The following is a 56,024-nucleotide window of genomic DNA, read 5'->3' on the forward strand; positions in this document are numbered from 1 at the left end:
AAAAAAGGTATAATTATTGTGGTGATAGAGTTGTTTTTGCAAAGTTTTAATTTGTTATTGAAAGTGTTTATTGTGAACACTTGCTTGTATGACATGTATGTATATATATATTGAACATAAGTTGATAGGAGAGCAATATACAATTTCGTATTTTTTTCAAGCAAATATAATTATATTACTAAAGCGATACATGTTACAAAATTAAAGTATCTGATGGTAACATAGTATTACAGATTGTCAATGCATGAATACAGTAACATATATAAATTTATATCTATATATTTTTTTATATTTATATATGTAGATATATATATAAGATATAAAAAAATAATATGTGTAATCTTTACAACAATATAATATAGATAACAATGAGAAATTAATTATTTATAATCAAATAGTTGGTCATAATGTAAATGTTTAGTGTTATATTTTTGTGTGTATGCATTATTTTTTAATTAGATTATTAAATTCACATAAAATTTGAAAGGAATTTGTGAATAATTTGTGTAAAATTAGAGATTAGTGAAGAAATATTTAAAAAAAGAGAAGTTTATAGTGTTTGGTTTGATTTGTTTTTTCGAACTTTTGTTTTGAATTTTTTTGATTTTCATATTTTTTGTCTTTGACATTTTTTTTAATAACCATTTTATTATCTTTTTAGATTCACTTAATTTACTACTTTTTTTATTTTTATTTTTTAATTTTATTTTGAGATTTAGGTTTGCTTAATCTAAATACACTTATAAAATAATTTGTTGTGTATTCTTTTTAGAAAAAAATTATTAATATTAAATAATAATAACAAAAAAAAATATATCAGTACATGTTTGAATTTATAAATTTTTTTACTAATATTTTACTTTTAATTCTATTTAAATTATTAGATATTATATGTACAACAATAAAGAAATAGAAAGATTTTATTATTTAATCATTAATTCAAAAAATAAGGAGACAGATTTGTGTTATATGACTTTTGGAAGGAGAAAAATAGAAAAATGAGCATTTTTAATTGTTAAATAAATAAATAAATGTTAATGTTAATTTTAAGGAAAAAAGAAGAAGAAAGTGTAGAAGAAAACCTGCCATTTTTTAAAAACGAATGCACTTTTCTCTAACTAGATTCGAACGAATTCTTACAATTTTAAAATTTAACCAAAATTATTCACAGTGATTTGTGTTGTAAATATTATGTATATCAATATAGAAGAAGCTACAAGAAACTAAGAAGGGAACAATTGGTTTATATAGAACTCTTCATGACTTTTAGAAAATATAGTAGATTTGAGAGGGTAAATTTGAGATTTAGAAAAAGTTGAAAACATGGTAGGTTCTTCACACTTTTATAATAGTAGTAGATAGTAGATACTAGATAGATAGATAGCAGATGGTTAAAAATGTGAATTCTATCTCTATTAGTTGATTTTTAATATATATATTAGGCCTTGCTTGTTAATTATATATTTTAGTTAAAAAGTTAAAAAAATTACTGTAAATTGTCATATCACTCTCTATTTTTTACACATATTTTTTTAAAAAGTTAAAAAATTACTAAAATAATCTATTTTCAAATGAGGCCTTAGTTTATGATTGATACAGATAATAAGGGTTGGTTTGACAATCAATTAAAAAAGTCAAAAAATTTAAAATTTACTAAAAAAAATTTAAAAATTATATAAAAGTCAAAAGATTTCATTTTTTTTATTTATATTTTGCACCTTTTTTTTATAAAAAGTTAAAAAATATTAATTTTTTTATCTCATATTTTAGCTAAAAAATTAATATATTACTAAAATAACATTCTTAAATCTTTAGTTTGTAGCTGATAATTTTAAAAAAAATCGGTAGTACTACACACACCAATTGATACATTGATTAGTGTACCAACATATTTTATACAATTATCACTTCAAAATTATGCCTCACCCATTATACAAACTAACAGAAACTCAAAATTTCTAAAATTATGTCATATTATCTATTAGTACACTAATTGATATATCAATTGATGCATTTATCATTATTAAAAAAAAAAAAATTACTATCCTATGACTGTTGAATTTAAAATTATAAGGATTAAAATAAAATTTAAAAAAAAATTATAAGAGTTAGAAAAATGTAATTAATCTGAAAAATAAGATGAAAGTTCATGGGATAGGGGCAGGATCCGTGCATTCAATTTACGAAAAATGTACACAACGATCAAGATTTATTTATTATAATATATTTTTGTGGGTAAATGATAGACACATCTTTGCACATTTTTTTAAAAAATATAAATTACTTATATAGTTAAAAAATTACAATTATTTTTTTTGTACCATAAGAGCAGATTCAGTTCCAGTTCCCGCAAGAGTAGATTCAGTTTCAGTTCCCGCTAGTTTTTTATTTCCTAGTAGAGAAATATTTTTTCCGAGCTAGCATAAAAGTATACACCTAATGAGATAGCAAATACTTCTTTAGAAAATTTAGACATAGAAAATTATGAGTTAGAAGATTTTGAAGAGTTTTATTTTGAAGATAAGAGAGATTATTGGAACTTAGAAGATTTTCAAAAAACAGTTAACTTATAATTAATTTTTGCAAAAATAGGAAAATTAAAGAAAAAACCAATATACAGAAGAACAGAAAATGATTTAGATGAGATAATAAGATTAGCTGAAACAACAGAGATTTTAGGAGAACAACTCATGAAATATTGGGAGAGAAATAAAATTTTAGCCAGTTTAGATATAAAAAATACAGATTATAGGATTACCTCAGCACAAATAGATCATACATCAATAGATATAGAAGAATTTAGAACATAGATTAAAGAATTGCTAGATTTAGGAGTAATTAGACCTAGTAATGCAGCATTTATGGTTAGAAATCATGAAGAGATAAAGAGAGGAAAAGCTAGAATGGTTATAAATTATAAAAGATTAAATGACAATATAGAAGATGATAAATATAATATACCAGGTAAAGATCAACTCATAAATAGAATACAGACAACAAAATTTTTTAGCAAATTTGATTGTAAGTCAGGGTTTTGGTAGATAAAAATGGAAAATGAAAGCATACCTTGGACAGCTTTTATTGCCCACAAGGACATTACGAATGACTAGTTATGCCTTTTGAACTAAAAAACACACCTTTTATATTTCAGCGTAAGATGGATAGCATATTTAATAAAATAAAAGACAAATGCATGAGAAACAGGTGAAGGTGGGTAGAGTTGGTAAATTCTATATTTAAAAAAAAATTCAAAAAAAGTAATTGAAATAAAATATTATCCTTTAACATTTGAGAGACAATTGGTTTGAGATAAAGATTATGATAATGAGGTTTGAGTGCTTTTGAATCTAATTAATATAATAGTATTTAATTTTGAATCCTTGCACAGATTAGGACTGTTAAAGTAATGTTAATATTATCATGCATTAAGGTGGGTAACTTTGTAATGTTATACGTTTGGTATATATAGAAGGGTTTTTTTTTTTAAGGTCCCTGATATTAAGAATTTATAGTATAAAGGACACTCAATATTTTCATAATATCTAAGATCCTTCAACATCAATCCAGAGAAAATTCGATCCAGAGAAAATTCGGTCAAGAGAATTTCTCTGGACTTTCCAGAGAAATTCTCTCCAGACATCCAGAGAAATTCTCTTTATCCAGAGAAAATTCAGATAGTCCAGAGAAAATTTAGACATCCAGAGAAAATTCAGATAGTTCAGAGAAAATTCACACAATCCAGGAAACTCTGCATCATCGTGCATTTTATATGTTCTCTTACAAATATCTTTTCATGAAGGGTTACTATCAAAATTCTGTTTGCTAATCCTAGTGCTCTTTGTAGATCAAGTTCAACAAGATGAGGTGGTTGACAGTAAGATTTTGCCATACCTTAGCATAGATAAGAAAGAGAAGAAGTCATTCCCTAGACTTCCAGAGAAAATTCAACTTCAAAGAGAAAATTGGTCCAAAGAAATTCTGGGAAGAATTTCTCTGGACTTTCCAATTTCTCTAACATTCCCTAGAATTCCCACTGTAAATTTCTCTGGCCTTCCATTCTCTCCAGAGAAATTTCCCTTCTCTCTAGAGAAATTGTAATGTGCATCATCTTGTTTGAATATGCTATATTGTTGATATTGATTCAGAATTTTCTACAATTTGTTCGGAAAATTCCTATCATTTTCTTTGAATGAATTCAATAAATTTTTGTTGTACTTATCTACAAATTTTTCAGGGTATATCTATCCTTACCTAATTCTAATGGAGAGTGGGCAATATACAGAAGGCCAGAGAAAAAAATTTCTCTGGAGAGAAGGGAAGACCAGAGAAATTTGCAATGGAAAGTCTAGGGAAGGTAAGTCCCTGCACCAATTTTCTCTGTGAAGTCGAATTTAGCAAAATCAACAATTATTACCAACTCTACAACCTGAATTCTGTAGAATCAAATATCAAATTTCACAGAGAATTCTCTGTGAACTTCATAGAGAATTCTGGTTCACAGAGAATTTCTCTGGTGACTTCACAGGGAAATTTTCAAATTTCTCTGACTAAATCACATACTCATCTCTGTGATTTTCTCTAGCCATCTAGAGAAAATTTCTCTGGCCTTCCCTTCTCTCCAGAGAAATTTCTCTTCTCCAAACCCAAAGAAATTCACTTAAACCAAATAAATTTCCCAAACCCAGAGAAATTCGCAAAGAGATGGAAAAGTTAGTGTATACGCAAAGTGCTTTCAATTTTCAGAGCTTTCAGGGTTTTTAAAGTAAGAACTCCTCAGATTCACACTCTCAATTTGTCCCTTTCTTGTTTATAGGAAATGAGTTTGCTAAAAATGAGGCCAAGGGTCTAAAATTGGCATGGGTTTGTATATAGAGACTCTGTCTTGTTCTCGGTTTGTCTCTAAAATGTTTTTCAATCTCGTTTATAGTGGTGAAGGAGTGAGAGATTCGTAGATTCGAAGAATGAGGTTCGGTGGATGATGGACTTATGGGACGCCATACTGGAGTTGGACAGAGTCGATACATGTGGGGGAGAATATGTCTGATAACAATAGAAGATTTCTTCGATGATCTGATCCGAGAGGCTGCCAAGAAGACAGAAGGCTTCTCAGGTCGAGAGATAGCGAAACTAATGGCCAGTGTTCAAGCAATCGTGTATGGACGCCTGACAGCGGCAGTAGGTTCATTGATGATACGCATCACATTGAGTCCAGCAATAACACCATCATCCTTTGTTGCCTGACGTTGAGAATCATTGAAGTAGGCAGCCTCCATGTCTGTTCAACAGCTCTGCAATGCAACTATGGCGCTCTCTCTCTCTAGATTCTCTCTCTAAAATGAGGTTCGGTGGATGATGGACTTCTGGGACGCCATACTGGAGTTGGGCAAAGTCAATACATGTGGGGGTGAATATGTCTGATAACAATCGAAGATTTCTTCGATAATCTGATCCGAGAGGCTGCCAAGAAGGAGCGGCAGTGGGTTCATTGATGATACGCATTACATTGAGTCCAGCAATTACACCATCATCGTTTGCTGCCTCACGTTGAGAATCATTGAAGTAGGCAGCCTCCATGTCTGTTCAACAGATCTGCAATGCAACTATGGCGCTCTCTCTCTCTAGATTCTCTCTCTAGAATGGAGAGACAAATCATCGAATTGGTTTATGGAGGTTTGAAGGGTGAGGGATATGAAATTTCTCTGTAGGGACCTTAGACATCATAATATAATTTTGTGGACCTCTTCCATTACGAAAAGTGGGAGAGGGACCCTAGACCGATTTTCCCTATATAGAAATCATTCAGTAAAAATTCAATTTTGATAATTTTTTTGTTTAATATAATTAATAAAAAATAAAATTTTGAACTATTATTCTATATAATAAAATTATCAAAATTATTAATTAAAATAAATTTTTGACATAATTAAAAATTGATAATTGAATTGATAATTTTATTAATGAAAGGAATAATTTGTTTTGAAATTAAAAATTTCAGAAATTACAGAAAACATAGTATTTTAAACAAATATTAAGATTTATTTGTAATTTACTCTAATTTTAAATACACATTATCTCAGAAATGAATTACCGCCTAATTAAAATGATTACCTATATATACCAAAAAAAACTTTAACTCATCAAGGGTTTATGTATTCACAGAATCGAATTTTAATCTGGACATTCATATCACAACACAAACAACACACTCAAATCTTCTTCATCTTCTTCTTCTTTCTAGTGTCTCTGGTCTCCCTCTGTTTCTGTGAATCTGAGTCACCCACGCATCTTTCTCTGTGCAGGTGAGAATCCAAAGATCTCAATTTTGCTGCAATTATGCCCTATTTGTCATCAAAACTCTCTTATTTGTGTACCCCCTTCATTAATTTATTGCTTTGTCTATGTTCAATGTTGAATTGTTTGTTTGGTGCTCTTGCTGATTTGGTTCCCGCCATTGTCGCAAAACTTTAATGTTAAAATTGAAGTAACTTTTGTAGAATTGGGAAAACTTGATTTTTTTTTTTCAAAAAAAAAAAAGAAAGAAAAATAATTTGCGAGATTTAGTTATGTTTTTTGCTTAGAAAATAAGGTTATTTGGGGTTGGAAGGAATGAAGAGAATCATTGGAGAGCCCGCTTGGGAACTTGGCCTTTTTAGTGGCTTTTTTTGCTCTTTTATGAGATGAACAAAAGTTAAGTGTGTTTGGGATAGTTTTTTTAGTTGAGTAGATGGTTGTGGAGAAAAAATTGATTGATTGATGGGTAATATATCATATTTTGGTTTTTTGTTGGCTATTTTAGCCAATTCCACAACCCCCCCCCCCCCCCCCCCCCCCCCCAAACAGGGCCTAACTTGTTGGTGATTGTCATTTCAAGTTATTTGCTTTTATCTGTGACCGTTGCGTGTAATGTTGTAATATGTTTTGTGTTACTGGTGATTGTCATGTTCAAGCCAATTATCGGTAAAAAGGGACAGATTCCAGATTCTGGCTTGGGTATTAATGCACATGTAAATCCTAATTGAGAAAATTTGCTGAAAAAAATAGAAAAGTACAAAATGAATTTCTACCAATGGATAAAAATGAATAATATTAATTTCACTTGACATTTTTTGTCAACATAGGCGAGTACAAAAAAATGATTATACAATTGAGGAAAATCATCACAATATTAGACAACGTTTTTTTTCAATACATGCGATCTATCTGGTAACTAGCTAGAAAATAATCTTCCATCCGATTGTTTGTAGGTTGGTCTTGACAAATTTTGTTGTTGAAAATTCACGTTCAATGTGCAATTGAAGTAGGCAAAGTTAACACAAGGCGAATCAATCTATCAATAAGAGGATAACACATTTCAATAAGCACTATCAAATATTGTGAATTCATTTTCAATAATATTATGTCAAACATAATCAATTTTCTCATTGTCATAGAATGCACAAATAAAAATGGATAACAAAGCAAGAGGCATCAACAAATTGAAGTGTGATGTATAGAAAACATACAGATAACATAGCATACATAGGACACAAACAAGAATGATAAGAAACAAGGATAAATACAACAATAGAAGCAATCTAGAACAATCTATATATATATATATAAAACACTAGTTGCATACATAGTAAAGACAAGGCTATACCCCAACAAGACAGCAACTGCCAACAACTTCAATACAAGTGAAAACAAAAACAATGAAGAAAATCCATTACACATGACCCAAAAATTGATCTTTTATATATAGTAACTAGCTTGACATAAAGTTTGGGCAATATTTTTTAAACTGAACTTCAAAACTAATTTAAAAGTTTTGTCATGTAACTAATTTGGGGTTATGAATATCTGTACATTTTTTTGGTGGGTAGAACCCTTATAATTTTGGGATTATCTTACTATTTGCTAACTATAATACAGGGTTTTGGGGGTGCAGTCTATGCCCACCACTTGGATCCATTGCTATTTGTAGGTCCCTTATGTTTCAGGGTAATCCATACTTTTCAATACATTAGATATTTAATATGTGCATGCATTTCCAAAGCCTCCCCCCCTCTCTTCACGGAATGTGATTTGAGCCATACTATTGACCGGATGTCCTTTTATTGCTCACTATATATGCCCTTCCTTAAGCAGCATGATATTTTAATGTAGTTCTTCTTTTCTCTCTCTCTCTCTCTCTCTCTCTTTTCCTTGGGCTCCTAAAATTTTTCTTGAATTAGCGACTTGCCTACTTAGACAGCCAGCTGAACATATATTAAATATCACACAGTTTGGGGTTCATTGTAATATGCAATGCTTTACGAATTTCTGTTGCTTGGCAATGAGCTCAATTTAATCAGATTTACTTTTAGCATTTTTGGATTAAAGCTTGTGTATGTATTTGAGTTCGTCTGCCTAGTGTTTTTAAGGGATTTTTAAATCTCCAATTAGTTGATATCTGTGAAACTCTCATCAATAGTTGTGCATGTGTATTTGAGCTCATATGTCTGAGTGGTTTTTTAAGTGCATTTACTGCTTGATGAGAGTAGAAAAGCACGCCAAGACTGGTATTGCTCCTCTCAATTTAATTTTTGTTAATAAAACAGAAATTACCATCTAACCCCTGCAGCATATATTATATAATATGAGTTCTAAATGGCTTTAAGACTTCATTTTACTTGTGTAAGATTCTGATTGCTCCTCGAAGAACCACAGGGTGTTGATAACCCTTGTTTAAGAAAGTAAGGCTTCGTTTGGCAAGTGGCTTTTTTAGCCAAAAAGTCAAAAAGTTACTAAAAAAATCAAAAAGCCAACAACCTATATCAAAAAGTCAAAGATTCCCTTTTCTCTCTATTTTTTGAACATCTTTTCGTAAAAAGCCAAAAAGTCATCCCAAACATACTAGTTTTTTTTTCATCACATTTTAGCCAAAAGTCAAAAAGTTACTAAAAAAGCCTGTTTCCAAACGAGGCCTAAGTATGCATAAAATTAGTATAAAGGGTTTTTTTTAGTTTGATTTTGCCAAATTTATCTTGGCAGTGCAGAACTTTGTAGAGTACTTAGAAGAAAAGGGAAGCATACAAATCACATACTTGACGCTTGCTGTTAGGGTTAGTGTTTCTCCTTTTGAGTTTTGGTTAGGGTCATTAGATGGTGAATAGTACTAGCTTAACCTATGTAGTTTGGCATATATCTAATTTGGGTGACCCCATGCTTCTTCACCACATCCACTTCCACATCATAAGAATTTCCAGTTACACGAAAACGAAAACAGGATTGGTGGTTAAAATATTGCATTCGTAGCTTCTCTTTGATGAAAAAATAGTATGGATTTAAGAATTTTTGTAAAGGAATTTTCAGTAAATGTTATCTATATATAACCCTTTTATATTTGTGTTAAGTTGAGGGGGAAAATATGATGTTGAAGTGGTTTACATGTAAAGTAAAACTGAAGGGTTAGAATATGAATCTTGGTTATACGAGAGAATGAAAATTCTTGTTTTTGATTTTTTGTTTTTTGTTTTTTTTTTTTAAATTTTATTTTGGAAAGGAACAATACACACATTAAGACATTTATTTACCATCTAGACTCTACACGCATCTAATACTTTGAGGTGAAGTTATATAAAAGTGATTGATGAAGATTAATGAGAGCATGGGTGTTAGCTCCATTGGTCCATATGAACTCTTATTTGGGATATTAAAAAGGTTTTGAAGCTGCTTCTTATTTGGGTGATTGCTTATTTACTGACATTGGTCAATTCCTCTGCTCATGTGATGGCAACATGGGCATTCAGAAATAAATTTAGTGGTTCCCTCTGAGCCAGTGAGGTCCCTCTGTGGGTGAAGAATGCTGTGGAGATGGATAGATCAGGAGGGGTGAAGACCCTTGGTGAAGTCAGTTGTCCCTCTTTTTGGCTGTTTTTTGGTTTTGGTTCCTTGGTGCTATGTTATGCTGCTCTTTCCTTTTCCTTGTCCCTCTTTTTGGCTGTTTTTTGGTTTTGGTTCCTTGGTGCTATGTTATGCTGCTCTTTCCTTTTCCTTTTATTTGCCCCCCCCCCCCCCCCCCCCCCCCCCCCCAAAAAAAAAAAAGAAGAAGAAAAAAAGAATACCCGCCCATTTTGCTAGAGTGTTCCTTGTGCCACCAAGACTTGTGACCCATGTCATTGTTCTAAATTTAGTTTCAAATCCTATTTGATGCTCCTTTCTTTACTGCATATAAAATTTCTATTTTGCTCCTGAACATTTGGTGGTTGTCATATTAGAATAGGTATTATCAGGGCCGGCCCTGCCCTAAGGCAGGTAAGGCTTGTGCCTTAGGCCCCATATTTTGGCCCAAAAATAGGGCCCCTAAATTTAAAAAATTGTTATAGGTTCAACCTTTTTTTTTTTTTTTTTTGGTTTTAAGATCAATTTAAAGGGCTCCAAATGTTTTATTGGGCTCATGTATAATTTAGCCCATATTTATTTATAAATGTGTTTGGCCCATATTTATTAAAATGAAAATATATAAATAAATAAATAAAAAACAATAGGGCCCCTAAATTTGGTAAAATATATAAACATATATAACATAGGGCCCCTAAATTTGGCCCAAAAATAGGGCCCTTAAATTTGGTAAAATATTATAGGCTCAATATTTTTTTTTTTTTGGTTTTAGGATCAATTTAAAGGGCCCCAAAATATTTTTTTGGGTCCATGTATGATTTACTCCATATTTATTTATAAGTGTAGTTTGGTCCATGTTTATTAAAATGAAAATATATATTAAAAAAAAAGTGTTTGGGCTCAAGAAAAATAATACATACAATATATGGGCCCTATTTTTTTTTATTTTTTATTTTTACCTTCTTTATCTATTAGATTTTAGTGGAATAAATAATTTTGCTCAAATTTTTTTACCTAGGTCTTTATCAATTTTAATTGAATAATTTTTTCCTAATTTTTTTGTTCTAATTTTGTTTTATTAAATTGTTTTATTTATAATTTTAATGATTATATGTGTAAGTAAATCTTTTTATGATTACAAACAAATAAAAAATTATAATTTATCATTTTATTCATAAATTTTTTTTCAATATAAAAAGGCCTCCATTTTCGAAATTCGCCTTAGGCCCCGACGAACTCAGGGCCGGCCCTGGGTATTATGATTTGAGGTTAAGAAAACGCACCGAAATTGAACATATTTAGCCTTTGTTTTAGGATGGTTGTGTCATGACATTGTTTTTGAGCTACTTTCTTCCTGCATATAAACTGCAAAAGGCTCCTTGCAAGATGCTAAGATGAAATTGAAAAAGAAGAAGTTAACTAAATGCTAGTACTTCAGTTCCCACCCTTTCAGGTAATAGTCTTTCTTTTTTTGCTTGGGGGAAACAAGATAAACAGGTTGATTTGCCTTGGAATATTCTGACAATGCTTGCTGTTCTTGGTCCTACTTGCCCAATTTAGTATAAGGATCCATAAAAGAGAAGGATAACTATAAAGAAGAGTGCTGCTATTAGCACCTACCTACCTTAATTCTTTGAACCCTCACCCTAAATCTTAAATTTTAATAAGATTTCTTTGAACACCCCACTTAATACCAATTTTACCCCTATTTATAATATCATCACACCCAAGTGCACATCTACCTAATTTTGCACACACACACACGCACTCTCTCTCTCCTTCTTCTTCCAGATCTGGTATGTCTCTCTTTGTCTCTCACTTTTCCGGCAACCAATGCCCAACTTTAAAACGCTAGCCTACAGTCCTCACCCCTCTCGCCACAACCGCAGATGGCGGAGCTGCTGTTGCGTTTGCTGCGTCTAGACTACCCTCATCGTCTTCCCGTTGACCTATCAGAAATCTCTCATTCGAGATCAGTGACTGAAGAAAATCTCTTCGTTTTGTCTGAAATTATGTTTGGTTGAATAGTGCCGAAAATAAAGGTTTTGTTTGGAACCCATGTACCGAACTAAATGTTTCTGTTCAGTATCGCGTTACCGAACAAAACATTAATAGTTAGCAAACTTGTACCAAATAAGCTCAAACAAAATAGCAACCATTGAAAACGACTAAGGATCGTTAATGCATGATAAATAAACTTACCAATGCAATGCCAATCTCATCGAAGTTGTTGTCATCGTTCTCCATTACTCTATAAGTATCAACGAATGGTGAAAACGACCACAGACGTATATGGAAATTTGATTGGAGGAATTCAGTGTAATAGGATTGAAACGTTAATTGATTTGGACTGGACTATGATGGTGATGAAGATAAATACGTTTAGGGTTTAGGATGATGATGAAGAGGAATGCGGGGTTTAAGTTGATGAGGAATATGTTTAGATGGGGATTGAGGTGGGTGTACAAAATTGTAGAGTGTCATTTTAATTGTCTTCATTTGGTGGGTGGGTGTTCTATTAAAAGTTGTCCTTTAATGTAATTTTACTTCAGGGTATAATTGTAATAAAAAAAGAGTGAAAATTAAGGGGTCCAAAGAAATTAGGTAGGTGATAATAGAAGCACTCATAAAGAAATTTTGGACTTAAATTTTTAGTTTTATTTCAAAGCTATGTCATGGTGATTTTGCATGGAGCTCATCTATGATATGAACAATTCACTTTCTTGACTCATGTATGACCAATAGATTTCTGTAAATTGCTTCTCAGTTGTTATATGCAACATAAGGACATTGTTGGTCCCTGCTAATTGGGGGGATAGAGAGACCTAACCTTCGCATTATATATGCAAAGTGGCTGTTTGTCATCTGCAATATACTCCATGCAATATGTGTTAGTAGCATCGGTAAGTTATGGCCACATGTATAATGTAGTTATTTGCTCGAGTTTGATACAGAAATACATATCAATTGCATGAAAATCTTAGAAACCTCTTCATAGAACATGTGTTTACATTTCTTGAGATGTTGCCAACTTTGAAACTGACAATGTTGGAGAAGGGAGACTTTTTTCGCAACCTAGCATGTTCACCTGTGAGGAAGGCAAGTGTTATGATACTTTTGAATTGAATGATAAAATTAAGGGACAATATTCATCGTAATTATTGGTTCAATCCTTCAGTGAGAAGTTCAGTATGCTGACCAACTATGGGTTACCAAAATATTGGCGTGAGCTTGTGTTGCAATCTAAAAATACTATAAAGCCACCTATCTGAAACATATTCTGTTGAAAACTACTCATTTCCCTACTATACATTTATTAAGATATGCAATTGTGATCTGTAGCAGTTGATGAAATAGCATTGGGATCAAAGATTGCATGGAACACTTTGTATTATAAGATTACTTTTTGAGCGTGTGGGGAGTACTTCACCTTGATCTTGTTTCCCTTGTTGGTATCTCATGAATTTGATGCTCAGGCTGGCTTAATTGGAGATGAATAGGCACACATGAGTCGTCTCCAATGCTGAAACCATACGGATTTTGTGTGTTTTCAGTCACTGCTATCACATCTCTTGTGCCATAAACCTGAAGCGAGAACCCTTAATCCTAGTTAGGAAATTAATTTCACATGTTATGCATGCAAGCATGGTAATATATGAGTTTATTCAGGGAAGTCAGATGATTAAGTTTGTAGTCCAACTATAAACCTTTTTATACAATTCCATGTTTTCCTGATGAATGAGGTTCACCTTCTTGTAGAGTTCTACATTTTCTTGATGTATAAGGTTCCCCTGTAATGAATCCAACGAAGTTTAGTTTTTGTAGTTGAAATTATTCTTGACAAAATTTAATGACATCTATCATTTCGAGAGACCTTTTGGTTTAGCTCTCGTATTTCATCAGTTAGAATCTGCTCCTGTAGAAGTTTTTTTTTTTTTTAAAAAAAAAAAAAAAAAAAATATCTGATGTAAGTAGAAAAATCATGTTAAGTAATGATGGATTTTCTTCATACAAGACCACAATGAGCTCAACTCTTGAGCATTGCAGGAAGACCAAGGGTTTCGGACCTTTTTCATGCGGACACCTTGCAAACTCATTTCCAGTTGGTTCTCTAGATTTTGTAGGTCTTTGACACTCAAACCGTAAAGTTCTTCTCCCATCAATTGCCTGTTTCATCAAAACAGACATTTACAATTTTCAATATATGAAAGTCTTGCATATCTTGAAGAGATAAGGAGAGCAATTTTCCATCATTCTTCTAGTGAAATCCAGGGATACTTTAGGTTTTTTTTATAATCCTTTTTGAAGAATCTTACTGATTGCTCATCGTGTCTTTGCAGTTTAAGAAGCAACCATTCAATAAGCAAAGGTTCTACATTATAAAAAACAAGAAACTAAAATATGACGTAAATGGTTAAGCAAGCAAGATATGTACTAGAAGACATGCAGTCTGAACATGAAAGTATAAACTGAAAGTTCCACAAGGAAGGTAGTGTTTAGGTCAAAATAATGCAAATATATCTTACCAGTAAAGGTGGCTGAAATACTGAGTGAATTATAAGAAAAAAAGTCAATTATGTATGGCATAACAAGAAAGTGATTGGGTTGTTGTTTGCCATTCTTAGTGATTGGTTTTTCTTGTTTTTTTTCGGTTTTGTTTTGGACTTCTTCGTTGTTCGAGGACTCCTTGTCCTCTCTCCCTTTTCTTGCTTATAATTCTTCGTTGCTTTTCAAAAAAACAGAAAGAAAAAAGAGAAAGTGTAAAAGAAAACTTGATGAAACTGAAGAAAAAGAGAAAGAAAAGGAAATCACAAAGAGGTAGGGCAACACAGCATTTTAAAAGAATGGAATAATGATTCTGTAGTAGGAAAATTGTGATATCCAACATGTTCCTGCAACAAGAATATAAGAATTAGAAACAAGATGGGAAAGAAAGGAAAAGAAAGAATGGGAAGGAGGATAAGAATAATGAAAACTGGAGCATTTAGCCCTTGTTTCCAGACTATTCTCTAAACCCTTAACTGGTTTAAATAAAGAGTTTTATGGAAAAGAGAATATTCATTAGTAGCACGTGTGTAAAATATGGTATAACCCTTAAAATTGATTTTGATCTAGGGTTTTTTGATCTCATACTTTAGTTACCTTACTTGTGCTCTCATGAGCTAGGCATACGAAGTTATCTAAAGTCATGTGAATGCTTTGAGGTTGTGGGCACCCTCAACATCATACAGGCAGTACTAACCATTAACAATACTTACGTAATATGGGGTCAATAAACATTAGCAAAACGAGTGTAACTAGGTAGAATCAAGAATGGTATATATGTGCAAGAAAGTAAATGTCCATAGCAGAAAGTAGGCTACGCATACTGCTAAAATTTATCAGCATCATAATATATGAGATATTGGCTTCTTTTCCATTAATATAGTTTTGGAGATGATAAACAAATTGGTGTTTGATATGGTAACATTTATAAATTATTTCATTGGTAAATTCTGAGTATGTTTAGATGAGTAGATGTTAAATTTGTTGGATATTATCATATGAATTACTGAAGTTTGTATGGATGGTGGCTTTTGCTGTTATCCTGAAATAATTGTCTTATCTAGAATCACATCCAAAACTTGTATCTTTGGTTGTTAGTTCCTCTATTATGAGTAATGGCCGCTTTTTTATTTTTTTATTTTTTACCCTCCTGTCAATTGACCAGGAAAGCCAAGCTTAACAGAGTTTGTTTTTCTGGTGCAGTATTTGAGTATACAAGAAGTTGCATGGCAGTGCAAGGTTATTTTGTCATCAAAGGTTGTCCAGACAAGGCACGAATCCTTGGACTAATCTATATTGTTACCTTGTTGTCTAACTGGGGTACTTTTTATTCTTTACATTGCTTGGCCAAATGGCAGCTTTAAATAAGCTAGACTAGGTTTAGTAGGTGTTTAGTAATCTATAGTTGGCATGGTTGAACAGAGAGTGAATAGGATTATATTTCCCCAACGAGAAAGATAGTATTAATAGTTTCTTCTGGTTGTCAAAGATGAGAGTAAAAATTAGATTAATTCTTTGAAAAAAAAAGTTAATTATTGACCTTGTTTCATGATTCATTGACTTTTAACATATTGTGCTTCTTATGAATGTAATCTAATCATAAGTTGTGTGACTTGGGGACTCCTGAAATATTGAAATTTTAAGCTGTTTTTCCTTATTTGTTTCCTGCATTGTTGTTTTTGCATTTTGTTGCTCCAAATCCTTGTATTGGAACGTAAGAAGATTTTGCTGCCCCTTTTTTTTTTGCGTCTCCAGTTTGTGAGCTACGGTTTAGATCTTTACCAGTGAAGTTTAATTCAAGCTCATTTTTAAGAGATTTGAAGCAAATGCTAGTATGCTACACTCATTCAGCTGGCATCTTCAAGCCCAGTGCACTGTACTCCAACATTCAGGGTTGTTTGGAAAGTGCTAAATTAGTATATTTTTTGACTTTTTATGAAAAAATGTTAAATATGGGTTAGGTTTGAAGTGATATTGTAGAGGTGATGTGGTTTAAATAAGAAGTGATGTGATTCAAATAAGATAACTGTGACTCAAATAAGATGATGTGCTCTTGTAGCAGATGCCAAACAACTACTCAATATCCATTTTAACAATTCCTAGGTAAGCTCTATGTATTGCAGATTTTCAATATTTTTACTGTTACATAAGCTAAAATGGACACAAGTAAACCTAATCAGTTAACCATGTCTAAAACTTTTTTGTGATAGGCATGTCCAATACTAATAATTCCAGAAACTAACAGAAGCTATCAATGTGTTGACCACTAATAGAACCTTCAAGTCGTGTATGGCCCCGTTTGGTAGAGCTGTGAAAAAGTGATTATAATTTATAACCTAACAGCTTATAGTTTATAACTGTGAACATAAGCTGATTTTTGACTTATAAATTAAGCTTTTCTTCTCCCACTCAAAGAATAAGTTGATTTTTTTGACTTACAAAAAGCTATAAGCTGTATTATTAAGCTGAACTAAACACATCAAAATAGTTTAAATTAAGTTAAAAGTTGAAATAAGCTGGAAATAAGCTCTACCAAATAGGGCCTATATGAGTTATTGGTTGTTTTTTTTCATTTAATAGTTTATTAAACGCTACTGACTGATTGGCACCTAGCATTAGCTTTTTGGGTTAAAATTCACAAAATGATAAAATAGGCTAAAATAGCCAATCAGACAAAATGTCACATCAAATTCATAATTATTTTATTTTTTTTCTTACAAACATCACATTTAATTACAAAAAAATTTAACTATCTTCCAAAGCACAAAAATTTTAACCTATTAAAATAGTCAAAAATCAAAATAGTCTACTAAAATAGTAATTTTTCAAACACCAACATTATTTTTTGATGATAATCATCTCAAACATGACTGATATCTTAAATAATTTGAAGCATACTGTTTACACAGCCAACTGGTATGAACTTTTATGCTATTTACCAGATAATTACGTTTCATTTAAAATCAAGTATTTCCAAGCTAAAGCAGAAGAATTTTACCGATGATTTTCTTGCAAGTTGTGTAATTGTTGCCTCAAGATTGCTGCCTCCCTTTGCCAAAACTAGCAATTACAATGACACAGTTTAGTGTATAAGGAAGTATGAGATACTTTACAACATAAACATTAAACATGATCAGATTGTTTAAAATGCTATTTCATGAATGTACCATGGCACAAAAAAAAAAAAACTTTACATGATAGGATGATATACAAAGCTGTCTTAGTAGGTTGGAAATACTTGGTCACTTACTACACCAAGCTATGATTCTTGTACTGAATGTGCTTTTTCTGCATAGTTTGTCTTGGTTCAACTAAATTACAAGCTTTGTAGAAATTTCAAAATCATTTCTCCTCTTCCTAAGTTTCAATTTCCCACATAGTACATGTAACTTGATTGTCATACTACCAATGATTCGTGCATCCATGTATATATATACCTTCAATGAGAAAACATTCAACTCTTTCATGGTTCAACAATTCCACATGTTGCTCTTGAAAATTATCTGGCAACGTGTACTATTTTAGTTGGATGTGGATATATATATTGGATTCGAGTAATGTCATCCAGTCAAGACAAACGAACTATCTTATAATGGAATTATATTTGACCATTTTGGAATCGTCCAGAGACTCATTTTCAGTATAACCTGTGCAGCTTATCTATTCATGGTCATTCTTTTGCAAGTGCAAACAATTAGGCACTAGCTTATTTCCTTGGCTGATAGAAACAACGCACTAATGTGATGATATGAAAGAATTTAAACTTATATAAAGTGGAATCATGTAATTTAAATCTTACGATTCACGACATGATTTGATATGAGTTTTAATCAAAATGATTCGATTTGTGTTGATCTTGAATTGAGTGAATCGTACAATTTAATTGCAATTCTCTACGATTCATTACAATACACCACGATTCACTGCAATTCTTTTCTCTATTTACATAATGTATAAAAAATGTCGTTTGTGCAAAATAAAAAAAAAAGAAGATCAATTAATTATATTGATATACGCAATTTTATATGTATGTACATACATATATATAATTTAGTTATATTGATATTATTTAAAACACTATGTGTGTATTTTGATATATATATAATTATAGGGTTAATTACACTAATAGTCCCTATAGTTTGGGACTTGTGTCACTTTGGTCCCTGACTTTTCAATTGTGACACATTTGACCATAAATTTTGAATCTTGTTCCAAATAAGGACAATTGAAAATATCATTAGATTTTTCAAGGGTAAAATTGTCAATTTGATAAAATATAAACTAATTTGACAAAAATAAATGTCAAAAAAATATTTTTAATTTTTTAAAAATTATTTTTATCCACCAATGATAAAATTATGTAAAATTAATAAAAATTACATGATTAATTTTTTAAAATTAATTTTACGTGATCATTATCTAAACACATAATAAAAATTAATTTGGTAAAAAAAATAAATAAATGTTAAAAGATTTATCAATTTTACATAATTTTATTTTTAGTAGGTAGAAATAATTTTTAAAAATTCAAAAATATTTGTTTGACATTTATTTTTGTCAAATTAGTATATATTTTATCAAATTGACAATTTTACCCTTGAAAAATCTAATGATATCTTCAATTGTCCTTATTTGGAATAAGATTCAAAATTCAAGGTCAAATGTGTCACAATTGAAAAGTCAGGGACCAAAATGATACAAGCTCCAAACTATAGGGACTATTTGTGTAATTCACCCATAATTATATATTATGTTAAATAAAGTGAATCTTATGATTCATGATTCAAAATTCACTATTTTAACAAAACAATTCACGATTTGACAATAATGGTTTACTCTATTATTCTATACGCAACTTCGTAAATATTTCGTGTGCATTCCTTAATCTGTTATTCTGGAGATCAATCACAATCATAATAGTGCCAACCTAGTTGAGATTTGGAAAGTTCACTTTTGATACTTTTTGCTCTTGCCTCATCTTTATTGATGTAATTCCATATTGTGTATGTTATCTTTATCAATAAAGTTTTTTTTTTTTTTTTTGGCTGATAAAAAAAAATCACTATCATAATACTGCTGATGTCCTCTTCCTGTTGCAACTTTATGAAAACAAAATTGCATTTTGCAGGAATATCTATTTTTATTAGCTGGCCTTAGTTGCTACAAATAATCTTTTTTTTTTTTTTTTTTTCAATAAAGGATTGATGATGCACTCATTCTTTGGCATCAGTATTAGTCAATAGCTCTTTTGAAATATATTGAGTTGCACAACATGAAGCACTTACATTACACTCCATTTTGCCATTATTTCATTTTCAACTTCAATTTTGTAATTGTTAATTACTGCTTTAACAAGGAAAACTTCTATTTTTAAAACTTTTGTCTAGAACAACTCTTTACTAGTCTTACGTAATCATCTGCTGTGCTTTGTTAGCCAAGGAAATATATTAGCTTTGCCATGTTCCACTTGAATTTAAAGTAAAATGCAAGTCTTGCAAAGAATAGTACATGAAAACAGTGTTGAGAACTTCCTTCAACACTCATAGATGTTTTCATGTCTGAGCACCTTTTTGTTGACATAATTCCATTGAAAAATAGTTCGTTTCTCTTAGCCGAGCAGCATTCTAGAATGTTTTGTTGACCACTGGTATCATTTACGATTTTCAGCCACTTAGCCTTCGTTTGGGATTTAGATTAACTTTTTAATTTTTTGACTTTTTAACTATTTTAGTTCCGGCTTAAAAAGTTTCATTTGTGATAGATTTTTTAACTTTTTTACTTTTATGAGAGAAAAAATAAATAAAAAGATAAACTCCTAATAGGTCATGATAGTTAGAGTTAATTCCTATAAAGTTCTATTGAAAATAAGTCTTGATAAAATTGTCGTTAAAAATAATTTTTTTGTGACAATTTTTTACATACGTCGTTAAAAATTAACAATTAGTAACTTTTTTGTCATGATTTTTATAAATTGTCGCTGAAACTTATAATTAGTGACTTTTTTTATGACAAATTTTTCTCATAGGACCTATTAGACAATAAGTCTACTTATTAGGACCTACACGTAGGTACTCCAAAATAAAATGATATAGGTTGGATGTTACATTTTGTTTTATTTGACTAAAATAGCTTATTTTGTCTTATATGACTATTTTAGCCTAAAATATTTTCCCAAACAAGCTCTATTAGCCTAGGTGGGCTTTTGGAACTGTGCCTCTAAGAGTGTCCGCATCACCCTCTCTACAATGGCTTTGAAACTATTGTAGACAGCAAAAGCTGTAAATATCAGCACCATTAGACTCTCTATAGCATTCATTCATTTGATTTTGCTATAGTGCGTCACCTGATTTGTTAAGGCACTGTTCATACGGTAATATATTTTTTATTATATTTTCTAGAGCAAAGTTGGGCCAAAAAGCCATGACTGATCGTCCACCCGGATGTCCTCCCGGATGTCCCGTGAGTGCCCTGTAACAAAGAAAGAAAATGCTCAAATTTGGCCTAACCGGTCGTCTGGTTGATTGACCGCCCCTCAGTGGGTTTGGCCGTCCTGTGTTGCTACTCTACTGTTGCTCTGGTGTTGATCTGTTGCTGTCTTGGGCCTTGTTTATGCTTGCTTGTTCATAGTATTTTAATGAAATAGAATTTAAGAATAGAGAGTTTCATGGAGTGTATACATAAAAAAGAGGCTAGCTAAAATGACAGATAGCAGATATTTTGCAGTGAGTAAAACTATTTGTTTTATTATGTAGAAGGAATGAATATACAAGTTACAGGAATGAGTGTATTTATAATCTACACAAACTAACTCTGATTCAAACTAACTAATGCATAACAAACTAATTAACTCTAGTTTATTCTGTAACTGCCTAACTATTCTGTTAACTATCTAACTGATCTGTAACTGTCTGTCAACTAAGTAGCTGGAGCTGGGGAAGCTGGACCAGGACTAGAAGCTTCTGGATTATGGCTAGACTCTTTAACAGGCCCCCTCAAGCTGAGAGGGATGACAGATCCCAGAAGCTTGTGCTGCAGATACAAAAACCGAGAAGAGGGAAGAGGTTTGGTGAATAAATCAGCAAGCTGATCCATGGAAGAAACATGATGAATAAGAAGTTTCTTAGCTGCAACTCTTTCTCGGACATAATGATAATCAACTTCGATATGTTTAGATCTGGCATGAAACACAGGATTGCTGGCTAAGGAAATTGCAGATAGATTATCACACCAAAGAATGGGAGCTGGAACTTTGATATGCAGATCTGACAGTAGCATGCCAAGCCAGCTTAATTCAGCAGCAGTTTGAGCAAGGGCTCTATACTCAGCCTCAGTAGAAGATCTAGACACAGTAGGCTGCTTCTTGGCGGACCAAGAAATCAAATTAGGACCTAAAAACACACAATAACCAGTGGTTGAGCGGCGGTCAAGGGAACAACCTGCCCAATCTGAGTCAGAAAAGGCATGTAAGGTAAGAGGACCAGAAGTAAACTGGAGACCTTGATGAAGAGTGCCTTTCAGATATCTGAGAATTCTTTTTACCAAAGCAAAATGACTGGTAAGAGGGGATTGAAGAAATTGACATGCATGATTAACAGCAAAAGCTAAGTCTGGACGTGTAATAGTAAGATATTGTAAGGCACCAACAAGACTACGATAGAGAGAAGGCTGAGAAAAGGGTAAATCATCAACTGAATCAGTACTAGTTTTGAGAGGCAAAGGGGAAGGAGAAGATTTACAGTTTGTCATACCAGCTTTAACCAAAATTTCAGTAGCATACTTTTGTTGAGATAAAAAATATCCTGAGGAAGAAGTAGTAACAGAGATTCCTAAAAAATAATTGATCAGCCCCAATTCCTTCATAGAAAAGGTAGAATGCATCTGAGTAATGAGAGTGGAAATATAGGAAGAATCACTGCCTGTAAGTAAAATGTCATCAACATAGATTAAAAGAATAGTGATAGCATGAGAAGTCTTTTTAACAAATAGAGAGGAATCACAATGACTAGCTTGAAAACCTTGAGTAAGAAGAAAAGAGGAAAAAGTAGAGAACCAGGCCCTAGGTGCTTGCTTGAGGCCATACAAGGCTTTATTGAGTTTGCACACTAGGGAAGGTTTGTTTGGATCAACAAAACCAAGAGGTTGATGCATATACACTTCTTCCTCTAAAATACCATGAAGAAAGGCATTTGAAATGTCCAGCTGTTTAATGGACCATGAAAAATGAAGAGCCAAACAGAGAAGAATTCTGATAGTAGGTTGCTTGGCAACGGGACTAAATGTTTCAAAGTAATCAATACCCTCAGTTTGAAGAAACCCTTTTGCAACCAATCGGGCTTTATGCCGAGCAATAGTCCCATCAGAATTTTTCTTAAGGCGAAAAACCCATTTACAACCAATTGCCTTTTTGTTGGGAGGAAGATGGACCAAAGTCCAAGTACCTTGTTTAATCAAGGCAGTGTATTCCTCCTTCATGGCAGTAGTCCATGCACTGGATTGAGAGGCCTCCTGATAGGATTGAGGCTCAGTATACTCAGAAGAGGTGAGAAAACACTGGTGCAAAGATTTAGACCGAGTGAGCATGGGATGAATGTTAGGAGGAGTATTGGAGTGGATAGGAGTAGAGGAAGAAATAGGAGGTAAAAGAACAGATAAGGAAGAGATGGGAATTGGAGGCTGAGAAGTAGGCTTAGAAGTAGGCTTAGAGATAGAAGAAGAAGGAAGCAAATCAGCAGACTGAGACAGAGTAGCAGCAGAGTGAGACAAACCAGTAGTAGACTGAGGCAAACCAGCAGTTGGAGCAGAAACAGCAGGCAGACTGCCAAGAAGAGCAGCAGTGGCTGGAACAGAATCAAAGTGACCAAAAACAATTGGAGCTGGTGAATGTGGTGAGATCTGAGACTGTGGTGAATTTGGTGATTGTGGGGATTGAGTTGAAGCAGGACTTGGTGTTTGTGACTGTGCTGAAGTGTGGGACTGAGCTGAAACAGAAAAATCTGCAGATGGAGCAGACCAGAAAAATGAGGTCAGCTGGGGCAAAGATGGAGTAGCAGGCTTAACTAATGGAGAAGAAGCAAAAGGAAAGACATCTTCATCAAAAACAACATGTCTGGAAATATGAATTTGTCCAGTAGTAGGATCAAGACATCTATAGCCCTTGGTAGATGGAATGTAACCAAGAAACACACAAGGCACAGACCTAGGTTGAAGTTTATTAGAAACATAAGGTTTAAGCCATGGATAACATCTGCAACCAAAAGTTCTGAGCAATGTATAATCAGGAGCATGGTGGTACAACATTTCAAAGGGAGTAAGAAAATTGATCTTAGCTGTAGGAAGTCTATTAATGAGATAAACAGATGTGGCAAGGGCATCAAACCAATAAGCAAGAGGCAAGGCAGAGTGATGCATAAGAGCAATAGTAGTCTCTATGAGATGTCGATGTTTCCTCTCTGCTACTCCATTTTGAGCAGGTGTGTGAGGACAACTTAACTGATGTTGAATACCATGATGCTTTAGGAAATCATGAAACTTGGTGCTAAGATATTCACCACCATTGTCACTTCTTAACACTTGTAATTGAGTTGAGAATTGTGTTTCAACAAATGCTTTAAATTCCAAAAATTTATGAAAAACTTCACTTTTATAATGGAGAGGAAACAACCATGTAAACTTGCTATAGTCATCAATGAACAACACATAATATTTGTAGGAAGAAGCAGAGGAAGTAAATGGTCCCCATACATCAGAGTGAATAAGAGCTAATGGTTTATTGACTGTAGAATTAGACAAGCTAAAAGGAAGTCTATGACTTTTGGAAACACAGCAATGAGAGCACATTTTATTATCAATACTGGATGAAACATTTACAGATGAAGAAGGGTTCAAATGATGTGTTATAATGTGCTGAAGTTTCCTTGAAGAAGGATGGCCTAATCTAAAGTGCCAATGAGAAGAGTTAACAATGGATTGGAAACAAGCTGGTGATGCAGAAGATGGAGCAGCACTAGGGAGATGATAAAGACCATGGGAATGAAGACCTTTACATAGCACCTTCTTGGTACTCTTGTCCTGTATAATGAACATATCTTTGTCAAAAGTGATAGTGCAATGATTATCAGAAATAAGCTGATGAACAGAAATTAAGTTGGAAGATATGGCAGGTACATGAAGCATGTTTGAGAGATGGAAAGGAAAAGAAGGAGTGGGGAGAAGACCTTGACCAGTGTGATGAATAGGTAATGCAGTTCCATCACCAACAGTAACCTGCTCATGTCCATGATATGGTTGATAGGAAGATAGGTTGTTCAAGTCATTTGTGATATGACTAGTAGCTGCAGAATCAAGAAACCAGTTGGTAGAAGCACTGTCAGCAGGAGAACTAGTAGCAAACTGATTTGTATTGGTAATATAGGCTTGATGAGTTTGAGGCCTTGAAGAGTGGAAAGAAGATGTGTCCAATCTGTACCAACACTCTAATGCTGAGTGATTCAATTTTCCACAGATCTGACAAATTAGTTGAGAAGAATGAGGATGAGAATGGGAAGTAGCAGAGTGTGCAGTAGAACCAGTAGAACTTGAATGATAGAACTGAGGTCTTGTGTGACCTTGGCCTGGATGACCTGAAGTAGAAGATCTGCCTTTTCCTCGAAGTAAAGCATTGCTAGAACTAGAATTTCCTCCTTTAAAAAATCTGCTACCAGTTCTTCCTCCTCCTCGACCTCTGTAAGAGCCACCTCTAAAACCACCTCTAGAAGAAGTGTTGGAAACATGATATGCAAAAGGTAGTTCTGAAGCAAGAGCTTGCTTAGATGCAGCTTCAACATGAATTGATTCAGAATTTAATAGGGAACAGAGCTCTCCAATGGAAATAGTTTCAACTCTAGTTCTGATGGCTGTTTTGAATGCATGATATTCATCAGGCAAGCCATTAAGAATTAGGAGAACCAGATCCTCATCATCAACAGGTGATGCAGCTAAAGCCAATTGATCAGCAATAGACTTGATCTGAGTCAGATAAGTATCCATTGTGTGGCCTTTTTTCACAATTTGACTAAGTTTATTCTTCAACTGGTGAATATGTGAGCGTGACAAAGAGGTGAACCGTTTGAGAAGAACACTCCATACTTCATGACTTGTGGAACAATGTAACACAGATGTGAAGATAGATGGTGAGAGAGTTGCAGTTAAGCAACTGAGAAGATGAGAGTCTATCAAAATCCAATTTGTATAATCTGGATTCTGAATCTCATGATTGTGTGCATCAACAATAGTAGATGATGGACATTCCTGTGTACCATCAACAAAACTGAGAAGCTGAGTAGCTTTCAGAATATTGTGAACTTGATTCTTCCAGATAATGAAATTTGTGGCATCAAGTTTGACAGTGACGAAGGCATTCAGATTTGTAATGAGTAGTGCAAGATTTGAAGGTATAGAAGATGAAGAAGAAGATACAGCAGAAGAGGACAGATGCAGAGACGGCAGGGAAGATGCCATTGATGAATTCTCAAGACCTAATGCTCGCAAGAGATAGAAGCTCTGATACCATGACAGATAGCAGATATTTTGCAGTGAGTAAAACTATTTGTTTTATTATGTAGAAGGAATGAATATACAAGTTACAGGAATGAGTGTATTTATAATCTACACAAACTAACTCTGATTCAAACTAACTAATGCATAACAAACTAATTAACTCTAGTTTATTCTGTAACTGCCTAACTATTCTGTTAACTATCTAACTGATCTGTAACTGTCTGTCAACTAAGTAGCTGGAGCTGGGGAAGCTGGACCAGGACTAGAAGCTTCTGGATTATGGCTAGACTCTTTAACATAAAATACAAAAAGGGATTTTGGATTATAATTTGGCTCCAAATTTGTTGAGGTTGATGTGAATGCCCTAAGTTAGTATCTGAATTCTATGCCAATACTATGAGAAAGACCCCCTTGCACTGGACAAATTTTGTTATTATAGTGGTGTTTTGGGAAGTTGGTAAATAGTTGAACTTTTTGTGTAAAAAAAATAGAGAGGTGATGTGACCTAAAAAAGTCAAAAAATCAAAAAATTGATTTTTTATTGTTGCCAAAATGCCCCATAATATCATGGGAAAAAGTTAGGGATCATGAATTTTTTTTCATGAAAATGATTATGAAAGAGTTATGATCCTTGGATTACCTTGATTAGTGTGTGGTGTTTTATTCTAAATATAATTCAAGGGTCATAAAACTTCATGATTATTTTCATAAAAGATTTTTCATGATATCTAGCATTGCTGAATATCATGAAGGTTCAATTATGCATTATCTTTATGATGTGAAAAATTATGGTTCAGTCTATGTTACTCTGTTATTGAACTTGAAATGTCCTGAAATCTGAAATTGATCTACCTTCATTTTTTTTTTGGTTGCAGAAGCACATTTGAATAAGGGTAAATTATACTTTACTCCCTTTATATTTGGTCACTTTTCTATTATGGCCCTTAAAATTTATTTTTTTTCTCACTTTGGCTCTAAATGTTTTAAATTTTTTTCACTTTACTTCTAAAGTTAACTTTTGTTCAAAATTAGAAAAAAAAATATCACGATTCTTACATTACATAAAAAAATATATTATTATATTGAAGTTTAAGTTTATGTCAGATGTGTGAGTTATGTATAATAAAATATTTTTATCTCACGTGACTATCAATGTATTATTTTTTGTCTAATTTTGAACAGAAATTGATTTTAAGAGTAACATGAAAAAAATTTGAAATATGAAGAGTCAAAATAAAAAAAATAAACAATGAAAAAATGACCAAATATAAAGAGGGCAAAGTGTAATTTACCCTTTGAATAATAAGAATAATAAATGTAGTGCAAACTTGTATATGTCAGTAGTAGGCACGTGCATTTGTTTAATAAAATTTCAGCAATAATGCATTAAAGGCCAAATACAATAAAAATCTCTGAAAAATAGCATATTAATTCTTTTGGAGACATTGCAGAGGGAGAAATGTGATTAAAGGAAGTGTACCTTGACGTCTGACACTTGATTATGTAGTTGATGATTTTCCTCTCTAGATTTATTGTATCGTTCAATTACGGATTTCATGCTGACAAGAGTAAACAAAAGAGGTCAGATTCTTGTACAGTAATATTTATCATCCTTAAATCTGAAAATTGGCAGCTAAGTGTTGTCATAGCATTTGCATTGCTTTGAAGACAGAAGGAAGCAAGTAGGAGAAGCTTTGAAGAAGCATAAAGAATTATCAAAAGTACAGGTTCACAAAGTAATCACTACATCTCAAGAACTATGTTAATTTCTTTTACCTTGAATTCTCTGGTATTTCATGCAAATATTTGCATTTTATGATGAATTCAATTATATATGAAGTGATCTATGTTTCTTGGCATGCGAAGAATTTTTCCGAATTTATACCGTCTTTTGGTTTCTTTACATACTTCATTATCTTGAATTTAGAAAATAACATTAAAGTCTCTCGCCAAAATTGTCGAAATCAATATTTAATTTTTTTTAATTTATTTTTAGAAGAGAATTTCGGAGCTTATGAATTCTGGCTTGTTGATATGACTCAGTTTTGTGATACGTCCACTTTCCTTTCTCCGGTGTCATTTTCATGTCTATAAAACTCTTTGCTAGGTTCCTCCTTGTCTGAACAACCGATATCTAAATTAAATTGAACTAGCCTCGTTTGAAAAATTGGCTATTTTAATAGACTATTTTAGTTTAATTATTTTAGTAGGTTAAAATTTGTGTTTGGAAAGATAGATTTTTTTTTGGTAGTTGGATGTGATATTTGTGTGAAAAAAATAAAATGATTATGGGTTTTATATGACATTTTGTCTTATTAGATATTTTAGTCTATTTTGTCTTTCTGTGAATTTGAGCCTAAAAAAAGGCCAAAAATCCACTTCCCAAATAGGGCCTAAGTCTTGTGTTCTAATCAAGTGAAGTTTGGCTATATAAATTCTTTTTCCCCATTCCACTTTGTCAAGGACTATAGTTAAATAAATTCACATTATTTTTTTACTACCACATCTCATATCAATTTAGATTTTTGCCTCCTCCTAACATTTCTAATTACAGTGATTGTATCACTTTTTCTACATATTGGAAGAGTCAGTGCATGGCCCAAATTTTAATGTTGAGCAAGTCTCTATACCTGATTTTATTAGAAGCTTCAGTGGATCTCGAGATGGAATTAGGTTTGGTATCAATCTTGAAGTGGATTTGGCACAAGCTCTTAGTAAGAATTTAAATAGGAAGGTTCTTTTGAACCTAAATCATTCAGGCTTAGTTAGGCAACCTACTTCTGTCCCCAAACTCTTGCGGAATGAGAAGAGAAAAAGAAAGAAGAAGGTTCAGCTAGAGGAGTTCACCAGCTTTGCTAGACTTCATGGGCAGAAAGCTGCAATAGTCAGCAAGCACACTCTTAGGTCTGTCATCTTCAGGATAGCAGCAGCTGCGATAGCAGGTTCAGATCTGTCTAAGGGTGTTACTAGTCCGAACAATCTTCTCCTCAATGAAGCTAAAGCCATTATACAATTAGGTAAATCTCTTGGCATCAATTTCGATGGGAAAGAAGATGATATGTTGAACAAGATTATTGAGCTAGAGTTAAAGGACAAAGAGAGATCCAAATAGGAAGGTTTGGTTTAAGAAGGATGGTGGACGGCAACAAGTTAGCATTGCTGGAGCATTCAGTGGGTTATAAGCTTTTGTTAGCTAGTTTTTGGGTGGTGGCATGTGTTAGTGGTCTTGTGAGCTAGTGTTGGTTTCTCACCAACACTATGCTTGGTTTCCTTTCTTTGCCTTTTTTTCTTTCTCATTCTTATTGATGTACTCTCATATGTAATGTATGATTTCTTTATCAATAAAGATTTTTCTTTGCTGAAAAAAGAAAAAAAAAAAAAAAAAAGTCTTTGATGTATATAGCCAAACTATCTTAAATTAATTTTTCTCAATTGGTGTTATTCTTATTATTTTACGATTATATTCACACCTAACCTTATTTATCCTAGTCTTACCATACATCAATCTAAGTATCTTCCTTTCAGCTACACTTATTTCATGAATATGTTGTTTTTAATAGCTATCACTGGCCTGTAACAGTTCTACAAAATTTTTCTTTTGATTTTGTTGGTAATCGTGAATCACATAATATGCTAGAAGTCCACTTGAGTTCTATAGATCATCATATCAACCTCTCAATTCTTATAAGTAATCGTACTTAAGTGACAAAAACATTCACTATTTGTTATCCCCTCATGTCCCATATTCACCTCTCTATTATTTCTACTATCTATCATGCACACACCTCGTTCTATCATGCATGGTTTAAAAAATATTTCTAAATCACATAAACAGGAAGATGAAAAGAATTTCAAAATAGAATCTGCATGCTTAATAGTTTTGCACATCCAGTGGATACTTCTAAAATTCGAGATGTTTAAAATTTGCAGATCCTTGTGGTGATCCTTTTGGTGCTTCAGCTTAAATGATGTCAATATAGATGAATACATGGATTGGTCCAAAAAAATAATTTGTACGAACAGGCTGTCGAATGTGTTTGGAATATGGCTATTGCAGATCCCCAGCGGACCAACCCATGAGGCTTTGTTTGGATCTGGACTCGAGGAAAAAGGAAAAAGGAAAAAGAAATAAAATTACTTAAAACTAAACCAAAATAATGGATTTTTTTTTTTTTGTGTTAAATTTAAATTTTTTATAAAAGAGTCTCATTTATTAAAGTCAATCTTTTGGTCTTTAGTAAGTCCTTGACTAGGTTAATGCAGATATATTGAATGTTCTCAAATCGAATATGTTTGCTTGTCTTATTATTTTTCCAAAAATGCTATACGTAAGTAAACTCTTTACTTAATTTTTTTTTTGTTTTGTTTTGGTATGACCGGATAAAAGGTATGTTTTGTATGTACTTACTAATATGAGTCCAATTACTTTTGCTCTCGGATCATTTGTAGCTCCCTCTCTCTCTCTCTCTCCAAAGTCGGTTAAGTTCTTACCTATTTCACTTTCGATTGTTCAAAGCTTTCTACAAGGCTACTATACTTCCTAGAAGCTTTCATCAGCCATCCCATTTAGTTATGAAAGCTTTGATTGCTTTCTTCCACAAGGCCCCTAGATATAAGTTAAAACAAATGCCAAAAAAAGCAAATAAAATTAATGTTCACTTCATTTTAATGATCATACTCGATTCTCATTTATTTGATATATCTCCTAACCTTACTAGAAATTTTCAGATGAAACAAAGTTATATAGACTGTTTTTCGTGGTAACACATGATAACGCATGGAGAATGTAAGACAAATTTATTTGATTATAAGTCTGGAAATTAATTTTTTAAAAGTAAATGGTGCAATGCAACCACATGTGCTAATAAGTATATATATTTTTTCAATGCTCTTAAGGATTTAGTTCTAAATGGGAGGTCATGAGCTCAACTCTCTCTAAGGAGAGTTTAATTAGAAGGTAAGTACTTGGTACTTTACAAGGGTAGAGAGGTTAATTTTTATAGGTGTTAATTTAACAACTAACAACTAATTTTCATCAATAAAAAAAAAGAAAAAGAAAAAAAAGAAAGGAATCAAATTAAAGTGCCTTTCCCGACATACTAGGTAAGATTACAAGAGAAATGTAATTTAATTTTTATTATTTGATGACTCTTTGGCTAAGTGGAGAAAAACCTTTTAAGCATAAAATATGGATGAATATAAGGTTACCCCATCTTGTGACCCTTTTTTTTTTTTTTGATCAGCACCCCATCTTGTGACCCTAAATGCAAAAATTTAGTAGCTTTTATTTATAGCATGGTCTAATAATGGTATGTTGCCTAAATTGGTTATCTTTCTTGACTACTTTGTTCTACTCATGCAGCCATAGCTATTTTACTGGCAAAACTAATATATATATATATATATATTTGTGAAAAATAATTTACAAATAGAAAAATTACATAGAAAATATAGTCAGATTGATGTGTCAATGATGGTTTTAAAATTATAAGGACAATGTTAAGTGTTCTAATTGGAAATAGATAGATTACAAGAAGCCATATCATTCTGTATAAAAATTATATTATTACTCTCTTTTGTTTGTTTCAAAAGCAAGATGTCCTTGTTCCAATCCAACACAACAGTGTCATCAACTTAAAACATACATTTTCAAAAAATAACTGCTCTCTCTCACATGCAATCTCATCCTACACGTGGAATGCAAATATCCAAGCATAAAAGAAAAAAAGAATACAAATAGGGACTTAAATATAAAAACTCTTCAAAACTTTTGGACTTTTGTATATAAAGCTAACAATTAGTCCAGTGACAACTAAATTTAGAAGATGAGAGTTACAAAACTTGGGTTATGAGGGACATGCATCTTGGTACCACCCAAATCACAGGATGGGTGAAAGATTAGGTGAGGGTTGGGGTTAGAGACTCTTTTGCTGTTTGACCCACGGGAAAAGAGGAGGAGAAAGAGTTATGCGAGTAAAAATATCTAGATGGGGTCATGCAACGTAGAAAATTTATTTCATTTCATAATAGCATCCATGGAAATCAAGATTGAACCATAAGTGATAAGTACCTTGGCATGGTGTCAAGGTGCGCCCATCCAAGGGTCAACACCTTGATGCCACACACATTTGTGCCCTTTGGAGAGCCAAAGCCATGCCTAAGAAGTTGTTGGTGCAAGTCCAAGACATGCCATGAAGCAAGCTAGCCACCAAGTAGCAACTTTAGGCCAATGTTTAGAGGGTCAAATGTAATCTTTTTGCCTTGTAAATTTTTATGTAAATACCTTAGTAGCAAAGGTGTTTTGAGTCCAAGAGTTGTAATTTTTCTATTTTTGTATTATTTTTAAATATCCATTATGACTCCTCAAGCATAATGGATGTTTCCTCGTGTCAGATAGAAAAGCGCTTAACAAGCTATTATAAGGAGGGGGTACCCAAGTGATGAACCAAACCACTTGTGCCTTAATGTACCCCAACCTTGTACATGGTAAGACAACTCTTGTAGCACTTTTGTGCATTGTTCAACTTTTGTAATGCCTTTCTTTTGAGTAATGAAAAGTTCATTTCGCCTTTTACATTGTGCATAGCCTTTCAGTTGTTGTTACTTTCATTTTAGCTTGTTGATTGCTATATTGTGGCTTGTCTCCAATCTTGTGGCTCATCGACTGGACTAATATTGTGTTTGCTTGTCTTTGCAAACCTTTCGAGCATTCTTGGCGGGCTAGTGAAGAGTGTTAACTAGCGCCACACACACTTGCTTATCTTCAACAAGGCTTCCGCATTGCCAGTGTGTGACAGTTGGTATCAGAGCCCAGTCTATTCGGATTTCTCTATTATTGGCTTTCTCTATTATTGGCTTTCTAAATGGAGGGTGCTGGCAGCCGTCAACCATCGCAAAAGGAGAGAATTGAGCTCTTGGAACAGCGTATGGACAGTATGGAGGCCACGGCAACTTCATTAGCCACCCTTGAGCAACGGGTTTATGATCTTGAGCGAACTCATGGCCCTACTCATGGACAAGATTTTGAGGATGTTGTCACTGAACTCAGGCTGGAGATTGAAGACCTTAGTGGCCGGGTTGGTGTTCTTACCCGTGCCTTTGGCAATGCACCTAGTGGTGGCATGGAATTCACTAGGGCGCGTGTGCCCGAGCCCCGTGCCTACGGTGGCGCCCGAGATGCCAAGGAGTTAGACAACTTTCTTTTTGATATGGAGCAATATTTCAAAGCTGTGAAAGCCGATGCTGAGGAGACAAGGATTTCTATGGCCACAATGTATTTGTCCGGGGATGCCAAGTTATGGTGGCGGACTAAACATGATGAGATGCAACGAGGCTTATGCACAATTGAGACTTGGGAGCAACTGAAGCATGAACTTAAACTCCAATTCTTCCCTGAAAATGTTGAGTATAATGCCCGGCGTGCTTTGCGGGATCTCAAGCACACCGGCACTATAAGAGATTATGTGAAAGAATTCTCTGGGCTTATGCTAGACATCAAAGATATGTCAGAGAAAGACAAGCTCTTCTTCTTCCTTGAGGGATTGAAGCCATGGGCCAGAGTTGAACTTCAAAGGCAAAGAGTGCAAGATTTAGCCCATGCACAAGCAGCAGCTGAATGCCTTACGGACTACGCCGAACCTAAGCAACGGGAGAGTAGTTCCCCGCGCAAGAATAGGGGAGGTGGAAAGTCCCAAGGCTATGGCAAACCCAAGAGTGGGGGAGCCAACACTTCTACATCCAAAACCCATTCGGGTGGAGGACAGTGGCAACAGAAGAGCTATGGTGATAAGGCAAAAGCCCCTCAACAATTCTCTACAAGCAAAGCAAAAGGCCCTATCTCTTGTTTCTTATGCAATGGGCCACACCGGTTATCTGAATGTCCACAAAAGCGTGCCTTGAATGCTCTAGCAACTGTGTCTGACCATGTCTCTCAACCAAGCGAGGATGATAGCGAGGAAGAGGATGTGCGGTCTAAACGAAGTGGCAAGGGTTCTAAGGCAGCTGGCTCTAGAGTGGGAGCCTTTCATATGATGAATGCTATGGAAAAGAAAGTTCCTACAGGCAGGCCTAAGAAGAATGCCAAGAGTGGCAAAGTGGGCAACCATTCAGATCCCAAACAACTTGTAGAGTCTAGAGATGAAGGCAAAGGGAAGAAACCCATGTATAGTGGGGAATCAGCAGGCAAGTTGAACAAGAGTAAGTCATCCAACAAAGGTTTGATGTTTGTGGATGTAAAGATCAATGGGAAGCCCCTTCGTGCGTTGATTGACACCGGGGCCACCCATAACTTTGTTGCGGGGACTGAAGTCGAAAGACTTGGGCTATCTTTAGAGAAGGATGGCAGCCGCATCAAGGCGGTTAACTCGGCAGCGCAGCCTATCTATGGGGTTGCAAAATCTGTTCATTTGAAAGTCAGCAGTTGGGAAGGAAGAGTAGACTTCACCGCAGTGCCCATGGATGACTTCCAAGCCATCCTTGGGTTGGATTTCTTGAGAACTACGAAGACGGCAGTCATGCCTTATTCTAACAGTATGTGTGTCATGGGGGATAAGCCATGTCTCATTCCTGCTATGGCCACCAACAACAGTGACCGGTTTGTCTCAGCTATGCAACTCAAGAGGGGTGTCAGGCATGGGGAGCAAACTTGGGTTGCAGCATTGAAGTTGAATGAAGCTCTTGATTCTACTCCTGTCCCAGCCGTAGTCAAGAAGATCTTAAGGCAATTTGCTGATGTTATGCCTGAACAGTTGCCTAAAGAGTTGCCTCCACGTCGAGGGGTGGATCATGCTATCGAGTTAGTGCCAGGGGCAAAACCACCAGCTCGTGCACCATATAGAATGGCTATTCCTGAGTTGAATGAGTTAAGGAAGCAGCTTACAGAGTTATTGGAAGCAGGCTTTATCAGGCCATCTAAGGCCCCATTCGGTGCACCTGTCTTATTTCAAAAGAAGCATGATGGTAGTCTTCGCTTATGTGTGGATTATCGGGCACTCAACAAGCTGACCATCAAGAACAAGTATCCCCTTCCTCTTATTGCAGATTCATTTGATCAATTGAGCAAAGCAAAGTATTTCACTAAGCTAGATCTTCGGTCGGGGTACTATCAAGTAAGGATTGCCGAGGGAGACGAGCCTAAAACTACTTGTGTTACACGTTATGGCTCTTATGAGTTTCTTGTCATGCCATTCGGCTTGACTAATGCCCCAGCAACATTCTGCACCATGATGAATGAAGTCTTCCAAGAGTATTTGGATCAATTTGTTGTGGTATATTTGGATGACATTGTAATCTATAGCTCCACTTTGGAAGAGCACGTGGAGCATCTTCAGAAGGCCCTCACCAAGCTGAGAGAACACAAGCTTTATGTCAAGCTGGAGAAGTGTTCTTTTGCCCAAGAGAGGATTAAGTTCCTAGGGCACATTGTTGAGCACGGATGCATCAGAATGGACCAAGAGAAGGTCAAGGCTATTCAAGAGTGGCAGCCACCTGCAAATGTCTCAGAGTTGCGGTCATTCCTTGGATTGGCTAACTATTATCGCAAGTTTGTGGAAGGGTACTCAAGACTAGCTTCCCCATTGACAGAGTTGCTAAAGAAGGGCAAGCCATATGTTTGGGCAGAGGAGTGCCAACAAGCCTTTCAAGCCTTAAAAGAAGCCATGTCAAGAGATCCTGTTCTTGCTCTACCGGACTTAGGTAAAGCTTTTGAGATACAAACGGATGCATCTGATTTCGCTTTGGGTGGTGTTCTTTTGCAGGATGGCCATCCAATTGCTTATGAGAGTAGGAAGCTCAATGATGCTGAGCGAAGATATGCAGCTCATGAGAAAGAGTTGCTTGCAGTAGTGCATTGTCTGAGGACTTGGAGGCACTACATCTTGGGCTCCCGATTTGTGGTGAAGACTGACAACACAGCAGTTAGCCACTTCTTAACACAGCCCAAGTTAAGCGCACGACAAGCCCGGTGGCAAGAGAAGTTGGCAGAGTTTGATTTTGCCTTAGAATACAAGGCCGGTGCCACCAACCATGTTGCTGATGCACTAAGTAGGAAGGCGGAGCTTGCCGTGTGCCATCATGTATGTTCCTTAACTTCCATTTCAACCAGCCTCAAGGAGAAGATCAAGTCTCATCTAGACAAGGATGCTATGGCAGAGAATCTTATAAACCTTGTCAAAATGGGCAAGACTCGTCAGTTTTGGGTGCAAGATGGACTTCTTATGACAACAGGCAACCGTATATTTGTACCCAGGGCTGGTGACTTGAGGAAGACACTTCTTCGGGAGTGCCATGATACACTTTGGGCAGGACATCCGGGGTGGGAACGAACTTTGGCCTTGGTGAAACAAGGATATTATTGGCCCCAAATGCGTGATGATGTTGAAGAATATGTCCGCACTTGTCTCACTTGCCAACAAGACAAGGTTGAGCATAAGAAGAAAGCAGGCTTGCTTGAACCTTTGCCCGTGCCTAAACGTCCGTGGGAAAGTGTATCACTTGACTTCATCACTGGATTGCCTAAAGTGGGGGATATCGGGACTATCTTGAATATTGTGGACCGATTCTCCAAATATGCTACCTTCATTGCTGCCCCAAAGTATGTTTCAGCGGAGGAGACTGCCCAACTCTTCTTCAAGCACATTGTCAAATATTGGGGTGTGCCTAAAAGTATTGTTAGTGACCGAGACACGCGTTTTGTTGGCAACTTCTGGACGGAGTTATTCAAGCTTCTTGGGTCACAACTTAATACTTCATCAAGCTACCATCCGGAGACGGATGGGCAAACTGAACGCTTCAACTGTATGCTCGAGGAGTATTTGCGCCACTTTGTCAATGCCAATCAACGAAATTGGGTGCAACTTCTTGATGTAGCACAGTTATGTTTCAACTCTCAGAAGAGTAGCTCTACGGGCAAGAGTGCTTTTGAGATAGTGAATGGACAGCAGCCACTGTTGCCCCACACAGTGGATGGACCTTATGAAGGAAAGTCTCCCAGGGCTTACCAATTTGCTAAGGAGTGGAAGAGAAACCATGACATTACTCGTGCCTATCTTGAAAAAGCAGCAAGCAGAATGAAGAAATGGGCTGATGAAAAGAGGAGGCCACTTGAGTTCAAAGCTGGGGATCAAGTTCTTGTCAAACTCAACCCTGAGCAACGCAAGTTCATGAGGGGAAGAGACAGAAGGCTAGTGCGCAAGTATGAGGGACCGGTCACCATTCTGAAGAGAATTGGCAAGTGTGCTTACAAGATAGATGCTCCATCTTGGTTGAAAGTGCATCCGGTTTTCCATGTGAGTTATTTGAAGCCTTACTATCCAGACAAGGAAGATCCAACCCGAAATGAGCAAAAACGCCAAACTATCACAGCCAAAGCAGGGAAAAGGTCTATTGAATCTATCTTGGCCGATCGGGTGAAAATGGTTTCCAAGAAGCAACAAAGGCAATACTTGGTGAAATGGAAAGGCCTTGGAGATGAAGAAATCAGCTGGGAACGGGAGGCAGACTTGTCGGCTTTTCAAGACGAGATTGAGGCGTATTGGGCCAAGTCGTCGAGGGCGTCGACCGTTCAAGTGGGGGAGACTGTCAAGGTGCGCCCATCCAAGGGTCAACACCTTGATGCCACACACATTTGTGCCCTTTGGAGAGCCAAAGCCATGCCTAAGAAGTTGTTGGTGCAAGTCCAAGACATGCCATGAAGCAAGCTAGCCACCAAGTAGCAACTTTAGGCCAATGTTTAGAGGGTCAAATGTAATCTTTTTGCCTTGTAAATTTTTATGTAAATACCTTAGTAGCAAAGGTGTTTTGAGTCCAAGAGTTGTAATTTTTCTATTTTTGTATTATTTTTAAATATCCATTATGACTCCTCAAGCATAATGGATGTTTCCTCGTGTCAGATAGAAAAGCGCTTAACAAGCTATTATAAGGAGGGGGTACCCAAGTGATGAACCAAACCACTTGTGCCTTAATGTACCCCAACCTTGTACATGGTAAGACAACTCTTGTAGCACTTTTGTGCATTGTTCAACTTTTGTAATGCCTTTCTTTTGAGTAATGAAAAGTTCATTTCGCCTTTTACATTGTGCATAGCCTTTCAGTTGTTGTTACTTTCATTTTAGCTTGTTGATTGCTATATTGTGGCTTGTCTCCAATCTTGTGGCTCATCGACTGGACTAATATTGTGTTTGCTTGTCTTTGCAAACCTTTCGAGCATTCTTGGCGGGCTAGTGAAGAGTGTTAACTAGCGCCACACACACTTGCTTATCTTCAACAAGGCTTCCGCATTGCCAGTGTGTGACACATGGTTAGGGGTGGAGAGACTGAATGAAAGAGATTGTGTGTCTATGTGCAAGACGGTTTGTATTAATTTAACAGAAAGAGAGTATGTAAGAGGTTTTTATGTTTTTATTGAACCTCACCAATCAAGCTACAAATAACTAAACATTGATTTGGGTAGTTTTGGGTAGTTCTTGGGTCATAATAATATCTATGGAAATTAGGATTGAACCATAAGTGATAGGTACTTTAGTGAGGTTAATAAAAAACAACGCCCAAGAACTACACATTAATGTGTGTTTGGGAGGGAAAAGATTCAGTACACATCTAACCTTTTTGGCATAAAGCGTAAAGTGGTGACCCAAGACTTGAACGCATAACCTCAACGTTATTAAGCCAAGTTTTAACCATTAAACCACTTTAGTGAGGTTAATGTGGTTTTTTTAATCTTAATTTAATAAAAAAAGAGCCTGTAAGAGATTTAAGTCTTTATTTTAAATAGAAGGATTTGAACCGCAACTATTAAGCTACAAATAACTAAACATTGCTTTGGGTGGGTGATTCTTGGGTCATTCCCACACCAATTGTTGGCCTGGATTTGGGCCAACATCCTTGCTGTGGCAGAGGCTCGAGATAAGGCCGAGTCATAGTTGGGCGCTTGGTGTTATACCTTGTAAGGAAATAAAGTTGCGCCTTCATCACTATTTATAGGTTTTGATGAAATGGTAAGAGTTGAGGTCCTACAATTGGTATCAGAGTAAGGTCTTAAGTTCGATTTCCCTGGAGGGCATGCTGTTTGTGGGCAGGTGCTGGGGGGAAGGGGGAGTGTTGGGTTGGGTTTGGACCAGCATCACCGTGGCGGAGACCTGGGATAAGGTCGAATCACAATCAACTTGTGGCGCTTGGTGCTGTACCTTTTAAGGAAATAAAGTTATGCCTTTATCATTATCTATGAGTTTTGGTGATATGGTAAGCGTCGAGGTCTTACACCAATGAAAGACACATATGTGAGAAACCAAAGAACTTGAGATCAATTAGGTTAAAGAACATACAATACAAGCTAAAACTGACTTTCAAATGGAGCTAATTAAATCTAATGACAAACAATTGGCCCTAGCTGATAAAAAAAAAAAAAACGGAAAAAGCGGTTAAAAGCTCTAGAGAATCCATGGCTAATTAGTCAATATACCTACAAGATGTCTTAAAGGTTGTTAAATGTCTTGATGTGAATGCCTCTACTTTGTGTGTTTTCTGTAGATTAGAGAAAGAGACTGGCCCTGTTTGGTAGAGCTGTGGGAAAGTGCTTATAGCTAATGCCTCAACAGCTTATAGCTAATGCCTCAACAGCTTATAGCTTATAACTTTCAGCTTAAGCTGATTTCCAGCTTATTCTTAAAGCATCTCCTGCTCCACTCAAAGAATAAGCTGATTTCTGACTTCCAAAAAGCTATAGCTATAAGCTATAAGCTAAACTAAACACATCAAAATAGCTTAAATTAAGCTGAAAGTTGAAATAAGCTGTAATTAAGCTCTGCCAAACAGGCACACTGTTGAACATGTGCTTATTTTTTGCCCTCTGGTTTGAAAGGTTTGGTCTGGTTTATTGCAGTGGTGGGGAGTGATATGGGTGTGCCGAGGTTAGTTGAGTCTTTGCTGCAGTGGTGGATAGAAATTGCTTCAAGAAAGCTAAAAAATGGATTTGGGATGCAATTCCTTTGGTTCCTCTTTGGTCCATTTGGAAGCATAAGAATGATTGTGTGTTTACTGGTATTCATCCAGATATGGGGAAGCTTCAAGAGGTAATCATAATCAGATTAGCCATTTGGCTGAAAGCTGCATCAAAGGATTACTAGTTTACTATAGATGATTTTTTGTTCAATATTTTGTAGATTAGATATTGTTTAGGTGGAAAGGTGTAATTTTTGTTTTGGAACCTCTCTAACTCTTAGTGGTGGCATTGGGGACGCACATAATAGTCTTACTTTGAGTGTCAACTTAGTTTGTATGCTTAACTTTGACAATGATGCAAATATTCTCTATGCTTAACTTTTGATAAAATTTCTTTGTTTGCTGTTCAAAAAAAAAAAAAAAAAAAAAAAAAAAAACAAACAAACACAAACGTCTTATCCCCTTGACAAAAGCATATTTGTCAAGCCTTAAGTCAAGCTCATAGCACTTCTCTAAGCACTCATGGCTTGCTAATGCTAAGAGTGAAAAAGAGATGCTTCAAATCTCCTGATGCATATTTTTCCTCCTTTAGATCTTCGATGACTCCGAAGAAATGAAACTTCATGTGTAAAGACTAATTAATAAGATTCACAAAAGATATAAGCCTTCATGTGATTTTCTTGTATATTTATTACCTTAGAATTATTTTTCTTTTCGTGCCACAATAGTGTGATGTCAGCTCATGATTTGAGAGCATCAAATCTTTTATTGAGACTAGGGCTTCACTGACCAAATGGGTGCTACAATTTCTTTTCTGCTTCTTCTTCTTTTATATATATATATATATATATCTCTGCGAAATGAAGATGTTATTGTTGAAGTCTAATAAAGCCTTACAAGTCACACACACACACACATATATATATATATATATCTGCGAAACAAAGAAGTTATTGTTGAAATTTCAAAGTGCCTTACAAGTCACATATATCTATATATCTCTGTAAAACAAAGATGTTATTGTTGAAATTTAAAAGTGCCTTAGAAGTCACTAAAATATATATATGTATATATATTAATAAAGAGGGGAAAAACGAACATTATATCGTTGCATACCATCATGTGCCAATCTCTCAACTAGATTAGCACAAGAAAAGAAAGTGAAATCATGTGCAATCACAAATCTAAAATAATGAGTGTTAAAAACCTAACAAATTTTTCTTCATGTTCGGAATTCAATTTTTACACCCCCCAAGTAGACATGGTATCTAAAGATCTGATTTTTAATAACCATTTAGAAATTTTCAATCCGTATTGCTAAGAAACCAATATATTACATTATCAAGTATTTAAGCCATTTTCAAATTTAAATGAATATGGAAATTTTATAAGATATTATATGCAACCATCTAGGAAAAGACATGAACTACCTTCAAGATTAAAAAAAAAACTATATGGGAGAGGGCTAGGGCTACTACCTACACGATGTTTGTGATGAACAAAACAAAACAAAGAACAAAATTAAAACAAGGTAATTAATGACATTAAAGACAAAGTGAAAAACTTTGTCAAACAACAAACCTGGTGCTCGTGAATTCGTATAGCTTGCCAGTGCTGGAGAAGATGATCAATCCTACTTCTGCATCACATAGAATCGCTAACTCCTTCGCCTTCTTCAACAACCCACTCCTTCGCTTCGAAAAAGTAACTTGCCTGCTTGTCGTGTTGTCGATCCTCCTTATTACAATCTTCCCTCTTCCCATCGTCACCACCGTGGTCTAGAACCTAGATTAGGGTTTCTGCAATAATAACATATATATAGAAAGAGAGAAAAAGAGCATTAATTGGATCTTTATTATTATGAATAAAAGTGAAAAAAAGAAAAGGTTAGCAGAAAGCTTACGCAGTTGAGCTCTGAAATTGGGTCTTTTTTTGTGTGTGAAGGGTTTTATAATTTCATATCAAAGTCAGGAGAGCTTTTTATAAGCAAACAAAGTGGTTTTGAGGGAAACAAGAAACCACCAAGATGAGCTGTTTTAAACATGGAAAACAGCTAAAGAATAAGAAAAAAGAGTGGTTTTAAAGTTTAAAGATTGGACTTTTAATAACAACAGTGGTGAGCTCGAGGGGACGGGCGAATCAGAACTTTCATATATTTTCATATGTATATATATAATATATATATTTTTTTATAAATGTGTGTTTTTTTTTAGGAGAGGAGTAGTTATATTTTTGATGGCGCCGTCACCGTATCTGACACTGACACGTAGGGTTACGAGTTTACCTTAAATACTTCTAAAAAGGGAAGATGGATTCCTGGTTAAGTAGCTTAAAAGTGATGAGCATCCACTGTTTTGCAACTCCAAGACAGTATGCTCTCTCTTTCTTTCTTTTTTTTAAAATTTTTAATTTTTTAAATTACAAATACACCTTTACTTAAAATACGATTTGCTCTCTATAATTCTGAAAATTTCATTTCGACCATTAAAATTTCTAATTTCATAATAATAGCTTATTTTTATTAATAAATCATTAAATCAATTAATATTTTTTTAATAATGCCATAAATGTATATCAATTAATAATTTTACCATTTATTTTAGTTTATATTGTGTTAATTTAGTTTCATTGATTATTTTGTTATGAAATTAAATAGAAATCAAGAGCACAAAAGTTGTTTTAAAAGGGAGTTGATAATTTCAACTTAAATGTCAACTCTACAATCACTCTGAGAAGAAAATAAAGAAGAGTATTTTGGCACTGTTTGGGAAGTTTGTTTTTTTTTATTTTTGGTTTTTTTCAATAAAAGACAAATTAGTTAAAAAAAAAAAAAATTCAAACAAAATATCACATCAAACCCCATAATCATTTCATTTTTTCTTTCACAAATATCACATCCAACCATAAAAAAACCCAACTATCTTTCCAAACACAAAAAAAAATTTCTCCAATAATATCCTACAACTAAAAAATCCTACAAAAAAACACATTTTCCAAACACCCACTTTGTCACTTGATTTTAGTCTAATTTTTAAAAAGACATTATCCATTAGACTAAATTAACATAATATTAAAAGTTTAAAGTTAAAGTTAATGCAATTAGAGCTACAATGACTTAATTAATGTAAGAGATAAACTATCCATTTTTAGTGTAACTAGTTTTGACATTTAAAAAAAACTCAATTATTTTATTTTTGATCATTTTTTGTCATACATAATTATTTTTGGCGTTTAGCAAGCATTCCACATAATTATTTGTTTTCCATTCAAACATGCTTAAAAGCTTCCCACCAGGTAAAAAAATTAATGGGATGGGATGCATACAAATTCAAACCTATCACGATTTTTAAATTTTTTTTTCACTTTCTATTTTGCTTCTTAACAATAGATGATTTGTAGTTAGACCTGCCATAAAGTAAAAGAAAAATCATATTTAGAAGAGAGGGGGTAGTGTTTTTTGTTCCAAAGTTTCCAAATCAAGTAGATAAAAAGTGAGCTGGTGGATACAAAAATCTAGTGGCCATTCAGATCTCTCTCCTGCTACTTTGCTCTTTACAAATAGCCACTTAATAGTTAAACCTGCCAAACCAATTACTAATCCTATCTAAATGATCAAAATATAGAATGATCTTGCAACCACACCCCCCCCCCCCCCCCCCCCCCCCCCCCGGGGGAAAATAAATAAAAAAAATAAAATAAAATCTCGTCTTCATCTTGAGAAACACCACATCAGGTACATATCACTAATAAATGACCAGTAACCAATTAGAGCTAGCATAGTCGGAGAGGGAATTAGGATTTCATTTGAGAGAGTGCTACGTTGATGTCCCTCCTGCGTTTCTTTTACTTCATTGTATCAATGGATTGGACATGGATCATGTTCTCTATTTCATCATAAAATAAATTACAACAACAATTTCTAATCATTTTTTAAAGGAAAAAAATCACTAATTTAGCTCAATTTGATTATAATATTTTTTTTAAAATTATAACTCAATTTAAAAAAGAAAAAAATTGTCCCTAAAAAAAAGTTCAAATTTAACTAATTATGAACCCCATTTGAAAAAATAAAGAAATTGCGCACAAGACTTGGACAAAACAATGACTAAGGAGACATCTTATCCCAATTTTTAGAGAGATTATTTTCATAATTAGAACTCACGCCATCAAAATGCTAACAATGTACATTTATCAAAGACTACGAATGGGTATGAATCTCTCCCATCAATTTGATAGCTAGATAATTTGATTGGTGTGTTTGAAGAATTCAGAAATCAAATCCTATTTAGGGGGAAAAAAATTATCCCATTTAAGTGGGGATAAATTGCGAATATAATTAGGAAACTAATTCCACATAGATTAGTAAATCAGGAATGACATTCCTATTCAAACTGCATCCAAACAGTAAAATCATGAAAATAAAAATTATATTCTTATTTTCTTTCAACATTATTATCACTCAAATATAGTATTGAAGTAAAAATGTAAAGATCCAATATGCAGAGACGCATGTGAAGAAACTCAAAGTCACCCATCCGCCAATCGAGGGAGGTCTTGGCACGCCTACAATTACCCTCAGGGCTCGTTCTTTCAATTACATTAGCCTAAAGTGAAAAACAAACTCCCATAGAAGTAAGCATTAGTATGAGTTTTGGCACAACTTTAGAAGGCCTTACTTCATTAAATTAATATTCAAGACATGTATTTGGTGGTTGAAGGCTGGTCCATCCGCAGACAATCATGATATATTTTGGTGATTTGTCTTTAGAAGTGGCCTTGGATTGGCTAAAGCCCACGTGATCCCAGTTTCCTAAACCAATGAGAATCCGTCTCACTTGTAAACAGTTAAATTGTAAAGTTTCATCATGTTGGGTATACAAAACTAATTTGCAAAATTATACTAAAAAAATCAATAAAGTAATTTTATTAGTAAATTTTACAATACTTGAATTAATTCTGAAACATAATAAAATTTTGAGTATTTTTCTATGTACAAGTTTTATATATATAAATTTTTGTTGTGTGCTTCATTTATTCATAAAATGAGTTTATAAAATTTACTACTTATATAACATTTTTCAATACAAAAGTGCTAGCTAGTGCTATATGGAGCATTAATTTGTATCCATATTCAATTGAAAAATATTTTAAAAAATAAGTGAAAATGTTAAAAGTATTTTGAAATCAATTAAAAATATTTTTAATTTTGTGAAAAATCTCTCATGTTCTTTGTTTATTTTTCACTTTCTTATGTCCAAGTTGCTTGTTAGCTAAACTCAACACTAAATTTTTTTTTTCAATCAGTAAAATATTATTTATAAATATGAGAATAATTAGATGATATCAAATTAGACAATCATATTCTAACAACCCATATCTATAAGTTCAACAATCTAACCCTAACAATGAAAACTCAAAAAAATAGTCCCCAGTAAGAAAAAAATGAACTCAATATAACAAAGAGTTCCCATAATGAGTTTCAGAATTATTAATCTTTGTATTTGATAAAAATTGATAATCTCCTAATCTCTTAGATAAAAATGTATAGAAGTAATCCACTAATTCTATTTAAGAATCCTTTAAATTGGGAATAAGAAGACCCTAAAATCAAGGAGGCTTGTACTAAAGTAGTGTAGTTTTTTTATTCCTCCAACTACGAGCTTAGACAGGTGTCAATCATCAACAAATCATACATTTACAAAGACCAAGAAAAAAGATGGTCTAAGATACACATTAATCCTAACAATGGAAATGTCTCTTTTCTGAGTCATCGCAGCATTGGAAACTAGTTCTTTTTCAAGTTTTGATCTTAACAGTGACAATTAAATAACAAGATAAGCACATGAAACTTATCATAACTGTCCATTCCATCCACCCTCGGAAAGGAGATATGGCTTTTTTCTATTTTTCATTTTTCAATTTTTTTTTTTTTTTTTTTTTTTTTTTTTTTTTTTGGGGAATGGGAGAGGTATGTCCCTTCTGAACACCCATGCCCACATGCTCAACAAAGTTTGTTTCACAAAAAATTCTTTTAAGCAATGCATGGTTTTCGCGATGGTTGGCACTGAGGAAGGTGAATATTTCAGATTTTAGATTGCAAATTTGTTTGTCTTTTTATGCCTTGACCTAGTTAATTGTTACAGTTGTGAAATTCTTTATCTTTAAAGTTTCTCTCGCGGCCTGATGTAAGGGATGAACTTCTGGTGAAATTAGCTTAAGAAAAATCCTTTGAGATGTGTTAGGCCTTTATAAAACAGTATTTGTTCATATTCAATAGTGTGTACAGAGTTATAACAAACTAACCTTTAGGATACATCGAATCTTGATCTATTTGCTTCTACATTGGTGAGTACGGACTAGACTACCTACAAAAAAATATATAACCAGGTAGAACCAAGGGTTATATATTCTGTTTTAGACTATAGTTACACTGACGAGTAGAAACCGAAATACCAACAAAAAATTTAGATGGTGTTTGGGAAGTGGGTTTTTATGTAATTTTTTTAAATGTAGGATATTATTGAAGAAAAAAAATTTTGTGTTTGGGAAGATAGTTGAGTTTTTTTGTGGTTAGATGTGATGTTTGTGAGAAAAAAAGTGAAATGATTATAGGGTTGGATGTGATATTTTGTTTGGATGTGTTTTTTTTAATTTTGTAAAATTTTTGTCTTTTAATAGAAAAAATGAGAAAAAACCCAACTACAATTCTTCCCAAACACCACCTATATGACTACGTAGTATTAGGGGCTTGATAATCTATTTATAGAGTAGAATATTGACAGAAACTATATGACCAAGCAGAACTAGGGAAAAATCAGATCAAGAAAAAGATAGAATTACAGAGTATTTTTGAATTCTGGGTTGGAATGAATGGCTGGACCGCACGCTTTTTCATTTACCAGATCAAATCGATTATATCTTTTGATTGCATCTGATCACTTGAGATTTATATTTGACAGTTGGATCAATCTTCTATGGTGTAGATCTCTCCTTACATTGAATGGGTTTATTATTGATTGTGGCGCAGCGGAATAAATCACACGAGACTAGATATCGTTTTAGTAGACGAGAATTCTTAAGTCCACAAGTGTGTGGGTGATTTTCTGACCACACTGCCCGTCTAGTAATCAGTTGGAGAGTACCGGCAGAATAGATGGTTTCAGCAAACCTGTAACAGAAAGAAAAGGCTCCGACGGTGGCTCTTCCACCCGGGGGCACTCCGACGATCAAGTCAGTATATCTCTCAAAGATAATCAAGTGCTAAACTCACTACTCAAAGCATAAAATTGCGTACCTTAGACCCACGGGGTGCCTCTTTTTTATAGTTTACTCAATCCTAGTCCCACTAGAAGCTTGACTTCTATGGACTTCAATTCTGTACTTACTTTGGATTTCTCAAGAGATAAAGATAAACTCCCTAAGAGTTTTATCCTTATCTTAGCAAAGTCTTCTCTTTACTCTAGGACTCTTGCCCCTTATCCATTATCCGCTTATCTCGGATTCCGATATCTTCGGAGATAACCTTGGCCTCGCCGAGATAACCTCGGCGTCACAACCAGGACACGTGGCACTTCGGCTGACACGTCGGCGTTACCTTGCCACGTGTTGGTATTCAAAAAATACATCCTCACAACTGCCCCCTAGGTTCTATTACCTTGGCATTCTGAGGTGATGGAACCTATATCTGTATTTTCTTCCAGTAAATCGGCTTAAGATTTGACAGCTGAGATCATTCATTTCTGGCCGACATGCTTTCCCTAAAAAATCAAAGATTTTTAAGAAACTTTTTACGCGTATGAGCTGTCATGCATTTCAATTCAACCGTTTTAGACACGCGTTTCTTTGTTACTGGCTCGTGCCTGTGACGCACCCATAAGTCATCTCTTCTTCACATGCGCCGTCTGACGTATGCGCTCTTTTAGGCGTATTGATTGCTTTTGCCGCCGTTTTCATTTTTTGACAAAATCTTTCCCCCTTTCTTTCGTCTTTTCACTTTTGCATCTGAGTTCTCTTGCTTTTTTCTCTCTCTAAAACTCTTTCTTTCAAATCCGCCATTGCTCAAGCTTCCAAAGCTCTGCATCCTTCTCCGTTCACCTCTTCCAGTGAGATTTCCACCGGTCTTCTGCTCTTGCAACTGTCGTAGGACGTCGGCAAATCCCTTTCCGGCCCCCCTTTTTCTGGTAAGCATCTGTTTCTTTCTATTCCAGTTCTTGATCTTTCTTGGAATTTCTTGTTTACTAGTGCTTTACTTAAGTAATCAATTTGTAGATCATACATCTGAATGCGTTGATTTTGTTTTTTGCTTATGCCCTGAATACATGTACTGTTCTTAGTGTTTCTTGCACGTCTTTCTACTGTTTCCTGGCCTTCAACCCTTTGTATTCTTCATGTTCTTGATAGTCCATCTCTGTTCTTGACTCTGAAACTTCGTATTTGTTTTTTTTTTTTTTTTGTATCTTTTCCAGATCTGTACCTTTGATCTTCATCTTCATAGCTTTAGATTTGGGATTTGTTTGTAGAACCCATAACTTAGGAAAAAACTAAAACCTGCACCTACTTTCACTGTTTACCGAGGTCCTATCAATAAGAAACATCTTTCTGAATTTCAACCCTTCTAATAGAAGCCGATATCATGGGTATGTGGAGACATATGGTAGATACCCCGACCAAACTTGAGTACTTTAGGCAAGAGTTCTTCATCCCTGCCTGAGACTGGCTGGGGATGACGACTCCATCATGCCTACAGAAAACGCTATGCCCCTTCCCATTGTAGCTTTCACTGAGTGTGGACTCCGGCTCCCACTCAACATCCTTTTTCGCGAGATTTTTCATTATTATAAGTTGAACCCCATGCAACTGGCAATCAACTCTTATCGAGTGATTTTTGGTATTATCGCCTTAGCTAAACAGGAAAACGTTAGGATCACCTTAGCCGACATACAGTATTGTTACACCATGTGTGCTATTAACTTGAAAGAAAAAGGCTTCATTTATTATCTTAAGCCGAAAAAAGTCTTGATGAAACCCTTGCGCAGATTGACGCCGAAATCGAGGCGAAAAAGACTGCCGAAGTAGCTCTCCAGGAACCAGTCGAGGTAGTTCTCCAAGAATCGGCCGAGGTCCAGTCTCAAATTGCGCCTGAAGTAGAAGAATCATAACTTTGATGTCCCTCTTTTCTTGTCTTTTGTACTTTTTTGTTTCCTGGACAGTAGAAGCTTCTCTGTACGGCCGATGTGCCTTCTGTTTGTGTTGGATATTTTAACATAACTATCTTTCTTTGAATGACTGCATTCTTTTTTGCCTTTTCTTTGACTGCCTCTGTTTGATTCTATACTTAGAATTTTTTGTATGCCTTTCATACTTTGCCTCCTTTGTGCAATCTTCTCGGGGTTACATACCTCGGGTATAATAGCTACAAAACTTTTACTTCGGCAAGATACTGACCTGTAAACTTTTCATAAATTCTAACAAGTGTGAAACATATACTACTCAATGTTAACTTTGCAAACTTTTTCTCAAGTTTCAACAAGTGTTTAAACGGTGATCTCGGTCTAGCCTACTTGTAAATTGCTACAAATTTCAACAAGGATTAACATATACTGTAACAGGGATCAACAAGGATTAACATAACAAGTGTTAAACAATAATCTATTTGTAAATTGCTACGAATTTCAACAAGTGTTTAAACAACATACTTAGCTTTTTCCTCAACCTGTAAATTGCTACAAATTTCAACAGATGATCATATATCGGCTTAACGTTATCTTGTAAATTACTACAAATTTCAACAAGTGTTAAGCATCTTCTTTAGTTTAACCAACCTATAGATTGCTACAAGTGTTTAGCAATAACCTCGGCTTTGCTTCAACTTGTAAATTGCTACGAAGCGAAGAGAAACAGTAATCTTGGCTTAACTTCAACTTGTAAATTGCTACAAATTTCAACAAGTGAAGATAAGGAATAATCTCAGCTTAACTTCAACTTGTAAATTGCTACGAATTTCAACAAGTGAAGATAAGGAACCATCTCAGCTTAACTTCAACTTGTAAATTGCTACAAATTTCAACAAGTGAAGATAAGGAACCATCTCGGCTTAACTTCAACTTGTAAATTGCTACAAATTTCAACAAGTGAAGATAAAGAACCATCTCAGCTTAACTTCTAAATTGTAAATTGCTACAAATTTCAACAAGTGAAGATAAAGAATCATCTCAGCTTAACTTAAACTTGTAAATTGCTACAAATTTCAACAAGTGAAGATAAGGAACCATCTCAGCTTAATTTCAACTTATAAATTACTACAAATTTCAACAAGTAAAGATAAGGAACCATCTCGGCTTAACTTCAACTTGTAAATTGCTACAAATTTCAACAAGTGAATTAAGTGTCTCTGTCTTCTCTCTGCCCCCAATGTGAACCTGAGTTCTACTTGGGTTCTCATTATTCATGTCTCCAAAAATACCAATATGTAACTTTATCAATCATATGTGTTTAAAAAAAAGGGAAAAGATTTTATTGATAACCTCAGCCAAAAATAATGCACATCTAATGATTGAAGAATTTCAAATTACAACTGTTTCAAGGTCTTGGCAGTGCTTTGCTCTCGTTATCTTCAAGCCGATAAGCTCCATTGCCTAATACCGAAGTAATTCTGTAGGGTCCTTCCCAGTTTGGGCCAAGCATGCCCTCTCTGGGATCCTTCTTGTTGCCGACGACTTTTCTCAGGACTAGGTCGTCGATTTGAAAATCTCTTGGATTGACCTTCTTGTTGTAAGCTCTGGCAAGCTGTTGCTGGTATATTGCAAGCTGAATTGCAGCTTTCTCTCTTCGTTCTTCCAAAAGATCCAGATCTCGGGCTAAGAGTATGTCATTTGTCCCGTTCTCAACTCCCTGGGTTCAGATCCTTGGGATGCCGACTTCCAGTGGAATGACTGCTTCTGTGCCATAAGCCATGGCAAAGGGGGATTCCCCTGTTGATCTTCTCGGCGTAGTCCGATATGCCCAAAGCACGTTGGGCAATTCGTCTACCCACTTTCCTTTTGTTGCCTGCAGCCTCTTTTTTATTCCATCCAAAATTACTTTGTTGGATGCTTCTGCTTGCCCATTACTTTGGGGAAAACTTGGTGTTGAAAAGTAATTCTTGATCTTGAATTTCGTATAAAAGTTCTTGATGAGTTTGCTGTCAAACTGTGTTCCGTTGTCGGCAACTATTGCTCTTGGAATCCCAAATCTGGTGATGATGTTTGTCCATATAAAGTTCTTGACGTCCACATCTCGGATTTTGGCAAGAGGTTCTGTCTCTATCTACTTCATAAAGTAATCTGTTGCTACCAGCAAGTATTTTCTCTGCCCAGTTGCCTGGGGAAGTTGCCCAGCAAGATCCATGCCCCATTGGGCAAACGGCCAAGGGCTGGATACTGGGTTTAGGTCAGCAGCTGGCTGATGTATCAAAGGTGCAAACCTTTGGCATTGTTCACACTTCTTCACGTAGGCTTCAGCATCCTTTTGTATGTAGGGCCACCAATATCCCTGGGTAATGGCCCTGTGGGCTAATGATCTGCCCCCAGCATGGCTTTCACAAATTCCTTCATGAATTTCATATAGGAAATCTTCAACCTGCAAAGGGTGTACGCACCTTAAAAGGGGTCCAGTGAAGGACCTTCTGTAGAGGTGTCCATCTGCTGTCAGACTGAATCTTGCCGATTTCAATCTGACTTTGTGTGCCTCCTTACGATCTTCTGGCAGCTTTCCTTCTTTCAGGATTGCAACAACTGCATCCATCCAGCTTGGCCCCATGTCTACACACATTGCTTCCTGCTCTGTGCTCTGTGGTTTTATGCTCGGGCCCGACATATAGTCGATCATAATTGTCATTGTTTTTCCAGTCTGCATTGAACTTGCCAGGTTAGCCAATGCGTCGGCGTGGGTGTTGTCATCTCGGCTAACTTGGAGTAGTCGGTAGTTCTGAAATAGGGCTGCCAATCTGATGACCTCTTTTGCATATGCCGACATTCTTTCGTCTCTGGCTGCAAATTCTCCTGTTGACTGGTTAACAATAAACTGTGAATCACAAAAAACGATTACCTTATCTGCTTTTGCTGCTGCTGCCAGTTTTAGCCCTGCAATTAATGCTTCGTATTCCGCTTCATTGTTTGAGGCCTTGAACCCCAAACGGATGGACTGTTCTATTATTTCTCCATCTGGAGATATTAGCAGTACTCCTGCCCTCGCTCTTTGTCGGTTCGAACTTCCATCAACAAACAGTCTGAATGAGTCGCCGATGTAGATGCCGCAGGGTCTGAGTTTTTCCTTCCTTTGCTCTTTTGCCTTAGGCTGGGATCCTCCTTGCTTGCTGGGACAATGCTCATCCTGGCTCAACAGAGCCCGATGTTTGATGGTTTCAGGCGTGAATTCTGCCACGAAGTCGGCCAAAACTTGGCTCTTTATTGCTGTTCTGGGCCTGAACTCCAGGTCATACTGGCCCAAGGCAACTGCCCATCTTACGATTCTTCCTGTTAAGTCTCCTTGTTGCAACAGGGACTTCAGTGGGTGCTCTGTGAGCGCCACAATCTTGTGCGCCTGAAAGTAATGGTTCAATTTTTTTGAGGCCATTACTAAGGCCAGCATTAATTTCTCTAGTGGTAGATACCTTGTTTCTGCGTCGGCCAAGGTTTTACTTACATAATAAACAGTCTTTTGTTCTCCTTGTTCTTCTCGGATTAGCACTGCACTTACTGCGTGTTCTGACACAGCTAAGTACAAAAACAGCTCTTCCCCAAGTTCAGGTGTCGAGAGGACCGGAGCCGTGGTCAGATATTTCTTTAGGTCGGTCAAAGCGGCCTCACATTCCTCAGTCCATAGGAAGTCCGTGGTCTTCTTCACCAGGTTGAAGAAGGGTTTACATTTGTCTGAGCTTCGGCTTATGAACCTGTTTCGGGCTGCGACCCTTCTAGTAAGCATTTGTACTTGTTTTGCCGATGTTGGGCTCTGTAGGTCTAGGATGGCCTTGATCTGATCTGGGCTGGCCTCTATGCCCTTCCTTGTTACCAGGTACCCCAGAAATTTACCAGATCCAACTCCAAACGCGTACTTTGATGCGTTGAGTCAGAGCCGATATGTTTTGAGGATCTTGAATACCTCTTTTAGGTCGGCAAGATGACTCTTAGGCTCCTTGGTCTTCACGACTATGTCATCAATGTATACTTCTACTGTTTGACCAATCAGGTGTTTGAACATTTTGGTTACTAGCCTTTGGTAAGTTGCTCCTACGTTTTTTAACCCAAAAGGCATTACCTTGTAACAATACAGTCCTTTTGGGGTGATAAACGCTGTCTTCTCTTCGTTTGGAGGGTACATGGCTATCTGGTGGTATCCTCTGTAAGCGTCCAGGAAGCTCATCCTTCCATGTCCAGATGTGGCGTTTACCAACTGGTCAATCTTGGGTAGAGGAAAGCAATCTTTGGGACAATCTTTGTTCAGGCTTATAAAATCTACGCAGACCCGCCATTTACCGTTCTTTTTCTTTACCACTACTGTGTTGGATAGCCATGTCGGGTAATGAACTTCTCGGATGGCCCTGGCCTCCAGAAGTCTGTCCACTTCTTCTTCTACTGCTTCGACGTGCATCAACGTCGGTCTTCTAGCTCGTTGAATCACAGGTTTTGCCGACCTGTCGACATTCAGTCTATGGCAAGTGACCTCGGGGTTAATGCCAGGCATTTCGTAAGGTGTCCAGGCGAACACCTCAATGTTGGCTCTTAAAAAAGTCTCCAACTCTTTTTCCTCTTCTTTGGCTAAGCCCGAGCCGAGAAGAAAGAAGCGTTCTTCGTCTCTATCTTGGACGAGGATTTTCTTTAGCGCCTCTTCGCTCTTCTCGGCTGGTTCTTTACCGACGTCTTTTAGTACTTCCACATCCTCATCTTCAATTTCTGCCTCTTTTGGCTCTCGAACGCTATAAGTAGACTTCATTGCTGCCATGGAGCAACTTTTTGCCTGCAGTTGATCTCCTCTGACTTCTTCAATCCCATGCTCTGTTGGGAACCGTAGTGGTTGATGCAATGTTGAGGGAACTGCCCTCATTGCATGCAACTATGGTCTTCCCAAGATGATGTTTTATGGTGAAGGTGTGTCAATCACCATGAATTCTGTCCTGATCTTCTTAGTGCTAGCTTGTACTTCCAAGCTTGTTGCGCCCAGTGGCCACGTCGGCGTTCCATTGAAGCCGACCATCGGGCCATTCGATTGCTCCATGTCGTCTGGGTGAAGGCCTAGCTCCTTGTAATATCTAACGTACATGATGTCACAAGAGGTGCCTTGATCTATTAGGATGCGTTTCACTTGCCACTCCTCAACCTGGAGGGATACTACCAAGGCATCATTATGCGGATGCTGGACCATCTCTAGGTCAGCTTCAGTGAAGGCTATCATCGGTCCTTGGCACTCTTCAGGCCGAGGTCTTTTATGTCCGACCTGGTTCACGTGCTGCAGGTGTTTTACTCTTTGGGTTTCTCCCCGAATGTCGCTTTCGTTCACTTTTGAGTGAATTACATTAACCACCCTAGGTCCCCCTCCCTATGGTTGCTGTGCTGGGGGGGGCGGGGCCGCTGGTACTTGAGGCAATCTTGCCTGCTCTTCTCTTGTCCTGGCTTCGTCGACGAGGTCCCTCAGATAGCCTTGCCTTACTAAGTCCTCTAAGTATGCTTTTAGGGCTCTGCAGCCCTGAGTTGGGTGCCCTTCTTCATTGTGGTAAGCACAACGCCTACCAACGTTCCTTCCCATGTATTCCCCTGGGGCCTTTACTGGTGCTCTAAAATAAGGTTGATTTCGGATTTGATCCAGGACTTTGTGTACTGGGATTTGGAATACAGTCGTCACTGCCTGTTTACCCTTCAATTCTATCTCCGATTTGTTAAATCCGTTGTCACCTCTGCTTCGCTTCGGCTCGCCGTTCCCTTTTTCCTGCTTTACCTCCTTATTCCCTGATGTGTCCTCCTTGGCTCTGGTATATTTCTCAATTCTCGCCATGAGCTCTTCCATGCTTTTTGGCAAAGCTTTTGCCAAAGACTTCCGTAGTGGACAATTGTCTTTCAGGCCGTTCTTAAATGACACGACCGCTACTTCTTGATTACATTCTGGTATTCAATTGAACACCTCATAGTACCTTTTCGTATAGGCCCTAAGGCCTTCGTCTTTGCTGATCTTCAGAGCCATCAATGCGTCCACCCTTAATGGCTGCAGTTTGTTCGTCACAAACCTAGCCACAAACATCTAGGCCAGGCCTTCCCAAGTCTTTACGCTTCTCTTCGGTAGTTTATGGAACCAATCTGATGCAATTTCCCCAAAGGACGAGGGAAACACTTTGCAGAGCAACGGCTCGTTCCCATTATATAATGCCATCGAATTCAGGTATAGCCCGACGTAGAAGTTGGGATCTGACTTACCATCATATATTTGGAATCTCGGCATACTGAATCACTTTGGTGCTTGAAATTTGTCCAGTTCCACCGAGAATGGTGTCCTCGGCTTAACCGGGGAAGTTACCTCGGCTTCAGCATTCTGTTACTTCCTCTTGAGGTAATCTCTTAAGTCTTCTTTACTCCTTCCTGGAGCTCGGCTATCTCTGGACTTCAATCTCTTCGGCACACTACTTTCGGCCTCGTGGTGGGCTCGTTTTGATCTCTCTTCATGTGTTGTGTCAAAGCAAAGTGCCTGCCCTTGAACACGCCGATGTTCTTTGGGTTCTGGGTCCTTCATGTGATACGTTCTTCGAGACTCCTCTCGTCTCGGCTCCTCTCGTTCGCCTTCCCTGGAAGGTCGGTGAGAGAGCCTTCCGCTCCTAGTGTGCTGAGGGACTTCGGGGATTGTTCTTCTTCCTCCCTTCTGGGTGTTAGTTGCTGGCATCGGCGTATCCTGCAGCGGGTATGGTGGCTGCATGACATTGTTTTGCATCATGAAGTTGACCACTGACTGTAGGTCTGCCAACTTGTTTGCCAAGTCATGTATTTCCTCATCCCTCCATAGGCACCTATCCCTCCATACCTGAAGGTTATCTTCGTTATAATACTTGCTTTGGTCTGTCCTCTTCGAAGCGTCGCCCTCCTGGCCGACGTCTTTCTCTCCGTGGTCCCCTAGTCATGAGTTTCTGTATT

General features: G+C 35.7%; 1 protein-coding gene and 1 long non-coding RNA gene across 2 annotated transcripts; one reads left to right on the forward strand and one right to left on the reverse strand.

Moving 5' to 3' along the window:
* Window positions 1-6,139: 6,139 nt before the first annotated feature.
* LOC114271574 (uncharacterized) lies at window positions 6,140-16,076 on the forward strand. The gene is made up of 2 exons (XR_003632365.2): window positions 6,140-6,299; window positions 15,610-16,076. It is a non-coding gene; the product is annotated as an uncharacterized LOC114271574 (long non-coding RNA).
* LOC114271573 (MADS-box transcription factor 23) lies at window positions 12,581-41,891 on the reverse strand. Its single transcript, XM_028213183.2, has 9 exons — window positions 41,780-41,891; window positions 41,458-41,675; window positions 27,422-27,500; window positions 17,405-17,466; window positions 13,929-14,028; window positions 13,736-13,777; window positions 13,569-13,652; window positions 13,292-13,446; window positions 12,581-12,949 (listed from the first exon to the last, which is right to left on the reverse strand). Exons 2-9 carry the CDS (start codon window positions 41,637-41,639, stop codon window positions 12,946-12,948), a joined length of 708 nt encoding a protein of 235 aa, XP_028068984.2. The 5' UTR covers window positions 41,640-41,675; window positions 41,780-41,891; the 3' UTR covers window positions 12,581-12,945.
* Window positions 41,892-56,024: the final 14,133 nt, after the last annotated feature.

This window comes from Camellia sinensis, chromosome 4 (genome assembly GCF_055761805.1).
Source record: "Camellia sinensis isolate YWXY chromosome 4, ASM5576180v1, whole genome shotgun sequence".
Lineage (NCBI taxonomy): Eukaryota > Viridiplantae > Streptophyta > Magnoliopsida > Ericales > Theaceae > Camellia > Camellia sinensis.

Bases quoted from the DNA above. Each gene is read 5' to 3' on its own strand.
- LOC114271573 (XM_028213183.2), bottom strand. From the start codon at position 41,639: ATGGGAAGAGGGAAGATTGTAATAAGGAGGATCGACAACACGACAAGC. The intron at 17,467-27,421 runs GTACACTTCCTT...TGTAATTGCTAG, and splicing joins ATCAAGTGTCAGACGTCAAG to TTTTGGCAAAGGGAGGCAGC. The intron at 13,447-13,568 runs GTTTATAGTTGG...TTCTCGCTTCAG, and splicing joins ACATGGAATTGTATAAAAAG to GTTTATGGCACAAGAGATGT.